The 72,089-nt window shown below is 42.6% G+C and overlaps 2 pseudogenes across 1 annotated transcript; one reads left to right on the forward strand and one right to left on the reverse strand.

The window, feature by feature from the left end:
- The first annotated feature begins 5,983 nt into the window (after positions 1 to 5,983).
- Positions 5,984 to 6,571, forward strand: LOC143535243 (putative mitochondrial protein AtMg01010 pseudogene; annotated as a pseudogene).
- Positions 6,572 to 10,576: 4,005 nt separating this feature from the next.
- LOC143535244 (receptor protein kinase CLAVATA1 pseudogene) lies at positions 10,577 to 12,458 on the reverse strand (annotated as a pseudogene). The gene is made up of 2 exons (XR_013135678.1): positions 11,234 to 12,458; positions 10,577 to 11,153 (listed from the first exon to the last, which is right to left on the reverse strand). The product of XR_013135678.1 is annotated as a receptor protein kinase CLAVATA1 pseudogene (transcript).
- Between the last annotated feature and the right edge of the window lie 59,631 nt (positions 12,459 to 72,089).

A 72,089-nucleotide genomic window follows, 5' to 3' on the forward strand; every position in this document is an offset into this window, starting at 1 on the left:
AAGCGTGCTAATCCCTATGTTGTGCGGAGCTGAGCATCTTATATTCGCTGGAATAAAGCTTTTCATCTGCACGGGCCTTGTGCAGTAAACCCCCACGGGCGGTCGTCCGTCGTCGTAAAGTAGTCCCCGCGAAGCTTTCGGGAAGAGGGGTAGTCTTGTGTGTAAGCATAGCATTTCTGGTCGAACCCGCCCAACCCAACTAAGAAGAACCGAACCTGACAAACACATCTTTTTCCTTTGGGGAGGGTACTCTGAGTAGTGGGTACCTCGTAGGACCTCGACCCGCCTACTCGGGTCTTGTATGGATATGCAGGAAGGGGTGCTCCTAGGTGTGTGTAGGGGTTGTGTTTGTTCGCGAGAATGGATTCCTCGTCAAGTCAGTTTGGGGGGTGTGGACACACTTGCGCGAATTCGGGTAACGGCTACAAGGGAGAAAGAAAATGGAAACTGTACCCGACCAGGGATGGACATAAAGCTATTACTTTCACTCCTCTCTCTCTTTTTAGATATCCATAGATAAATAGAGAGATCCGCTGCGTGAGCAACCCGACTGTACGTTACATGTGCTCTACAGGCTGCACTCCATCTTTCTTCCCCCTTTTTCTTTTTATTTGGAAGACGGGCGTTGCGTTTGGTTCGAAAGGCAAGGTTTTCAGTATGTCTCCAGAAAGGCCCCCACTAGTCCGGCTAGCTAGTGAGTGGTTCTTTCGGGCGGGAAGCAGGCCGGGCCCTACGGGCGGGCATCCCCCGCAACGCAAGCAGCATTGTTCGCCACCCCCCGAGAAGCAAAAGATTCTAGAGTCCAGGATGAAAATACATGCATAGATAGTGGTCTAATGACAAGGCCGACGACGGAAGCTCGGGACGGAGCCGTATGATGCGGAAGTCTCACGTACGGTTCCCTGAGAAGGGAGTGGCTACCTACTGGAGCTTCGACCAATCACCACCGGTCATTTCCGCTTTGGGGCCACCCCTTACTCTACCATTATTATAGGGGTATGGGGTTCGAGACAAAGAAAGATCAAGGCAGCATATCAGCTTTTCCTTTATACTTTACTTGGATATGTTCTGGACGTAAATAAATTTCCTTCGTCACTAGTAGGGGACGAGAAAGAGTTAGCAAAAGCACTTTTCATCTTCGTCACTTCGGGATGGGGGGGGGTGCAAAACTATCTCTCGAGTAGTAAGAGTATGTGAAGCCTCTTACTACTAAAAAAAATAAGTATACTACTTCGTAAGGTGCCAGCCAGTTAGTTATACCCTTACAACAAAAAAGTTCAGTAAGTCAGTTTTATCTTTCGCTTTCAATAAAGAAGTAAGAAAGTTCGACCTTTGTCGGCTAGCTAGGAAGGCTAAAAGCTAAAAGCAAAGTCCCCGTAACTGCCTGCGAATGAAGAGCGTTCCGTTTCACTCGGGCAACTCCAAGAGAGGCCGATGAAAGAGCCCACCTCGGATACGGAAGGAAGGTATGGAGATGGCGCTGCTAGAACCAAGGTGCGTAGCCCCAAACCAAAAGCCTTATTCTTCAACAGGAGCTGGTCTAGTACTTCGGGGCAGTAACTCAAAGTGGTACCGGGTCAGTCCCTAACTATCTGCTTCCACTAAATACGCGGTAACGCTCACTCATGTGCTGAACACAGGGTCAGTCACGGACCTCTTAGGTTTGTTTTTTCAGAAAGAACCTAAAAATGATCGTGAAGGTCCCATAGATCGAACCTGATACGAAGTACTGAACATAAGACCTATGCAAGGGAGTCAGTCCTACTCATAAAGGTGAAGGACCAAGCACTAGATCGTTGAAAACAAAAAGAAAGACTGACTTTTAGATAACTTAACTTATTTAGGAAGGAGCCATCGTAACTGCTCGCCATCGGAATAGGCTTTCAAGGCAGCTACCAAGTCAGCCAGTAAGTAAGCAGGTAATAGTCAGCCAGCCAGCTGGGCCGTTCTTGCCAGTTCGAGTACGAGACTTCGGTGTAGTAGTACTATAACGGTTTTGACACATACTAAGGACTCCTTTTGTAAAGCAACTTATTGTGCTTTTATTCCAGCCAACGAAGTCCTTTGCTGGGGGCAGAGTGCGTCCATTCTTTTTTAGTCGAGTCAGGAGATCCGCTGCTCAGTCGTACAGCTTCCGTCAAATCGTGAGTTCGGACTTTAGCCCTTGATTCGGACTAGCAATTAGGAGATCGTCCTCGGACAAAGAGCTCAAAGCCTTAGATTTCATGCCGACTTTGGATCAAACCGCTTTCTTTGGCAGAGCACTAAAATTAGTAGAGACACAGGGAATATGGCAGCTAAAAAGATCTATTTTTGTGTGAAACATACTTGTCTGATCCATTTGAGGAAGACTTCTCTTCTTCCGCTGTGAACAAATCCCCGGCATCATGATCCGCTGCTCAGATGCATCTATAATAACGAACAGCGCTTCCGCAAGCCATTGGGGGAAATCCCAGAACTTCCATTTTCTTTCTTCTACACTAGGAACATAGCCGCGGTTGTCGCTTCGCTTCCTTTGCCACCGGCCATCGAGATCAAATCAGAGCTCAAACCTAGATTGCGTGAGATCTTTAAACGAGGAAATTCAATGATAGAGCAAGCACGAGCCGAAGAGAAAAAGAGCTCTTCCAAATCGAATAAAGAAGGGGTCCGGAGGTCTGACCAGACTACGGCTACGGCTCCGAGTGAGGAGGGGGCTATCTAGCTTCAATCGAGATCACATTTCACTAGGCAATCCAGTTGCCACTTCACTAGCAGCCGCGAAGGGCGAAGGAAAGTCAGTGATAAGAAAGAAGAGAAGAGAAAGAATAAAAGGTAAGTCCCGAGAAGTACTTCACTTAGCCTTTCTCTAGTAGTGAGGAAGTGAGTTGGAAGTCCTTATTGTTAAGCGTGTAAGGCAGGAATTTATAGTTATTATCCCCTTTGAAAGCAATGCAGGATAAAGCTAGGAATTAGGTCAAAAGGAGAATTGAAAGGAGGGTCTTCCTATTCCCGCTTATGACGGCATATGCCTTATATATGGCCATCACTTATATTTATCGGGTGGGTGGGCGGAGGTATCTTCTCTCTTCTTTCAAGGGGTCTCCTATATAAATCTAGCCCTAAACAGGCTAGGTTATTTCATAACCGCAACTTTTCCTCCCTGACTTTACTGTATTGACTCCCGAACTTTTTCTTTTCAAGCTTGGCTCGCTTACTTGCCCGAGTGAGTGGGCTTCCTGTACTGCTTAGTTGAGACTCACCTTGTCACTGACTGTGTTCGCTTAACCTCAGAAATAGCCGACTACTTACTTCAATTGCTCCCTGCTCAAGGGCTTGGGTCAGAAGTGTATTGCTACCATCCGGCCTCGAGACTGAACTAAGGCAATCCCTTCTTTGCTTAGGGGTTCGGGTTCAGTTTTTTGCTTCGCTTCAGCCGTTTAAAGCTTCCTACAACTGGTCTTTCTGGCTTACTTGGTTGACTTCAAAACTTCAACAAGGCTTTCTTTTTCCTGACCGCTACGCGTCTGGCTTTAGTTAGTCCAACCATCTTCATATCGAGGGGTAGACAATAACTGGATATATGAGATAAAAGAAAGAAGTGTTATGTGAAAGAAAGAGCAAGTACTAACAAATGATACGCATACACAAGGGAGACACCTTTCACTATACCTGAGCGGAAGAGCTCTTAAGTTTCGTTTTGCACCGACGACTGGAAAACTCATTCTAACAGTAATGATTTAGCATCCTTTGGCCCCTTTCACCTTCTTTGCTCAGGGAAAGCCTCTTAGTCCTCCCATAGAAGAGTAGGCAAGAATGGCACTTGTGCCCAGAAGTCATTCAAACTAAAACACCGTTCGCCAACTATCTACTATTGATCACTCGTGAACCAAAAAATGTAAACATTCAGGAAAAGCCGATTGGCGGCATCAGCCTCTTCAGCGACAGCTTATGATGAAGCGAAACGAAAAAAGCGATTTTTCTTGTTATTGAGAGGAGATGAAATGGCTCGAGCTAAAGTGAGAGGTTATTATATACACTCGACTGAAAGGAGAGGGGTGAAGTGACAATGAGGTACGCTGGTTGGCTAGTGTTATGAAATAGAGAAGTAGAGCAAGTCCCACCTACCAGGTTAGCGGAGAGTGATTCACCTACCAGGTTACCTGTCCTTATGAAGGAAGGTGCGCATGAAAGTCTTTACGGAAGACCATCAAATTACTGATTAGGAAGCCATCTATTCTGCTAATACCGGTCCTATCCTTTCCTTTCTTTGATTCCCAGTGAGGGGTATAAGTAGTCTAAACGCGCTTTCCAGCCTTTGGTTTGGCTAGGTACTACTAACTATCAGAAAGTTCGAAAAGAGGCATTCTTTTAAGAAAGAGATCCGAAATATTCATAGGTCATATCAAAGATTTTCTTGCAGCGAGTGATTCTCCTAAGAGAAGGAGGACTTACCTTACATGAGTAGAGGAAAGTACGATGCTAGGCGTGGAAGAGCTTTTTGTATGCCTTCAGAGAGAAAAGCCTTCACAGCAGAGGAGAAAGCAAGATAGAAAGCTTCATCTGAAGCTTTCTATCTGAGAAGTCACTACGGCCTACCTTATCGCTGAGTCTTTGGAAGCGGTTTCACTCCTTTATAGGTCGGAACTCTGGAACCTAAAGACTTTCTCAATCAGACAGGATAGATGGATTGAGCGCGCGTTGCCTTGATTTGAGGTGAACTCCTTTTCCTCTTCTTCCGGACCGGACCCTTCCATGCGAGAAGCTGGAAGTTGAGTTTTTGATGAATGAGAATCTAATGTCTTATTAAATAGGAGCGATCTTTTCATCCAACTAGAAATATCGAGAAATATCGTAAGAGAATAAAGCAACTTCACCGAAAGGGCAGGTCTTTCTTTTTATTACTGATCTTATCAAGTAGTGCTTCGATAAGCCACCGCCCAATAGAGCTTAGCTATGCGTAGATCGAAATGGTCTCGCGAAGCCGGTCACCGGTAGGTCTAAGAACGGATTTCTTGATAAGCTGCAAACAATCCATTCCTTCAGTAGGGGGATACTTGTTCACATGCTTAACAAATCATGTAGAATCTTCGAACTTAGAAAAATGGGACTGTCATCCATCTAAGGAGAAAACGGAGGCGCCTAGATATTCTATGACCTTTGGTCTTGTTGCGAGCTGGAGTCGAACCAGCACCTCTGGGAGCAAAATACAGGCCCAGCGAACTACCTTTCACTGAATGAAGACCGAGGAAAGAACTTCAAATTTATTTATCGTATATAAAGAAAGCTTGCTTTTTGGAGTGATCCTTCCCTCTAATCATAAGAAAAGAAAGGTTTTGCTTCGTTTTTGCTTGAGTAAAGAAAGCTTTCTACGGAGCCGGATAAAACAGTCAAATGAGAAAGCTTTAGTTCACGTCAGGCAATGGTTTGGTTTTGTTGATCTAATGGATGTCGAGAAAGGGTTAGTGTTCCGTGTGTGTAATAGTTGGATCTAGTGAGCGTACTGTCTGACCTAGTCCACTCAAGGCAAGCAAATTTTTTTGAAAAGCGCTAGAAATCGTGGTCCACAATACTACAAATCTGTTCTACACTAGATAGATTGCTCTGATTTTTTTTTTACAATTCTCTTTTTTAAAGCAGATAGTTCACAGTGCTCATTCTATCGATACTGGGAAAAATCATAAATAAAATAAAAAATCATAAAGCAAAAAAAATGTTTACTATGGGAAATCTCTTGCATAAGGTTGAATCTAAGGTGAGAATGACTTGCTTTCCCGCATTCTTTCCGGTTCTTTTATTCGTCGCTCTGATGATGCTGTTCTCTCTTCTCTGTCATGTACTAAGGGGAATCTCCTTTTTAATTTCTATTATGTCAAAAGTGGCAGACTTCATAGCGGCGAAGGGCCTATCTAGCTGTTTGAAAATAGGGGGGTGCTCCTCGGCTCTGGCCTCAGTGACAGGCTGTGCTTTTCGAGCGCTCGTCACTGCGGGGGTCGGAGCCAATATGATGAATCCGTCGGGTGGGGAAATAATCCCTTTCAATTCAAGTTCCGGGGGACCATCACACTCGAACTCCTGGACGGAAGATTCGTTCTCGATAGGAGTGTTGATGGAGCCATTTCCCGAAACATCAACGGAGGGCGCCTCAACCGCTTCTGCTGATGCAGGGCCCGTCCACAATACCGTGTCGAATTCGACGGAGGGGCCAGCTAGCCCCGGTCGCTTTCCATACGAGCCAGATGAGCTGATCGTGGGCGACTCCGTCTCATCCATCCAAAGGCGGCTTTTGTCGTCTAACCCCCGTCCGAGTGCCGAAGAAATCGACTTCGCCCGTATGCAAGCGGAAGACCTCTTCGAGGTCAAGGTTCAGATCATTCGGAAAATGGAGGGTCTTGATCCGACCGGGGATTGGATGCGGCAGGGGGCTCGTGCTCTCGACTCCCCCAATAGCACTACAGGGGAGTCGTCCTTGACAAGGCTCTATGGCTTGTTAGAGGATCTCGAGCGGGGCGGGAGGGCCTCTAAAGCTTTTTTCTCGTTGAGCGAAAAAGTAGCTCTGAGAAGAGATGATGATGCGGGGTCTTCCGTATAGCTATAAACACTTGTCCCTGTTAACTAACGAAAGAAAAATGGAACCAGATACATTCTTAAAGAAATGCGCTTTGCCTTACACAATATAAAAAAGAAAAAGAGAAGAAAAATAGAAAGATGAAGGAACAAAGTTGACACAATCCCTTTCTTTCCGTTGGTCAACAACCAACCATATACACCGCCAAAGAAGTCTGGCGTAAAACAAGAATTCTCAAGTCCTGCTTATTATTACTAAAAATAAAGTAGTAAGTAAAAGAAGTCAACAACTGAAGTCCTTATGAACCCACCGAATCCAAATATCATTTTTGAGGGGCAACCAACCCCTAGTGAAAAATTGTTTATGATCTCCTGAAGCACCGATCTGAACGTAGGGGTCTCCCTAAATTCGGGAACAGCTATTGAAAGTACAGAATATGATGCCCAAAGCGCTCCACCTTTTGATGAAATCTTGGAAAGCATCACAAATATTTCACTTACTAGAATCCAAAGAAAGGCAATTACCTACCGAATGGTCCATGCCGGACCTTGTTCGGGCAGTAAATGGATAATATTTCAGTACCCTAGTCAGGTTTATGACTTACAAGGCAAAGGAACTCTTAGTTAGTTATGGGAGGAGATTGTAAATATCCTCGATTTAATCAACTATGTTTTCTAATGTAGGTTCTGGAGTTCTATCATTTGAATTTCTCTTACATTCTACGTTCCCGAAACGGATCCTGTCAAATATTTCACATTTGCTATGATCATCTCTATTTCAGGTATTCGGGGAATCCTCCTTAATAGACGAAATATTCCTATTATGTCAATGCCAATTGAATCAATGTTATTAGCTGTGAATTCGAACTTTTTGGTATTTTCCGTTTCTTCGGATGATATGATGGGTCAATCATTTGCTTCATTGGTTCCAACGGTGGCAGCTGCGGAATCTGCTATTGGGTTAGCCATTTTCATTATTACTTTCCGAGTTCGAGGGACTATTGCTGTAGAATCTATTAATAGCATTCAATGTTAAACATGACTCCTAGAGAGTTACCAAAATACGAAGTTCTCTTTTCGTTCTCTTCTTTCTTTTTTCTTTTTACTTGGTTGGCAGGGTCAGGGCCTTTCTCGCTGGGCGAGCGCATCCGATTCTAAAGTCCTTTCCTAAACCACTTCCCGTTCAGTTGCTGAAAGATAGAGAATGCTTTCTAAATGAGATTGAGTTCCAAGAATATGTAGGCTAGAAAGATGCTATTTGCTGCTATTATATCTATTTGTGCATCAAGTTCGAAGAAGATCTCAATCTATAATGAAGAAATGATAGTAGCTCGTTGTTTTATAGGCTTTATCATATTCAGTCGGAAGAGTTTAGGTAAGACTTTCAAAGTTACTCTCGACGGGAGAATCCAGGCTATTCAGGAAGAATCACAGCAATTCCTCAATTCTAACGAAGTAGTTCCTCCGGAATCCAATGAACAACAACGATTACTTAGGATCAGCTTGCGAATTTGTGGCACCGTAGTAGAATCATTACCAATGGCACGCAGTGCGCCTAAGTGCGAAAAGACAGTGCAAGCTTTGTTATGCCGAAACCTAAATGTTAAGTCAGCAACACTTCCAAATGCCACTTCTTCCCGTCGCATCCGTCTTCAGGACGATCTAGTCACAGGTTTTCACTTCTCAGTGAGTGAAAGATTTGTCCCCGGGACTCCGTTGAAAGCTTCTATAGTAGAACTCATTCGGGAGGGCTTGGTGGTCTTAAGAAGGGTTCGGGTGGGGGCTGAATAAAGAAGACGAATAGAATAGAATTCATGTTCATGCTAAGAGAAGAGCGGATCCAATACCAAGACGATTTCTTCGTTATTTCGGGCCGTCAGATTTTTTAATGTAAAAAGGCTATTCAATCCAAACTTTCTAAATGAGATTGCAAAGTCTTCTTAAGGTTAAATAAGGCTTCTGCCTCGGTAAGAAGATATTCCGATAGATGGAAGACTAGCCAACCAATAAAGCCGATACCGAGGATTTTTGAGTCTTCTATTCTAGTCTAGCCGAGTCTTTTCGCTTGGAACGGAGGGCAGTGGCCAGCGAACCTTTGCTCCGCCAGAAAGAAAGAATCTTATGGGAGGGGCGGATAGATTGGATCTGCTTACCATCGGGTAGAGATAGACTAAAAAACTAGATTGGACAAAGCAGCTGCCCTGTCACTGGATAGATAAAAAGCATAGGATCAAAGCCTTGTTCTTCTTCCAAAGAAGGTTCTACTTTTTTAGAGGAAAACAGCACATTATGGTCATGACCAGCTAAAGATCACCGCCATCTCATGAATTGGGTATTACCGGCCGATGGCGAATAAGTCCTCACAACAAAGGTTAGGTGCTTGAGATCAGAACTGGTTACAGCAGCGCTCTTGCCGCGAGACTCTTTCGCATAGAATGAATTCAGTAAGGAAAAGTGGAGCCCCCATGGTCAATTGAGAAGACTTCTATAAGAATTAAGGAATATTTAGCTCCAAAGGGTAGTCTTCCTTACGCGCGAGCTATCCCTAACCAAAAAGGGAGAGCTTATAACTTTCTTACGATCCTATCTCAACTTTACCTTACCCCCTCCCACCTTCCCCTTTCGCTTCGTATACTCCACTTCTTCTTAGTTAAGTATAGAACGCTACCGGCCCTGCCATCTTGCTTTACAGACCGACCGCTGGAACTTTTTTTCTTATGTTATATTGCCGGGTCGGCTACCGCATCTCTCTTCGTCAGCTCTTTGATCGGACCTAGGTAATAGTATCCCGATCAAAGAGCTGACGAAGGGGATGAGCGGAACAGGGAGTCTACTGGACGTAAATAAATTCCTTCCGGGTGCTAGCCAGTTAGTTATATGGTAGAGAACAGATCCAAGTAAAGTATAAACAATGGCTATATCAAGAGTTATAAGCAGACATATATGTTACTTTAATAAGAGTTATAAGCATACATGGACTAAAGATTTTGATTTTTGATAAACAATGTATACCAACCAATACAATCACAAATGTAATGTACAAGAAAAGTTTTACTTATTTGTAACATATTTGTGTAATCTTATTTATGTAATTTCTATAATTTTTATATAAATTAGTATTAACAATAAATGATGATTTTGTTGACTGTAATTCACTTTATAGTTAAAGTTTAAATTTTTCATCAATTACCCGTGTAATACACGGGCCTCAAACTAGTTGTTCATAAAAGATGCGGAGGAGAATTCAATATCCTCCAAAATTGATGTGCAATGATACGAGACCCACCAGGAGGCTGGAGCTTGAAAGTAACAAGCGATACACATGAAACTATATGGTAAAATTGTATATGATGAATATTATGTCAAATTTAATCGGTCGGGTGATGTTGATGAGGAAGATCCACCAACTTATGAACATGGATGCACAATACATTTCGAATGTTACATAGAAATGTTAAAAAGAAAATGAACATGCGGTGAAGAATGGTCAATCAATGTCTCTACCATTAAAGATGCTCAAAATGATATACACACTAAAATGCTTGAATAGTTGACAATGAAACTTTCCTAAAATGCTTTGAAATAGTGAGTTGACACTATTATCATAACATATTATATACCTAGACACAATACATCAATAAGAATTCATTCCAAGACTATGATTGTGACAATCAAGATGCTCCACTAAACTTTGAAACAATTTTAGTGAAGCATCCATATTGATATTCTGATTGATATTGGACGTCATGTGTGTACAAGTAACAAGAACATGTATATTATATCTAAATAATTTTGCTTTATCTTTCACTACACAAGAAATGAGCATCTTTAGCATATTTCTCTTTTAAAATGCTTAAAGCTTTAACTATCTACTTTATAGAATCTTTAAATCAAATGATTTTTAGATTTTATCTTTACACAATACTTTCATTTAAGAAGATAAAGATGAAACGTTTTGCTTTAACGAGTCTATGTTAAGTTCGCCGTGTCTGGTAGGAGCTTCTATACACGACTTATGTAACGCTAATGTTCGATTAGAAAGCCTTGTAAAAAATAATCAAAATAAAAACTGAACAAAGAAATTTGTCAAAATAATGGATCTACAAACAACCAACATTCATGATAATATTTCACCACAAATAGAACTTCCAAACAAAGTTATGTGTATTGTTGACAGTTGACCTCACTAAGTGTCAAACTTATTCAAATTTATCCAAGCATCAACAAACAAATATATTTTTTTTAAGGATTGAGTAGACATGGCTGCGATTTTATCTGAGACTGGGGTGGATTAGTTAACATGTGAACGAATTCCCTCATCGTCGGCCGAGCAGAGCTCTCATCCTCCACACAAAGCATCGCGATTTTAAACAGGTTTATTGCACTTGTCAACGTGTACCCTTTGAGCCTCGAATCCAACACCGCCAGCACTGCCACCGCATCAGACGGCTCAGAAAGCTCAGATACAGTCTCCCGGACCCACCTCACTATATCCACCCCATCACCAAACTCCCCAACCGGCTTCTTACCAGCTATCAGCTCAAGTAGCACAACTCCAAAACTATACACGTCACTCTTTTCATCCACCTTCAACGTGTAAGCATATTCTATTGTACATTATAACAACAATATATTAATACATTATATAAGTTACTAATGTGCATCAAAAAACATTAAGAACTTGAACCTGGTGCAATGTAGCCATAAGATCCTGCAATGGAAGACATGCTTTCGGAAGCACCGGAGTCGATTAAGAACTTAGCCAGTCCAAAATCCGCAACGTGGGCTTCATAATCCGAATCAAGCAATATGTTATTCGACTTCACATCTCGGTGTAAGATCATCGGCGAGCAATCATGGTGAAGATAACACAACCCTTTCGCAGCTTTCACCTCAATCTTATACCTAGTCTCCCACTGCAAATATGCGCCTTTCGATCCATGCAAAATCTCACCTAAACTCCCATGAGACATGTACTCGTAAATCAACAGCTTGTTGTCGCAATTCGACACGTATCCAAGCAATCTAACAATATTCCGGTGGCGAATCTTGCCTAAAGTCTGAATCTCAGCATCAAACCCATGGTTTCTCCCAACTAACCGTTTAATCGCCACGTCAACACCGTTAGCCATTGATCCACGGTACACGATACCCGCACCGCCTTTACCGATTACATTTTCGTCTTTCAAGCATTCCAACACGTCCTCAACTTTCAAATCCAAGCGTTGGAAGGTAGTCAGCTTCCATACCTTTGATTTCTCTACGCGCTTGTTTTTTATTTTTATAAACGTAACAACCAGTAACGCTAAACTTGTGACTATCACAATGATCATAATTGTAACTCGCGATGCCGTGATCGTACGGTTATCGTTTCGCGATCTGGAGATTATTGGACAATGCGCAATTTGAGGTAAACATAAGTTAGGGTTTCCGGCGTATATCGTCTTGCTGAAATCCTTTAACATGCCGTCAATCGGCACTTTACCGGAGAATTGATTATACGAGAGATCCAAAACCGTTAACCCGTTCATATGACCTAATTTACTCGGTATCTCACCGTCGAATTGATTCCGAGATAAATTCAAAATATTCAAATCGAAAAGCTTCAAAATACCTCTCGGAAACTCACCGGAAAACATATTCCGGCTGAAATCAATCGACGTAAGCTGAACACATTCACTAACATCAACAAAAATCAGCCTCCCACTGCTACCAAGATTCACCGGGAGTTTATGCGTAAAATTATTCTTCCAAATAAGCAACGCCTCAAGATTAGGCAAATCTCCAATAAACGGTGGCAAAGGCCCAGCAAGCCGGTTATGAAACAAACTAAGCAGCGTCAAATTCCTCAACGCAGAAAAACTTTCCGGTATTCCACCAGTCAAATTATTATAAGACAAATCAAGTGACATTAAAGAAACACTAATTGACCCCGGGCAGATTACGGATAATCTGGGGGTTAAATAGATGTTTCCCACGAGGGGTTAGGTCCGGCAAAGATGGTTCTTCTGATGACCTGCAAAACAGACACCGTGAGCTTGGTAGCAGACTAGATTGCTCTTGAATATAAGTGTATATTAAGAGAATCAGACTAGATTGCAAAACAGACACCGTGAGCTTGGCAAAGATGGTCCTTGTGACCACCCTCCGACATGAGAATCAGACTAGATTGCTCTTGAATATAAGTGTATATTAAGAGATTGCTAGAAAGGATAAGATATGATAAGGTAATGTAATGTAATGTGTCCATACCATTCCATGGTGTTGGAGTATTTATAGCCGAAGGTAGGTTTCCAAGCAGGTACAGCCGGCTGAATAGTATTCCTGTCCTGCCAACTGTGGGCTACGCACGTGCCATGCTGGTGGTTGGTGGGTAGGCAGCGGCTGATAGTGACCAGGCCGGCTGTGTACTATTCCTGTTCCACCAACTGCAGGCTATGCACGTCCTCCGACAGGTTGGTGAGTAGGCAGCGGCTGATAGTGACATACAGTACAAGAGCGTGCTGCTCGTCATACTGTTGTCAGTGAGCTGTCGTATCTTTGGTCAGATCTTTTGTCCATACCTCGTCAGGTACAGTACAAAAGATCCTCCAGTATCGTACGGACTGGCTCATTTGTGCGGGAGTGTTCCCGGCTTGCTCACTCCTTCTTCAGGTGACATTACTGAATTATTTAAGAGTTAAGTGCCTTGTGCGTGTAGCCTTGCTGCGCGGGTAGCCTTCCCTGATGGCTAGTATCCGTTGCTGCGGGAACAGGCGGAGTACGTCGACCATTGGGAGGCTTTTCCTGCGGGAACAGCTTGCGTACTGCGCGTAAGGACGTCACGTCTCTGAGCATGGTGAGTCCTGCGGATCCAGTTGGTTTCTGCGCAGACGTCTCTTCAAGGTGAGTCTTGCGAGTTTAGCCTTTGCGCAGACGTCCCTGTTGAAGGTGAGTCTTGCGGGTTCAACTGCGCAGACGTCCCTCTTTGAGGTGAGTCTTGCGGGTCCAACTGGGCTCTGCTGGGACCTACCTCTTCAAGTCCCCTCAGTCCAATGTTCTTCTCATGAATTGTTAATAAGTGAGGTGAACTTTTGGACTTTTGCAAAGGGTTTTGAAAAGGGTTTAGTTTTAAGGTTTTCCATGGGGATTCTTCCCGCGGAAGTCCTAATGTCACTTGCAGAAATTCCCGACTTTTCTGCTTGATCTTTGGGTATGATGCGGGTAGGTCTGTAACCTCCTCGCAAGTCAGGAGCGTTGAGTTCCACTTGTGTAGAGTCTCCATGAGGTTTTGGTAGTTTTGAACATAGTGATCAATTATGTTAAAACAACCAATCCCATCTTGGAGCTTCAAACAATCTAGTTCTCGACGTTTCCGCTATGCGGGGATGTTATTCCCGTTTCTGCAAGCATGGCCCAGAAGATCCTTCTTGGTTTCAATTCCCTGCGGAGTGCTAGGTATGTGAAGGGTTTCGCCTTGACACTGTCCCCGCACTCGTCTTATAGTTACTTTACTTCCAAGGCATTCCTGGCTTCAATTCCCTGCGGGTGCTAAGTATGTGAAGGGTTTTGCCTTGACACTGTACCCGCACCCGTCTTATAGTTACTTGGTTGCCGAGGTATTCTTGGCTTCAATTCCCTGCAGGTGCTAAGTATGTGAAGGGTTTTGCATTAACACTGTACTCGCACCTGTCTTATAGTTACTTGGTTGCCAAGGTAAGGGGTATAGTCCCGCTTACTTTTGAATCTTTTTTAATCTTTTTGAAATTCGAAGAGTTGATGAAAGGATAAGAACAGTCCAAACTGTTGAAACGTCGTCCGACGGTATCTTCTGGCAGTGTCAGGACGTGCAGGAAGTTATGGCGACGTGACAGTATATGGTCATTCCAGACGCTTTTTCAGGTGCGTGGGCGCGAGTTTTCGGGCGCGTGGCCGCGAAGTTTACGGCACGCGTCCTGTCAACAGCTGTTGCCAGCTTGCTTTTTCCACGTGTCATAGTTTCATTGCACCAGTGTTTTCCTCTCTCTTCCGCATTAAATTCATCGCATTCATTGCGATGAGTATATAAAGGGAGGAGAGGTTGCATCTCAACTCACAGTTTCACCTCTCTTCTTCTTCTAAACGATTTCCGGCGAACACTCTAACTTTTCTGTCGAGCATTCTCCTGAAATTGTTCTTCTTTACATCCAAAACATGTCTTCTGTTCATGATCTTGAGGCTACCGCCGAGGAGTCTGACGTGTATGCCGAGAATCTGTCGTCCACGTCGGACAAGGATGACAAGAGTACTGCTGGCGAGTGCCAGTGTGCTCTTCCGGTCGACCTCTATCAACACGTCGTCAGGAAGTTCATGCTCGAGCCTTTCGAGCCTGAGTTTCATGCACCTCATCAGACGGTGTACGATGCCCCCAAGGGCAAGATAGGGGTGTACGCTGCATTCCTCGTCTATGGGAATCTCAGGTTCCCATTGACGAAGTTTGTATACCGTGTTCTGGAGAGACACGGTGTGCATCTGACTGAGGTACACCCAATAGCGATCGCCAAGATCCGCCATTTCGAGTGGGTGTGTCTCATTCTGGGCGTGGAGCCCCATGTCGACCGCCTGATGACCTTCTATTCCTGGAGGTGCATCCAGGGGTGGTATACCTTGGTCACCCGGATCAAGGGTTTGAAGATTTGTGCTACCGAGCGCAGTCTTCGGTCTTGGAAGCGGGAATTCTTTTACATCTCTGCCCGTGTCGTCCCTATTGCGATGACATTCAAGAACGGGAGAGCACTCCCCAGACTTCACGCCTCCAACTACCAAGAGGCGGAATGGTTTGCCAAGATTTCCCAGATCCAATCTCCGGTTTACCGCTTTGCGGAGTCCGGGATGGTGATGCTTGGGATGAGCCGGGTGTGGAAGGAGGCATCACAGATTCCCATCGTCCTCGAATACGGTTTGAACTCTGTCCCTTACGGTATGCTTCATATTATCCGTTAATTTAGGGTTTTTGTTCTAACCGTTTTTTCTTTTTGTTTTCAGAGGGAAACGACTTGCAGTCTCTCATGCAGCCGCGGGAGAGTGATGGTCCCGCTCGGATGGGTACTCGTGCTCTAGATGAGAACGAGTTGCCTATCCTTGAGCAAACGGCGGATCGGTTCGTGGAGGTCTACCCGCCAGGCCACGAGATCCTGAGCGCCAGGCGGCCAGGTAAAGAACTTTTTGACCCTCGCCCTCTCAATGCTCAAACCTCTGCGGGAATTCCTCTAATTTTGTCATCTTCTGATGAGGAATCCGCAAATGGTCCTTTCTTGGCGAGGAAGAAGAAGGCTGCCGGCGGGAAGGGGAAGGCGAAGGTTGCCTCCACTGCCGATCTGGTGAATCGGTCTGACTCAGAGACCGAAAGCGAGGAGGTGGCGGGGAACCCTGGTGGTGTTGAGATCACTGCTCCGGAGGTTGAGACGGCTGTCACCTCCGGGCAGCCCAGTACAGCGACGGTGACCGGCGTAAAGAGGCCGGTTCCATCGGGTTCGTCCCCGCCTGTTCGTACCTTCAAGCTCAAGAGGACTCGTAAGTATAAACTTCCTTTACTTTTAACTTCATATCTTTCCGCCATTATACTTATATATCTTGTCTTCGTGTAGGCGTGGATGCTACCGCATTCCAGGGTGGAGCGGGGAGGAGCACCTCCGGACCCATGATGGTAGGTTTGGTCAACCTACCTGAGGCGATGACCCAGGCGGCTGCGCCTGCTTCAGTTGTTCAGTTGCTCACTCGGTTGAGGCAACTGCTCCAACTGTGACAACGTCTCCGCCGGTTGTCAGTGCCATATTCACTGATTCTTTCACTGACCCCGCGGTGAGTTTTTCTGTGGTCTCTTTCGCAGCAACGACCGCGGTTGTGAGTTCACCTCCGGTGAGTTCACCTCCGTTGGTCTCTACCACGGCGGCCTCCGCCATGCCTCCTCCGGCGCCGGTGACTACGGCCGGTCCTTCAGGTATGTCCGGGGTTGCGGCGTCTAGCCAATCTCTGCCTCCTTCCCATCTGCCTGACCTCTTGGATGGATATCCGTTAGGTTCGGGTGATGGGTTTGGCGGCTACAGGCCTGTCGTCGACCCTACAGGTGCGTAGGGTTATTTTGGCCTGTTATGTTTTTTTTTTATCATCTTTTCCTAACTGCTTTTTGTTTTTGCAGTGTCGGATTCGAATGAGGTGTTTGTTCCGCGGTGGAACATCCGCCGGGGAACCACCCTTCGGACGGCTGTGGACTGCGTCGAGTGGCCGCGCCACGCCGCCCCCAGTGGTGCACTGGGAGAAGCTATGTCAAGCTACCAGGAGGGTAGGCTGACAAACGAGCTTCGAATTCTCCTTGCCCGGATGCAGCCGCGCGTCGAGCTGCTTTGTCGTGAAAACGACAAGTTAAAAGCAGCTCGTATCCAAGAAGTAGCTCAAGAGCGGGCTGTCCGGGAGGAGAACAGGAGGCTCTCCGCCGTTGCTGCGGAGAAGGAGAAGGCCTTCAAGGCCCTTGAGGTTGAAGTTCAGGCCCGTCTCGAGGCCCGTTCCAAGGCTGCCCAAGCTGTTAACGAACAGCTGCGGTTAGCTAAGGAAACCGCTCGGAAAGCAACTGAGAGGGCCACCAGGGCTGAAGCTGTTGCTGAGCCTCTACGCACCGAGAATGAGGAGCTTAAAGCCAAACTAGAGAGGCTCCAGCAGGCTCATGACGCCTTGGCCATGGAAGACGCCAAGAAGCTTCAAGAAATCTTGGACCAGAGGGGTATGCTTGACCATACTGAGCGTAAGCTAAAGGGCGTTGAAGAGGCTGCTGCTAAGGAAGTGTTGCTTGCCAACCTTAATAAAAGTGAAGCCGAACGCACCCGTAACCAAGCTCAAGCTGCCCTCCGGGAGGCTCTGGTTACCAAGGAATGGCTTCTACGAGAAGCGTTGTCGCAGGTAAGCTTAGCTTCATAATGTCTTCACGCTTTTCTTTATACTTAGAAAAGGTTTTGATACTTGTATTTTTGTTTTGTAGGTTGTGCATCGGGTCTTCACGGACACATCATATGACGATGCCATGAGCACAGCCCTCAACGCTTCTCATGAGGATGGGGAAAAGGCTGGCTTCCTGCTTGGTCTAGGGTTCGTTGAGAAGGGCATCTCTCCTTCCAACTTCCCTTTATATGATGTGGATACTGAAGCTGCTTATGACCAAGCAGTGAACCAGTATGCTGCCTTCCCGCATCCAGTGGTGGAGAAGGTGAACGAAGTTGCTGCTGCTGATGATGGGTTAACCATTCTCAAGACCTTCCTTGAACCGCCACAGCCAACTGATGGTGCGGGTACAAGTGGGTTTGGAGGGAGTGGTCCTGAAGCTTGAACCTTTAGATCCCTTCCCACTGTTAGGATAGGTTTATGTTTTTGTATAGATTTACACTCTTGTAGGCGGGTAGATACCTGGCCATTCTTGTAATACTTGAATTTTTATGGAATGTAAATCTTTTGTGCGGGTAGGACCGTCACTCTTGCTTTATAAACGTTATACGACTTGCTCATGCATATTATAGTTTAATTTGGCACTTGTTTTGCCGCATAAACAATATATGATTCGCTTGTGCGTACTTTAGTTTAACTTAGCAATTTCTCAAGTACTTTGGATAAGTTAACCTTTCAACGTGGCAGATAATAGGTTAAAGTTTTGCTTCCTCTTTCGTGATTGTGCGGGTAAGACCGTCACTTTCACTTAGTAGGATGGCGAAACTTTACCTATATCTGACCTGCGTAGAGGTTTTCCTCATTTTTTCCTTAAGAGATTTTCTAAGTGTTCTGAATAAGTTAACCTTTCGATGCGCGGTTGTCAATAGGTTAATGTTCAGTTTCCTCTATCATGATTGTGCGGGTAAGACCGTCACTTGCATTTAGTAGGATGACCAAACTTTACCTATGACTAACCTGCGTGAAGGTTTTCCTCATATTTTCCTTAGAAACTCTTGCCGTTTTTTGTGTTTATGCGGGTTTTGCCGCCTTCCACACGCAACGACTTCTTTTCACACTTATTTATGCGGTGAATACCGGCATATCAGTGTTTTGGATAAATTAACCGTTCAACGCGCGGTTGTCAATAGGTTAGTTCGGTTTCCTCTATCATGATTTGTGCGGGTAGGACCGGCACTTTCATTTAGTGGGATGACCCAACTTTACCTATAACTGACATGCGTGAAGGTTGGCCGTTTTTTGTGTTTATGCGGGTTTTGCTGCCTTCCACACGCAACGACTTACTTCCCCACTTATGTATGCGGTGAAGACCGGCATATCAGTGTGGAAAGTTCATAAGTATAAATGTAAGATTATCAGCGTCAATGTGATAAGGAGAATCATTTCCATTAGAAGTGGCTCTGGGCCTTTTCTTTTACAAGTTTGGAATTGATCTACATGCACTGTGTAATTCAGCTCCCTTCCATGTTGTTTGGATGGGAGTGCCACCGAGCCGATATGCACTTGGTTCGGAATCTCGTTGTTTACGCAGTATGTAGTCTCCAACATTGTAGCTGTAGTTTCATGTTTTTCCCAACTGGGGTTCTACACACGTTGGCCTGCTCAGCATCCTTTACGCCACGAGGTGTGCGAGTTCTCCATCTCTGACGAATGTCTCGATGATGTCTTTCAAGTCTATGCATTCGTCGGTGTTGTGGCCTTTTTTCCTGTGGAAGTCACAGAATTTGCTCTGATCAGCGTTGTGACGCTCTCGGATTATTGGAGCCTTTGGCCATGGGAGCCTCTCGGTGTCGAAAATCTCGGTGACGCTTTTGGTGAGCGGCGTCCACCGGGGGTTCCGGTTCGACGACTGCCTGTTGTTCTTTCCGCCTAACCGAGGGTGCGAGCCGGATGAGGTGTCGAAGTTTACCCTTGACTGCCAAATACCTAGCTTCCTCTTTTTGTTTAGTCGGGCGGTAAGGACGTTATTTTCTCTTGTTTTCTGGGTGTAGAGGTTTGTGCTTTGGGGAAGATCTCTACCCAATTGCTTTTCCGTTTCCGCGAAGCGTTTAGCTGCTGTCATGATGGCATCCCATGTGGATGGCATGCCATCTTTACCCGTTAAGGTGCGGATGAGCTCTGGGTCTTTCGCGCCCTGGATGAAAGCAGCGCGAACAAGATCCTTGCTAATACTACCCAGACTTAGCTTCTTTGAGTTGAAGCGAGTGATGAAGTCTAGCAAAGATTCATCTTCCTCTCGAATGCAATTGAGGATTGTCCATTGCTCTTCGGTATACTTTCTTTGTTGGCTGAAGTGTTGGCTAAACTTCTGTTGGAAGTCTGCCAAATCGTAGATGTGGTGGACCGGTAGACGGTCGAACCACGCTCTGGCTGCTCCAACCAGCGTCATCTGGAACATATAACACCACGTGGGTTCCGTCCAGTTGCTAACGGTTGCCCCCGCTATGAATCTGTTCAAATGATCGTCTGGGTCAGATATACCATCATAAGTGCCGATGTTGGACATCTGTTTGGCACTTCTTGGGGCGATTGCTTCCGCAATGTCCCTTGCAAACTTGGAGGTTCCCGCATTTGCAGCGGTTGGTCTGAAGGTTTTAGAGAAGTCACGTGGCTTTCACCCGCGTTTTTTGGTTTGAAGGTTTCTCCAAAATTCCTTCTCGGTTGGAAGTCCGTTTCCTTACGCTTCCCTTTCGCCATATGGCGAGGGTTTGCGTCGGTGTCGGATTCCTCCGAATCATCGTCCAAGTACTCGCATTCATTGCTCATGTTGAGCTGTTGTCGAGTGCTTTCGAATTCGTCAGCCTGTTGGAGTGAACGTAAGCGTTCATCCAACTCAGCTTGGAATTCCCTTTGACGTTTTTCCGCCCACGCTTTAACTTGTTCAAGTGTTTGGCGGGGGGGCCTCGTCTGTTGTCTTTCCACCTGGGTATCAATGAATCCCAGGGGAGGATTGTTTACTGCACTTGCCCCGGCTCGGGTAACCGGGGTAGTGTTCGTAAAATTTACTGCACTTGCCCCGGCTTGAGTAACCGGGGTAGTGTTCGTAAAATTTGTGTGCTCGCCGGTGTTCCTCCCAGTAGCTGGGGTTGTGGTTACCGGGGTTTCTTGGTTACTCCCTGGCCTGGGAACCTAAGTAACGTTAACCATCTTTTCGGAGGTTTTGAAAAAACTGAGAGAATTAGTTCTAGCTTTTATGCACGGATGGCGCCAATGAAGAAACACTAATTGACCCCGGGCAGATTACGGATAATCTGGGGGTTAAATAGATTTTTCCCACGAGGGGTTAGGTCCGGCAAAGATGGTTCTTCTGATGACCTGCAAAACAGACACCGTGAGCTCGTCACTGAGAAGAGGGGGTACCTCCTTGTGACCACCCTCCGGCGTGAGAATCAGACTAGATTGCTCTTGAATATAAGTGTATATTAAGAGATTGCTAGAAAGGATAAGATATGATAAGGTAATGTAATGTAATGTAATGTGTTCATACCATTCCAAGGTGTTGGAGTATTTATAGCCGAATGTAGGTTTCCAAGCAGGTACAGCCGGCTGAATAGTATTCCTGTTCTGCCAACTGTGGGCTACGCACGTGCCATGCTGGTGGTTGGTGGGTAGGCAGCGGCTGATAGTGACCAGGCCGGCTGTGTACTATTCCTGTTCCACCAACTGCAGGCTATGCACGTCCTCCGACAGGTTGGTGAGTAGGCAGCGGCTGATAGTGACATACAGTACAAGAGCGTGCTGCTCGTCAAACTGTTGTCAGTGAGCTGTCGTATCTTTGGTCAGATCTTTTGTCCATACCTCGTCAGGTACAGTACAAAAGATCCTCCAGTATCGTACGGACTGGCTCATTTGTGCGGGAGTGTTCCCGGCTTGCTCACTCCTTCTTCAGGTGACATTACTGAATTATTTAAGAGTTAAGTGCCTTGTACGTGTAGCCTTGCTGCACGGGTAGCCTTCCCTGATGGCTAGTATCCGTTGCTGCGGGAACAGGCGGAGTACGTCGACCATTGGGAGGCTTTTCCTGCGGGAACAGCTTGCGTACTGCGCGTAAGGACGTCACGTCTCTGAGCATGGTGAGTCCTGCGGATCCAGTTGGTTTCTGCGCAGACGTCTCTTCAAGGTGAGTCTTGCGAGTTTAGCCTTTGCGCAGACGTCCCTGTTGAAAGTGAGTCTTGCGGGTTCAACTGCGCAGACGTCCCTCTTTGAGGTGAGTCTTGGGGGTCCAACTGGGCTCTGCTGGGACCTACCTCTTCAGACATCAAGCTAACCAAACCCGAAAACTCATCAGGTATCTCACCGGTTAAATGATTCAATTGTAGAAACAACGAGTCTAACTGTTTTAAATTAGCTAAACTCGCCGGAATCGTTCCGGTGAGGTTACAGCTTGCGACATCTAGAAGCTTCAATGATTTCAATTCGCCGAATTCCGGCGGGATTCCGCCGGAATACGCGTTGTAGTACCCTAACATAAGCTTTTGAAGCGTAGTAACACGTGATAAACTCGCCGGAATTGTACCGGAAAGCGAGTTTGCTTGTAAACCTAATATTTGTAACGTTTTAAACTCGGAGTAGCTTTCCGGTATCTCACCAGTGAAGAAGTTGCCTGCCAGTGACAATACTTTAAGCTTTTGTAGCTTCACAAACTCCACCGGTAACTTACCGGAGAAGTTATTATTATAAACGTCAAAAGCTTCCAACTCCGTCATCGCCGTTACGATCTCTCCAGGAAACTCACCGTAAAACGAATTAGACGAGATGTTAACGAATCTAACGGACGTTAAATTCTCCAGCTGGACAGGAAGCTTACCGGTGAGATTATTACCTACTATCGTGAGATTCACGAGCTTGTTCAGTGTACCAATTTCCGGCGGGATAACGCGGTACATAGGGACGTTAGAAACGGTTAACGCCGTTACGCGGTTGTTAACGTCACATGAGACTCCAGTGAACGAGCAATGTGAAGCTCCGGGTTTCCAGTCGGATAACCCGGAGCCGTTTGATGTTATCATTGAAGCTTTGAGCTTCATTAAGGCGTCATAGTCTGAGTTTGCATTTGAGAGGTTGAAATTAAAATAAATGATAAAGAATATGTTGAGGGAAATAATAAGGTTCATGATGTTTGGTTTGAAGAATGCAGAGAAGATATGATGGGTGGTGTACGGTTATATAGGCTATGAGATGAATATAATACAGGTGTTATTATTATGAGTTTATATGGGGCGGTGAAGGAGTTGTATGTTGTGCATGGATGACTTGTACATTGGTTGGGTTTGGAAAGGTGGGTCAAAATGGAAGCATCTCTCTAGAGGAATCAATTCGTCAAATATTGAGAGAATAAATAGTAGATCTTTGAAAGTAACAAATCTTATTTGGCTCTATATTTTATGAAAATATATTTTTGTTGTTTTAGCCCTCGTAGAGTTATATTACAAGTCTTCAAAAGTCTTCAATTTAGATGTTTAAACTCTGGTAATTAGAGATGCAATGGACATGAAGAAACAAAGAAGATCGAACGTGATATTTGGCTGATACTTAAACTTTATTGATCTACAGTCTTTTAGTTTAAAAGCTTAATACAAATTGTCCAATACCCTAAACAAGGTATTTATAGCTAACCAAACACGTTATATTATAACTAGGTATCTAATTAATCAATTCCATAATAACCATTTTCCTAACATGTATCAAATAGGAAACTAGATAATCATCCATAAATTAATTAATATTATTTAATCATTAACTTGCACGCCAAGTTATATTCTAGCCGTCTCCACGAACCAAGCCACAGGTTGACTCGAGAATTCCCAACATAAACTATAGTAAAATGAATTCTGGAATGGAATAATTTAGATTCTTACTTGTAAAATTTCACAAATGAAGTATGATAATTATAGGTGAAAAAACTAGTTCATGTACCTAAGAATAAAGGTTATACCTCATTGCCGTTATTTGTAATGTCTGTATTAACTCAGTGTTAACTCAACTTTTCATCCATTATTCAATTGACCCTTAACCTCTGTTATGATTCATTTCATTCATTCTTTACAATTCCATTTTAATTAATATTAAAAAACAAAAAGAAAATAATAAGAATGGTTGGTGGGGCAACCACCCTTCAAATGACGGCAATATCCACTCTCACCTTGGTAATTGGGTCGGTCATCCATGAAGGGAAGAAGGGAAAAGCGGTGTTCAAATGACATCATCGAAGAATATTCATGTTACATAGGACCAGTGAGTGACCCAAACACATTCACGCCCTTTAGCCTAAGTAGTAAGAGCATCCATAACGCTCCTAATGTGGCAGTGTTTAATTTCCGAACTTCACCAATTCCAAGTCCCCTCATTGTGCCTCATGCCCGTGCCATTGGTTCGGAAATCAAGACCCGCTACAAACGAGAATGGTGCGCTCTAGACACGCACACGTACACGTACACAAACAGTTTTTCAAACAATATTTTAGTATATTTTAATGGGGTTTCGGAATTTTATATTGTTTCAAGTCTTACACCCCCTTAACCAACTGAGCTACAAGACGGGGACAAAATTAGGCCTGTAAACGAACCGAACGTTCTCGGAATTTTATAGTGTTATGAAGAAATGGATGTTTTTGAAAGATATTAGAAATCTGGAATGACGAGGATGTGACAGTTTATCGTGGTTTGAAAATTGAAATGGCATGATGCTTTGGATGCTTGAAGCGGAGTGCCTGAACATCTTATCTAGAATGAGAAACAACAATGCTAGTTCTATCACGATGGTTTTGCCTCATGGCTCAAGATCAATGTGAGAGTTGGCAGGATAAGCCTTTGAAAAACAGACATGCTAAGAGAACAATTCGGTAATCAATGATTAAGAGTGAAATATTCATCCTCCACATCCAAGTTGCTACGTTTCAATAGTTATAGATATATAAAATAATACGATTCTTGAATGTTAAGTGTCAAACACGATGCACATAATCATCCAACCGAAAAACATATGGAGGGACATACATTCGTAAAACGTTAAGTGACAAAGAAGCATGCATTGTGGCACCACGACATGTTATAGATATTACGAAGGAGCAAAATGTAAAATATTCCAATGCCGGTTTTTATGTCACTTTTACACGATTATTGTTTTATTTTCATGCTTCAACTTTTTCAAATGAGTTAGAAACCTTATTCATCGTTCAGTCAAAATCATTAGATTTATTGTGTGCATTTCCACATATGCTGATTATGGGGATCATGCACAATACAAACAAGTATAATAATTGTTGGCGTATAACTTCTACCAACAAGACAACATTAGATGAGTGCATGCAACCACATGCTATAGCTATAGACAAAGAGTTGTTAATCAAATATCCAAGCATTATTATTATTATGATTTTTATTGTTATATGGTTTCATGTGTTTCAAATTACTTGAATCAAGCTTGGTAAAACATTGTCTTGTGACACGGAGCTCCGGTTCTAGTGGAATAGGTTGGTACCTCAAAAAGTTGTGTTTGTGGCATGGTCTGCAATACCCAATCGATTACCAACCTTCGATGCATTAACAAAAAAAGGAATATTCCAATGATCTCGAGATCATGTCCGATTTATGGGGAGCAGTGGCGAAGCTTGGACTAAGACACCGGGGGGGGGGACTCAAAATGTATGCAAAATTTCACAAACCAAGGAGGTCGGGCTCAAATTTTCGGCCAAAAAGGGCTAACTTTACACTACGTATAAAAAATTTTGGCAAAAAACGGCTAAATTTACACTACGTATAAAATTTTTTTGGCCGAAAACGGCTAAATTTTAAACTACATGTAAAAATTGCAATCGAAAACGGCTAAATTTTACACTATGTATAAAAAAATTCGGCCGAAAACGGCTAAATTTACATTACGTATAAAAATTTCGGACGAAAACGGATAATTTTACACTAATGCGTAAAAAAAACAGGGGGGGCGGTGCCACCCCGGGCCCTAAGCAACCTTCGCCCTTGGTGGGGAGACGGATGAGTCTGTGAAACAAGTTTTTGTCTCGTGTGGAGTCACTCAAACTATGTGGAGTGTTATTGCACAATGGTGTAAGCTACAACAATTTTTATGTTTTATCTTCCATGATGTGTTGGACTTGTATTAGTACTCTTTGTTCTCAAGGGTGATAGGAAAAGTGTTGCATGCAATTTGCTTGATCAGTTGATGGCATCTTGGTGCTTGTGGAAAAAGAGAAACGCGCTTGGTCATTCTGGGACCCCGATTCGTATCTCAAGTTTGGTGGAGGAAATAAAGGTGTTGGGGTAACTTTGGGTTAAAAATAAGGGTAGAAAAACTAGTCTTTCTGAGGAAAATTGGTGTACGTTTAGATTGTAGTATGTGGTGTTTTGGTGTTTTGCGTTTTTTCGTTGTTTTGGTGAAACTCGGTGCTTCTTGGTTGTATTGTTTGGTGGTCTCGTGGCTCGCTAATTGGTACATATTTATATTTTTGTTAAGAAAAACATTGTGTATCATCAAATACTAACAAAAAGAGAAAAATGAAAAATGTAATGATAGTACTTTTGGATGGATACTTTCGATTTCGTTCACTCAATGATTGTGAAGAAGAGGATAAAAACGAGTCAAAGGGGGCCCAACTACAAGTCACGTGGTGTCCTTTTCAAACGTAAGATATAATCTGACTACATTTCAAAAGTCAACTCTTCTGTCTATGCTTGTACAATAATATGATAATTTGGTAATAAAACAATATAAATCAATAATAATACAACAAAAATAATAATTACAATAAAAACAACAAACAATGTATTAAAGAGTATAACAACAATAATATTAATAATTTTAGTAATGATATTCAACACACAATTGAAATACTTATGGCTAGAAATCTCTTGTTCACAAAAACTTCTAACCAAAAGTTCTTGAAACTAAATTCAATATTCAAAACAAAATCCTCCAACCCTTTCCATACATTCTTTTGGGGGCAATTGAGGTGGTACGGTGTTGGCAATGGCGAAGCTTGGACGAATATACACATTAAAAAAAAACCGTAAACAGAGGGGTGATCGGGATAAAATTTTCGGTTGAAAACGTGTAAATTTACACTACGTATAAAAAATGTTGGACGAAACCCGTTAATTGTACACTACTGCGCGAAAAAACGGAGGGGGTCGGGGCCACCCCTAGACCCAACTATCCTTCGTCACTGGGTGTCGGTAGTGACAAACTATGTGCCATGGAAGAGAGGTTAACGAGAGGTGTGCTTTTGTTTAATTTGTATCACTACTAGAATAGAGACATCAACGACATAATGATGTTAAAACATTCCATCGGTGATATCCGTGCATGGGCGTGAATTGTAGACAAAACTTGAAGGATGTTTTTTGTTCATCAATAAATATGTGTGTCCGTAAAAGTTCACCAATCATTGTGCATGTTTATTTGTTGCATGTATGTGTTTTTATTTTTTAATTTGGTGGACGTGCTTAGGGATTTAAGGGTGTGTGCTTGTGTTTATTAGTAAGCGTCATCGTCACTTGTGAAATACAAATGTTGGTATTTTAATTATTTTAATAATAATGAAGTGGAACTCGTTACCCTAACCGAGTAAGTAAGCTAAGTATATTAAATCAGATATAATTACAACATGTTACTGAAATAAATAAAAAATAAGCCATTCCAAGTTAGCCAATTTAAAAACATGTGACTTGTGTGCTTGTCTTCTATTTCAATGTAAACAATACTCTTTATTGAATAAAATTTTTAACTAAAAGAAAAAGAATAGTAATACATTATTTGTATATAGGCTAGATAAAAAGTCGAGTTTAGCTAGATCAGCTTAGCGCGACTCAAATTCTGTGGGATTCCTGAGTTCTCATAAGTCATAACTAAAATTGATTTTATATTTAAGATACATCTTTCGGAAACAAATGTGTTTTTATTTGTATGAGTTAGCCTACATGGAATCATATATGTTTGCATTTCATACAAGCAAACGGTTTTTTTTTCCAAAGACATGTTATTATTTCTTTCAATAATACATTTTTGAGGAAAAAGCCAAAAAGGCCATCTCTTTGACTTTAATTGGTATATGTACGAGCCTTTTACCTTTTTTTTATTCTTCCTTTTTTGGTATTATTATTATTATTATTATTATTATTATTATTATTATTATGTCATAATCAATTACGAATTTAGTACATCAATATTTTGTTAAATTTTAAGTTATTTCATTCACATGAGGGGCACGCTCAATACCAAAATAAGTTTAATAGCATACTATGAAGCTCAGATAAACACATGTATAGTTGTATGTATTGCATAAAAGAAAATCATAATTTGTATATGGTTTTATTAGTTTTCTAAATGAACAGCCCTCCTCTCAAATGACTTGCTAATCGTCACACTGTGATATCAATTGCTCGATCCTAAAACATATCACACGAACACTTGAATGTATTGAATAAAAGAAATCATAATTTGTAATTTTGTATACGATTTTCACTGTTTTCTAAATAAATAACCCTCCTCGAATAGTAGTGTTAATCTGATACACAATATGTGACCAACTTACATTAACATAATATAAAGGGTTAATTGACGACTAAGATGATCAATCTTTTATCAAGCCAGTATATTGTAATAAATTAAGCGTATTTATTCTACTTTTTTTGTTTTTTCAGTAGTGTGCAAATAATGAATACATTTAACTTTTGTAATTTAAAAAATAAAGTATAAATGTTGACATTCTTAAGAAATTAAAAAAAAATAAAATGAAACTGTTGAATAAAGTGTCTTTCTTTTTTGCCAATGGCTAGTGGAGGCATTTTTGATTCTTAAGGGTATCTATTCGAGTCATTTGTATAAGCCACAACCGTAGTGGGAAACAGACATGATGTTCAAAGTGCTCGTATTATACGGATGATGGTTGTAGGTTCCTTGATCGGATCTAACAACACAACTATTACTAGTTATCTTGGATAAACATCTACACTAGTTAGCAAAAATAACTAGTTAGGATCGAGATCTCGAATCTTGTTTGTGTTTGTTTATTGCCGAGAGAAAGAGAAAAGAGAGAGAGTTTTAGAGTTTGAAGATAAGGTTTTCAAAAAGGTGTGTGCATGAGATACACACACTGTATATAGTGTGCGTGCTCATGCACGTCTGTTTCATTACATGCGGCCCAATGGACTTCATTACATAAGGCATTGGACCCAAACATACATAAACAAAGAGTTTAACACAAAATAAACAAAATACACATTACAAATACGAAAGACTAAATTAGAAATGAGCCTTACAATGGTGCATGAAATAATATATATAGCATTTAGGTAACGTTATTAATTATTTTGATTTTTATATGTATTGATGAATGAAAACGTTATATGTAAAATCATTTGTAATTATAGTGTCTAACAGTAAAAACACACACATATATATATATATTCATAAATATCTAGTGGCTCTCACAGCTAAATATGCAACACTATACACACATAACATAAACTAGCTAGCTGCGTTCATTAGGAAACAAATAAGTTAATCCTATTAACTAAGAAAATTTTATTAGATCAACAATTAGCCATATTGACAGGTACACCATTTTTCCATCATTTGGCATATATCTCATTGTAGGAACAAACCATTTAAGAAAAGTTCGTGTTCATGTTTCAACCAGACACATAAACATGGCTCAAGGAGTAGTTGCTAAATATAGGCACCACCAAGAAACATTATTTTGTTTTTCATAATACCAACGTCGTACACAATGATCAATTCATTATGTTCTATACACGAGTAGTTAAAAGTTGGCTTTGTGTCCATTTTTGGACATTCGATAGACATGTTGGGGGTGCTAGATAGAGGTGTAAACGAGCTAGCTAAAAACTGAATCAAGTAAAGCGTAAATGAGTTTGAGAGAAAAAAATAAGCTCATTCAATAAACGAGCTAGCCTAAGCCCAAGTTCATATGTCAAGCTCGGTTGGGATTTAAGACATAAGCAAACCCGTTAGTTGTTTAAATATAATATTTATATTTTATATTAAAATTATGTATTACATAATAAAAAGTAATTACATATATAACTATTACAAAATTAACTAAATAATAGGTTTATTTCTACACACGCCTTCCCTTCAACAATCTCCCTTCCATTGTTTAAACATTATATCCATGTAGTGATGAACATACACACACATACGTGTAGCCAGCCATATAGTCATCATAAAACTTATGAAAGTAATGAGGTTTTCATATTGAAATGCATTTAAATACCCGTGTTTAATACATGTTAAGTTAAACTAAACTTGAGTTAGTTTATGTGTTAGAAATAATTTTTCAAAATTGTTTAGTCATTAAAAAGCGGACGGCGACACTTTGATTTTGATGTATAGGTTAGGTTTGAAATCTAACTGAATTTTCTTGCTTGAATTAAGTTGAGTTACAGAATTAGTTTGGTTTTGGATTTGAAATTAGTTTAGGGTTTTTCTTTCAACCTGTTTTCGATTATAGTGCCACATCATCACCCATCACATCACGTTTCACCTCCACCTCATTTCCCATTTTCACCAATTTCCATTTCGTGTAATATATGAAGAATGATCTTGATCACCGTACCGACTGAAAAAGTTGCCTAAGGTAACAAAAAGAACAACTTCTAGGGTCCATTGTTAAAAATGATATGTATTATTAAAAAAGATATGAGACCTTTCCGTGTGGGAGAATGTTAATATGCTAATATTTTTTCAAAGTGATAAATAGAGGTGTGATATCCAACTTGGAATTGGTAGAATATTTGTAAGTGATGAGGGAACATAATAAAGATAAGTATCAAGAACAATTTAGGCAATGAAAGCTTTTAATAAACTAATGTTTACTTTATAAATTACTAAGAACTATTGGAACGAATGCGAATGGGTATGATTTGACATTTTATGGTGGCTCGTGTGCTATGTTTTTGTTGGACCAAAACAGAATCCATAAATAGTTCATTTTTCCACTAAAAAGGGTTATGTGAAGTCTTGTTCATGTGTTAGGACATGTACCAAACTTATGGTCCCTATAGTTTTAATCAACAAATGTGAAATGGGCATATATCAATTAAAAATTCTTTTTCTGAACCTCTGAAAGATATATAAATAAAATTTCTAATGTCTCTACTTATTAGTTACGTTAAAAACACAAATAGTTTTCTTCTTTTACATTTTCTCACATCATACTGCTTCCAATTGACGATGATTTAGGTTTGCCTTTTATTCGGGTTTTTTTTTATGATTTTGGGTGTTGTAAAATTCATTTCTTGTTTAGCGTGACACTTTTTATGAGTGAATTTGGTTTTCGTTGATGTAAATCTGGACGAATATCTTTGCATTTGCACACCAGGTATTTGCAAATGAGTATTTGTGTTTTCGCGTTTTAGGAAACTAGGATGAATTGCTATATGTTGTTTGAAAGCATGGTTGTAATATGTTTAGTCGCACTATTGATGGTGTTAGATGGATTGTTACATATGTTTACATCAAAACAAATTACATCATTGCAATACATTTTGTCGTTTTAGACGCATTGTTGCAATGGGTTTGGATGCACCTTTTACAAATTCACGCGTGAACACTAATTACATTATTGGAATAGTTTTATTATTGACGCACCAGATTCCTTCCTAAGGTATTTTTAATGAAATAGTCTTCTACGAATTGATCCATAGTGTATAATATTTAATGTTGGTGTAAATAAAAAGGTACTTTTAACAAAAGTATGTTAATGTATTAAATACACAAACACATTCCTTCTACTCATAAAGTAAAGAGGAAAAGAAAAGCTAGAATATCATAAAGACAATTGAAACAAACACATGTTCAATCAATTAGAACAAAAATATGTACCGATTCTACTAGGTTTTGAAACCAACCAATCAAAGAGATATTGAACCTTTTATTAAGATGTTGTCACATCCTAAGTATACTTGAAGTGAGTGGCGAATTCTGTTAAATTTCTGTAAAAATAGTGGCTAAAGTTATAAACATAATATACATACACTTTACAAAACAAACACAACATTGTAGATAACTATTAAGGACATAAACCATCATGGTATTATATTTATTAGTCTTATCATGTGATCATTAGAACTAAGTTATGATGGTTGGTTTTCTCATTTAGCTATTCGTAATATCTCTATAAACAGGTGTAAAGGGTAAACCGGTGCAAAAAACTTCCAAATTTTCGAATCCAGGGGCTTCGGGCCACTTGGGCTTGATGTACGCATCCATGCCTTAATTCTGCAAGACATAATTTCTACAAGTCGAACCTGTGACTATCAAGTCACATGACAGCAGCCTTACTGTTGCTCTAATATGAAAGAAAAAAATTATATATACTCTACTCTTATGATTAGTAAGGTTTAAGGTAGCGTTTGGTATGCATTAATGGGCGACGGAATGAAATGAAACATTATGAGAGAATGAAAAAAAAATGTGTTTGTTAGTCAATTGAATTGAATCACTCATTACAATGTCCATTTCATTCTTTCTAAAATACCTTAAATTCATTCTATCTATCACCCTTGGTTTTTTTATTTTTCATTTCATCCATCTTATACACTATCACCTCCAACACCCTCCCACCACCACCCATTTCACTCTCACCACCACCCGCCACCCGTCGTTGCCACCCACCACCACCGCAACCGCCACCCATCGACGCCACCACCACCTACCCGCGCCACCCACCACCAGCCATCACCACCACTGCTTCAAGCCCATCACCGCCGCCACCACCCGCCACCACCGCTTGTCACTACCACCTATCCACCCATCGCCACCAACCATCACTCCCGGCTCATGGCCACTGCCGCCACCCACCCACCAACACCATTACTGCTCACAACCCCCCCCCCCCCCCCCGGGCCGCCACTCACCACCATTTTTATATTATTCCGGCTTTTCTAGCCTACCAAACAACACAAAGTAATAATTTATTTAATTCCCACATGGTAACCAAACATTTCAATGGAATGGTAATGATCTATTCCATTATCCGTCCATTACATCGCCCATTTCATTCTATCACTCATCCTATTACCCCACTCCAAATAGACATCCTCCACTTTGCCCGTCCGGTTAGCAACAGCCCACAGTAACCCAAATTTAGCCCAACAGTCAAGTGGTATTATAGGCCCAACAATAGTAACCTAAGCCGAAAGAAACAAAGACATTTAATTAGAATTTTAGAATAATAAAATCCACATAGATTTGTAAAATAGAATTTATATATTTGAACAAATTAAAAAATCTTCATAAGAAAAAATAAATCATATACGTATCCTTAATAATATCTAGTAATTTGTGAAGAATATACAGTATCAAGAATTTTCTAAGTTAGACCTCATCAGTGACGGATCCAGAAAATTTTGCCGGTGGGTGCAAAAAACGGTCAACATAGAACGGGTCATGTAAATCTAAAACGGGTCAAACCAAAATGGGTAAGGTCAAATGAAATTGCATTAAATAAACCACGTATAGAAATGTAGGCAATAAAGTTTCCCCAAAATACAATAACAAAATACATATCACAGTTGATAAAAACCTTTGCATAATTGTTACAACACAAAACACTCTTATGTACAAATAAAAAAAATTAAAGTTAAATAGTGTAGAATTATAAAAAAGAAATGAAACTCTAAATAATATCATATTTTGGTCTAATTGTTATAATGGTCCGATTAAACTAATAAAATATATCAATATATTAATAATTAATTGATAAAGTGGTTAGACCATACAACAATCTAAACTTAATTGTTATTTTGTTAAAGAAAAACTACACTTGCGTTTGAAAAGTTGGCTCAGAAAGTTGGGTTTGGGGCACAAAAGAAAACCCGGATTGGCTTATTGGGTCTTTTAACCTAATATAGTAGAAGAAAATACAAATTTGAGGGGGTGTATACGCTCCCCCTGACTCAATACTGAATCCACCCCTGGACCTCATAAATTTGTTGACGATCATATAAATAGATTTAATGGGTCAACCTGTAAATACCCATTAAGCCCATCTAAACATGACTCGTTTAATGTGTTAGGGAGTTTGAAGCAGATATGTTTAGAATAAATCCAACCCACAAATTTCATATTAAATATGTGTCTACTTGTGAAGTTCGCATCCCTAGTCCCCACATTTCAACTGCAAATATATATAAAATTAAACGGACATCTAGTAAGAAGCTAGAGCAACAAAATGAATAAGATATATGTTGAATGAGTAACAAGATGAGATCGCTAAACGTAAAAAGCACACCATGAAGACCAATATATTGTATGGACTTTCGTCCTATTTTTAACCCACTCAAATAAATTTGTCTTAATATCCTCTATTCTGTGTGATAATAGCATGTTATTGAACACCTTGTCATTTTGGGCCTAAAAGAACCAACACGCAGTTGCAAAAATCGTCTTATTATGGCCCACAAAAAACAAAGTTGTCTTAGTACACCAACTACCAACTTTAGAGTGGATTCCAACTTCCCAGTAGGCCCACTGGAAGACCATGATTTACTTGTAGAGTTGTAGGTAGGGGGTGCGTGTGGTGTGGTTCGGTGCGGTTTTTGGCTAAAACCAAACCGGAAATCAAAACTTTGGTTTATGGAGTTTTGAAACCGTTCGGTTTTGGTTTTTTCGGTTTCGGGTTTTCGGATTTTGTTTTGGTTTCGATTCAGTTTCGGTTTTTTCGGTTTTTGCTATTTGAGCTAGAAAATTTTAGGCCGAAAAAAGTTTGACAAAAAATAATGAATTTAGGTATAAATAATTTTGTTAATTGTAAAGTAATAGACGATTATACATTTAATAAAAAAATGTTGGACTTACATATTTATTAAATTCTTATAAATTACTTAATATAATATAAAAAAACAAAAATTTAGGAATTCTGTTCGGTTCGTTTTTTTCGGTTTTTTTACATGCAAAATCAAAAACGAACCGTTAGTACGGTTTTTACAACATAAAATTAAACCGTTGGTTTTTTGTTTCGATTTGATTTTTTTGGTTTGGATTCTTCGATTTTTTGCACGCCACTTTTAGGTAATGGGAATAGGTTTATAACAAACGGGCCTTAAAGCCCACCCCAAAAAAGTTAAAATTTCAAAAATAAAAGAATAACAATATAAAAGTATATAACCTTTTAAGTAAATCACACTTGATCGTATGGATTTTAAAATCAAATGGTTGGTGTCAAATGCAAGTTTGTCTGCTACTACGTTCTTTTTTCTATTATTATTTTATGTCAATTAATTTATTTATATCATCACACCTTTTAAACTAGGGGTGAGCAGAAAACCGAAAATACCGAACCAAAACCGAATTAACTGAAAAAACCGAATCGAAGCATTAATCGACGGTTTTTTTTGTTTTTTTTGGAAAACCGAAATTTCGGTTTCGGTTCGGTTACCCATTTCAAAAATACCGAAAAACCGAACCGAACCGATTAACTTGGTATGTTAAAATAATTAATTTAAATGATTGTTAAACATATTTATACTAAGCCATATGCGACAACAACCGAAATAAATTAGGAGTTTGTTGATTCAATAGATTTGTAAGAGAAATTAGAGTTTGTGAAAAGAATAGTAAATGTTAATATTTATTTTTGTACATAGGAACTAGTTGCATAAAACAATTAATAGAACAAAAAACACAAAACAAGAAAAAATAAAAAAATAAAAACCGAATATAACCGAACCGAAACCGAAAAACCGAAACCGATCGGTTTTTATATAAGAAAAAACCGAAATTTCGGTTTCGGTTTCGGTTTTACCTAAAAACCGAACCGAACCGTGCTCAGCCCTATTTTAAACCCATATATTGCTTAAGGTTCATGTAATTAATTATCGATTGCTTTCATATAAATAAATAAGTATTTCAAATCCAATATAATTTAACATTTTAGAAATCATAATGCTTTAACAAAAAAAACCAAGTAAAACCATTTGCATCATATATTTTTTATGAAACAATTTACATAAATCTCTCTATCTATACACACATATAAACTTAATAGAATATTTATTAACTTATGGTTATAGATATGTTCTATAATATTGTTTTAATTTCCTGAAATAGTTTAAAGTAAAGCTTATGAGATAACTATCATCGTTCCACATCATATAGAAAGAAGGAAAAAATGAATGTGCATCAAATAATATCATTGGATTACTTGCTAAGTCAAAAAAGAGTTGGTATAGTTTGCTCCTAACTTATTTAATATGTTGAAACAGGAAAAGGCAACTCAAGGCCAAGCCTAAACTTTATTTATTAAGAAAAATCTATAAAAAAAAAAAAGCCTCGCAACCTTTCTATCTACGCTCAGTCTTACGAAAAAAATCTTATCAACGTGATTGGACGAGAGCTAATAAACAAAATTACACCTGATATGTGTAAATCACGGTTCTTTAAAAATCAACAAGATGAATGAAGACAAAGACGAAGACGAAACTCTCAAAACAAACTCAAAAACAAATTTGCACTGACCTAAACGAAACATGTAATCTCTAAAGATGTTAATAAAAAAACACACCGCTTAACAATGGAACAGGAATACAGATTGAGACAATAATGAGGTGATCGAATGACTCATTTATCTCGATTAGGGCTTTTCTGATACTACACTTCTTTTGTTATAGCTCGTAAAGCTAAAACAATCGAATTATGCCTCCATGCATGCCATCTTCTCACAATAAACGCACCACTCAATTCTTTCGGGCACAAATTAATCCCTCAACATACAAAACGCATATCCACATACCAAGTTAGACACCAATCACCATATGTTTGCTAATGAACTAATATTTTTAATAACTCTAATTGAGTTTGAAGCCGAATAACTCGAATTAAAACATTTAAGCTAATGCAATTTAGTATAAAGAAGACTTGAAAAACGAATTTGGATCTTTGAAGGTTTTAACCAAATAATTAAAAGGTTGCAATCATAGAATAGACAGCTATTAAAAATATACTGTCTCCTCCAAGAGGAGGATGATCATATCAAAGATATATATAAATAAATAAATAAATAAATAAATAAATAAAAAAGACAAGTTGTATGCTTGATTTATTGGATACAAACTTATCATCATCATTATCGTACTCAGTATATCTCACCAATAGCAAAGCTATAGTAGGGTCTGAGGAGGGTAAGATGTAGACAGCCTTACCTCTACCCCATAAGGATAGAGAGGCTGCTTCCGGTGAGACTCCCGGCTCGATAGTAGTTTTGCATCAAGCCTTGGACATAAGGCACATATCACTCAATCATCGGGACACCGGCTGATCGGTGCATGTACCCTTGATCGGATACAAACTTATGATATAAATAAACTAATAATAAACCGACTAAACTACAAATGATATGGTAGGTACGTTTGCTCACCACAATTTAAGTCGCTTTCTTTTTCTATTTTCCTTTTAAATTTTAAAACGATACATGCATCTCATATATTCTCAAGTTGATAATTGTAAATACTTAACCTACATCACACATAATTTTTTTCTTAAGTCCCAAATATTTTTAAAATGTTGATAATTTTTTTATACATTACTTTTATAAAAGAAAAATTACACCTTAAAATCAAGCATTATACTCTCTTTCATTTGAGCTTCTAGTTATGGCTATACCTTTTATAGTAGATTGTGTAATTAAATTTATAACTTGCGTATTTATTTATATAAGTACGTAATTATGTGTATATGCGTAATTGATCATATGTGTTGTGAGTTTTTACATAAGTTACGTAATTATGTAATTTTGTGTGTAACCATAAATGTGCAAATCAAGTTACGCACATTTACATTGATGTCACTGTGTTTGTTTTAAATGTAATCAGTACGTGGCTTTGCTTTCTTTGTATATATAATATAATAATGTCAAGAAACGTTAAGGGGTAGCGCGGCTTAAAAATTTTGTTCTAAGGTATCCATATTCCATACATAAAAAACAAAAAGAAAAAAAAAACTTTACATTAAAAACGTACTTCATCTAGAAATTAAAAGGTAACACATCGCCAACCCATGCTACACATACCAATTATATAATATCTTAGCCCTACATATACCAATATATCGAATTATTTATGAAAATGTGATCATGTAAGCTTTACCACCATAAAGTTTGAAAATGAAATGCATCACTTTTTAACTTTCTACCTTTATTTAAAAACGATCACATGTAAATAGAGATTGGATATTGTATAATTCCTTCCACGTGAGGAAATGACCACGTGTATGGCTAGGATATCTTCACCAGTTGCTTTCCGACCACCTTAACTTCCGAGGAACGTAAGATATGCATCAACGGCTATAGTTCCACCAACGGCTATGGCTGATCAATGGCCAAAATTTAATTGGCGGCTGCCGACCTATTCTTATTCTTGATCTTAACCGGGATTCCATATGTTTTATTTTGTGACGTCAATGGCCTATGCTACACCATGAAGACTTAACTTACGGTCGATTTTTTAGACTTTTGTTACTATATAGACGACTATTTATATTGCCATATGGCTTAATTTATTCACTTTAAGTTTGGTTAATAACATATAAAATTAAATGTATTTTTAAATGTATTTAGTTGTCTTATTTGGAAATATCTTCCTACTCAATTTTTATATATTATCTAACTACTAGTTTGAGACTCGTGTATTACACGGGTAATTAATGAAAAATTTAAACTTTAATTATGAAGTGAATTACAGTCAACAAAATCACCATTTATTGTTAATACTAATTTATATAAAAATTACAGAAATTACATAAATAAGATTACACAAATATGTTACAAATAAGCAAAACTTTTCTAAGAGACAATATTTGTGATTGTATTGGTTGGTATATATTTGTGTATCAAAAATGAAAATCTTTAGTCCATGTATGTTTGTAACTCTTGTTAAGATAACATATATGTCTGCTTATAACTCTTGATATAGCCATGTATAGTTATATGTGTGACAAATAAGGTTATTCAAGTGCATACCGCGACCCTAGATAAATGATAATATATATCCATGATACTAACAAAAAAAAAATATTCATACACATAAATTGTCATACCTTTTGATCAATTAATATATATGATGTCATTTGAGATCATTCGCTCATGTTTATAAAAAACATGATTATTCCAAAAAAAAAAAAACAGATTACCTGAACTTTGATGATATAATCATCCTTAAAGTCTTTAGAATCTGAAATTGATTGATCATGATAAACTATTTGTTGTTATTAATATACTGCATATGACAAATTATAATTAATTTTATATATTAAAATTAACAATTGTATAATCAAGAAACATACAAAACACAAAATTTAAATATAACAAAATGATTTGTTTCATTTCATATGAGTGAAAAATGACAAATAAATAATAACCTTAAAGTCATGTTCAACTAACAGTAACTTAAAAAAAAATTGTGTATAGCTTTATTATTTTGAATGTAAACTTTAATAGGCACTTTAATTATGTATTACCCAACATGTAACACTAACATAACCTCAAATCGTTGTATTTGTATAAAAATAAAATTACTAAGTTAATATAATATTGAATTGATGTAAATAACTGATGAAAACGATATTTTAGGTTTTCCATATCCTAAATGAAATTTGGAAAGCGAAAACAGTGGAAAGGGATTGAAACATATTTTTTGGTTTAAAATTTTGAATGCTTTTAATTAAGTAATTTATCTTATAAGACATATTATATTAAATATATTAGAATGTATAAAAAAAGTATAAATCAAATCATAAAATATATGTTTCTGGAAAATTTTTGTCTGAGTTATGAAAGAAAAATGTTGAAAACTAAATCTTGTTCTTCTTGTTGCCAACCATTTATACTACACAAAAAAAGTTATATAAATAAATGATAGATAGTTCATATAGTAACTCGTTATTCATATGGATTATAATTATAATATTCAACTTTAATGATTTAATGCTAAAGACCAAGATATGTATAATATGTATTCTTCTTGTTTGCAATATGTATATAAAATATTTGGAGAAATTAAGAAAATACACATTTTCTGAAATTCAAATACATATGAGAAAATTTTAAATCTAAATTTGAAACTAATCTTATGTAAAAAAAAGGTATGCACGACTGCTTCAATCCTAGTTTAAAAACAAGTTATAGTTTACTATGATTTTAATTACCTATGATTTTAAAATTTATTTTAATAGATCTGCAACATCAATTTTGATATTTCCTTGTTTTCTTATCTTTTACTATTAATATAAATGAATGAATCGAATATGATTTATATTTAATAAAAATAAACTTAAATTCATATATTGAAATAATTTAAAACATAAGGATCATATGTTGAAATATTAAAAAAAAGATGAAGAGGGCTATGAGAGTGACAAGTGGCAAAAATGGGTAGTTATTTATTAGAATTGAAGAAGCGTGGATCGACTCACTGGTAGACGATCTACTTTCCTCGGGTGTGATTATACTATTTCACCGATGGTTTTCTTGGATCTGGGTTCTTCCACCTACAAAATGAACAGCACCGTTAACTTACCCCTCAGAAAGGGACAGAGGGGTCCTCTTTGGGGTAACCCTCCGGTGTGAGAATAAGTATTTGTGGAGAAGATAATAATATGTCAGAGTAAGGAATTCTGGAGAGTATTGCTTAATAGCTGAATACTCTGTGTGATTGTGTTACTGGATGTAACTGTCTGATTGAATGTAATTGAATATGATTGAATGCGAAATGAATGTATGTTACTGGCTGTAACTGTGAATGATTGTGTGTCTCTCCTTGTGGAGTTGATGCTGTATTTATAGTGCTAGGGTTTCCACTGATTGGGCTCAGCCTTGTTGGCCTCCTCCAATCGCTCTGCGCCACGTGTCCTCTGGGACACCTGGCGCTTTCTCATTGGTTGTAATCACGTGGTAGCACATGTGTCATGCTGAGTTGTCGACCTTTCATTTGGCAGCTGTCAACATCAGCATATTCTTATTCCTTAAAAAGATACCTTCTGGAAGGTTGTCTGACGTGCACAATCAGGGTTGCCCTAATCCTGATTTGGATAAGGATGAGGTTGATTATGTGCATGTGTGATACGCGCCAATCCTGAGGATGCGCGAGGTCTTCTCTTTATTCTCACGCGCAGATGTTTCATGCGCAGATGTGATATGCTCCGCGCGCTGATGCGCCGCGCGCATATGTGACGCCTGGGCATATGATGCCTGAGCATATGTGGTGCCTGGGCATATGATGCCTGAGCATGTGTGGTGCCTGGGCATATGATGCCTGAGCATGTGTGGTATGCGCCATGCGCATAGGTTTTGGCTTAGTGCCTTCATAATGTCTTGATTTCAAGCTTCTTGTCTTTATCTTGTGGGTTGACCCGCCTTGCTCCGTGTTGAGGCGGGTACATACCTCTTCAAGCCCCCCCCAGTCTAATGTGTGTCTTGTCTCGCGCGAGCGAGGTAAGATAGATGTTAGACTCAATAGTTTGCTCTTTTGGTAGGGGTTTTGTCTTTTCTTCTTATTGCTCGTCATTGCGCGAAATTCTATCCTCTTGGGTGCAAAGGAATCGTCCCTGAACGTGGTTGGTTGTTGCTGACGTGGTTCAGTGATGGAGACGTGTCAGGCCTTTCGTGTGCTCGAGGTGCTACAGTTGCCTTTCGTGTCCCATCACATGCTGTCAGGGACACTTGTCGCGCTCGCGTTGGTCCGTTCCTGCGAGTGGTGGCGCGTGAACTCTGGCAGCAGCCGTATAGTACAGTGTCAGGGACACGTGTCGCGCTCGTAGTGGCTTAATCCTGCGAGTGGGGGCGCGTGAAGTCCGTTCAGCACCACAATTTCTCTCTCCTGGGCCTATAAAAGCCAGCCCTTACATTTTTTTATCCTTCATCTTCTTGTTCATTCTTCTGAGCTTTTCTTTCTTTGTCTTCTGATTATCATTGTTCTGCTTCCCAAATATCTGTTGTTCAGAAGCATCGTTTGTTATTTGTCACCGTTGTATGTCTGATAGCTCAGACAACACAATCACCCCCATACATTGCCGTAGAAAATCGTTAGTAATGGCTACATTGAAGAAGACCGGCAAGGGGAAGAAGGCTGCTGAGGGCTCATCGGAGGAGGTAGGGAGGACCAAGGCGGTGAAGAGGTGGAATGAAATCCCCTGCAAATTGAGGCAGGCTGATCTTGACAGCCTTGTCGCCTCTCAGGGTTTTCCCACCCTGTTTGGCTGCATGTTGCCTGTGGCCGGGCAAACGGCGGCGGACCCGCCTACCGGCTATATATCCCTATATAGCCATTTTTTCACCCACTGCAACCTTCGTCTCCCGATGACAAGGTTTGTGGGTGCACTGCTGCAGTTCTATGGGATTCATATATCCCAAGTCCATCCGTTTGGACTTGTGCGCATGACTCACTTTGAGTTCATGTGCAAATCCCAGTGCGAGGAGCCCACCCCTCGGCGCTTTCAGTTTTTTTACAAGCCCAAGATCCAAGACAGTTGGTTCTCTTTTATTCCTCGCAGTCAGAAGGTGAAGTGCTCCACTGTTTCATTTAAGAGCCTTCATGACTGGTCTGAGAGGTTTTTCTACATAAGGGCTGGTGTTATCCCCATCCGTATGACCATGCGCTCGATTTCTTCTGCGCCTGCGGATGTGGGTGTCCTCAAGAACCCAACTGGCGCCTGGGTTAATAAGCTGACCGCTGAACCATCCCCCGCCAAGAACATTTGTGAGGAGGCGCTGGTGGGGGTTGGTATGAGCAAGAAGTGGGCGGACAGCGCGCTTGAGCCCGTTATCCAAGTCGACGGGTCATGTAAGTTTTATCTCATTGCTTTACCTCTGCGCGAATATAATTCTTTTTACTGAACTCATTTGACTTGTTTTGTGCAGTCACCAAGGAGTATATCCATGCTGCCTATGATGAGCACATGGAGGGTGGCTCCGTCGCGCTTGGCGCTGGGGAGGTTGGTTTCCCGGATCGCTTTGATGACATGTTCATCCCTGTTGATCTGGGATTTGTCTTCGACAGCGATGCGCCTGGTAAGCCTTTGTACTTATGCATTTTCCTTCACAATACCAAATTTTGCTAACACTTCTGTTGCATTTATTGTAGATGCGCTGGAGAACTACGAGCTGGAGCTCGCGGAAGAGGAGGAGGAAGAGGAGGCGCCCCAACTAAAGCGTAAAGCTAAGGGGAAAACTGGCGCAGGGGCCAGTAAGAAGCAGAAGAAGGATGATGCCCCTGTTGTTCAGGACCCTCCTACTCAGGCGGGGGGATTTGGGAAAACCCAAGAGTTTACCACCAAGGTTTCCTTGTCTTCCCTGCCTATAAAAGTGGGCAGACCTCCTGTCCACCTGAGGCATGGTGCCGCTACCTCTTCCCTTCGCGTGGCGGAAACGCCCGCGACAGGTAAACTTTGCTTATCCTTTTCTTTTTATGATTCTATGAGCGCGATTCTAATAGAATTAGTAATGAATCTTTGCTCACTCAAATGTTTGTAGAGCCGGCGACAGCGCCACAAGATGCCGAGGCTGCGCCGGAGGTCGTTTCGAAGTCCCCCGTTTTACCCTCAAAGAAGGGTAGAATGGACTTCATGGCGATGTTTGCTGCGCGAACGGAGTTGCGCCAAGGTACGTATTGCGCTCTTATTTTCTGACTCTTTTAGATCAAGTCCTGAACCATTCCTTGTTGTTGATTTTTTCATAGAAGCCGTAGCTGGTGCACAAGCTTCTGGCGGCACTCCTGGCGCCGTTCCCAGCGCCGTTGGCTCTGCTCCTGCTCCTGCAAGCGATGAATCTCCTCTCATCGGCATTACTAAGGAGCAGGAGGCCGTCTTGCGCGCTGACTTGGCGGCGTCGAGACCTCCCTCACCTCCTCCTGCGCACAGCCCTCCCCGCGAGACCGATTTTGATTCTAGGTCGCAGGAGAAGAGGCCTATTTCAGAGGAGGGTGAGGAGTTTGAAGTTGAAGACTCCGCGGGCGCCCGCGCCAGCCCTGCTGCGCCCCGAGGTTTCGCGGCGGAGCCTTCTCGTAGGGCTGGCGATGACTTTTCTGCTTCATCTCCGCAGGTATAGGTTATTTTTTGTTCCGCTGCGCGGACTTCCATCTTAATGTTTTGATGACTTAGATAATTTCTTTGTTTTTGCAGGAAGCCGATCACACTTACCGCCCGAGATGGAATATTACTGAAGATAGCACATTTCAGTCCATGGGGGTGTGTGCGGAATTATGGGCTCATGCTGTGCCTCCATTTGAAAGGAGGTTCCAGGAGGACCGCGCTCGCGACGACCTGCTCAACGATCACATGTTTGCTGGGTCGGCCTTCTTTGCTGCCTCCCAAGAGCTTCGCTCTGATTACGTAAAAGTACGTGATGCTCTTGCGGAAGCTAAGCAAGAGGCTAAGGTGTCTGCTTGGCATCTTTCTGATGCTCGCGAGAGAGCTGAAAAGCTCCAAGCCGAGCTCAATGAGAACAGAGCCAGTGCCAACAGCGCCTTCGTGAAGCGCGGGCATGAGCTTCAGGCGGCGCGGGAGAAGCTGCAGGCGGCGGAGGCGGATGCGGCCAAGTTCGCGCGCAGGGCGCGCGACTTGGAGTTAGAGGCGGAGGCGCGTGACCAAGCTCTTGTCCAGTCTATCACTGAAAAATCATCACTGGAGAGTGAGGTTGCGCGCCTGAAGAGGGAGCTGGCGTCCGCGCAGGCCGATAAAGAAGAAGCCCAGGCGACGGCGGCGTCTAGCCAGGAAGCACTTGATGCTACGCTAGCGGAGAAAGAAGAAATCTTGGCGGCAGCAGCGTCTGACAAAGAGGAGCTAAAAAAGACTATGGAAACTGTTGAGTTATTAAACTCTCAGGTTCCTGCCCTCGAGACGTCTGTTGCTGGCCTCGCGCAGGATCGCCACTGGCTGATCTCACAGGGCATGACTCGTTGCGCTTACGCGATGAAATATTCAAACGAGTTTCAGGCCCTGGTGATGGATTGCAACGCTGCCGCGCGCTTGGTGGGCCGAGCTGAAGGGTTCACGGATGGTTATGAATATGGCATGCTGAAGAAGAACCCATCCGAGTACCCTTATCAGAGCAACGCTGCCTGCGCGGAAATGACCGCGATGGGGGAGAAGTACATGAACACTCCCATTCCCATCCTTGCGCAGGTATTTTAACCATAATGAGATTGCCTTGACTTATTTTCTAAGTCTTTTTTGTACTCATATTTTTGCTTATGATTTGCAGATATCCGCGCTTGCTGACCAGCCCGACCTCGGCGCGCTAAAGAAATTACTTGACGAGTGCGAAGGGGCTGGCGGCGACGATGGCGCGGAGAATGCTGGCGTTGCTAGCGGCTCTGGCGTGGCCAAAGGATCCGCTCCTGACACTGTCATGGTAGAAGACTCCATTCAAGATGAAGAACTTGACTATGGTCAGTTTGGAGATGAAGAGGAGCAGGCTGCGCCAGATGCTGAGGGCGATGATGAGGATGATGAAGAGGCTGATGTCAACGTGGAGACTTGAGAAGCCCTACATGTTTTTTTTTTTTTTTTTTTTTTTTTTTTTTTTTTTTTTTTTTTTTTTTTTTTTTTTTGTAGTTTGTATCTCATCTTGTAAACTTGTAAATTTCAATACTTTGGAATGAAATTTTGTTTTTCCCTTCTTCGCGTCCTGCGCATTCGCATTCATCTCTTTATATCGCATGTTTGCTTGTCGAATATAAGATATGCTTGCACGTTGGAGTAGTTTATTATACTTAACCCTTGCCATATCTTGATTATGTTGACACGTGTCTTGGCGCTTTCATTATTCCTCTTTTGCGCGACGTTATCGCGCGTTTATGGAATTATGAGTTTTTTAGCCTTTACGTGTCAATATGTGTTACTCAGATATCCATTACAGTTTTATGCGCGACCCCAACCTGAGACCTTAACAACTATGTTTTGGCATTTGCTTTGCCTTAGTTGTGTTTAGGTGTTTTATGGTTAGGCTGCGCAGTATGTAGGATGGATGTTGTGAGTGATTTGAGCTAAGGCTCACATTATTGGGCTAAGGCCCTGACGTTTTAGAGTTAAGACTCTTTAACGCGTTTGCGCATGTATGTTTTACTTCGTTTTATTTTGTTTTGATGTCAATACAATGTTATCATATTGCTCAAAATTAATAAAGGGAAGTGTGAAACATGTATGCGAAAGGTAATAGAATTGGGCTAAGGCCCTGACGCTTTGGAGTTAAGACTCCTTAACGCGTTTGAGCCTGAAGCTCGCGCATGTATGTTTTACCTCGTTTTATTTCGTTTTGATGTCAATACAATGTTGTGATATTGCTCAAAACTAATAAAGGGAGGTGTGAAACATGTATGCAAAAGGTAATAGGATCCACATTAATAGAAGATAGCGCGTATCAATATTCATAATGGCTTAAAAAGCCTTGATTACAAACTTGACATTTACATGAAACATTTTCTAAGCTGTGCCGCGTTCCATGCGCGCGGGATCTTCTTTCCATTCAAATCTTTTAAAGCATACGTGCCTTTCCCCAATTCTTCTGAGATTTGATAAGGTCCCTCCCAATTGGGGGACATTTTTCCCGGGGGTATCGCGCGGCTAGCTTCATTGTTTCGAAGAACAAATTCATTTTTCTTGAAGTGGCATTCTTTCACGCGCTGGTTGTAATATTTTTCCAGCCTTTTTCTTATACTTGGCTTCACTGATGATAGCCCCCTCTCTGCGCCCTTCAAGTAAGTTGAGATCCAACCTCCTTTCGCGCTCGTTATCAGTCTTGTTCATCATGAGCACTCTATGGGATGGGCATCCAATTTCTGCTGGAATCATTGCCTCTGTTCCATAGGTTAGGCTGAACGGGGATTCGCCATTGCTGGTTTTGCTTAATGTCCTGTGTGCCCACAGGACATTAGGTAGCTCTTCAACCCACGAATGGGATTCTCCCTCCAACCTTTTCTTCAGCCCATTTAACAAGCTTTGATTCGCGCGCTCCACTTGGCCATTCCCCTGAGGGTGATATACCGAAGTGAAGATTTGGTTGATGCGCAATTCCTTGAGCCAGCTGGATATCTTCTTGTCAGTGAATTGCTTGCCATTATCGCTCACAATTTCCATGGGCAAGCCAAAACGGCATATGATGTGGCTCCAGATAAACTGCTTCATCGCTTCGGCTGTGATTTTTGCTAGTGGCTTGGCTTCAACCCATTTCGTGAAATAGTCTACTGCCACTACCAAAAATTTTACCCGCCCTTGCGCTTGCGGAAGGGGACCCACAATGTCGATTGCCCATTTGTGGAAAGGCCATGCAGAGGTCACTGGAATTAAGTTGTTCTTTGGCCGCATGGTGTTTGGCGCATAGCTCTGACATGCTTTGCATTTTTGGATCTCTTTTAGAGCGTCCAAGTACATGCCAGGCCAATAGTAACCTACGCTCATTGCCTTGGCAACCACCATGCGCGGGCCAGCATGTATTCCACAGATTCCTTCATGTATCTCTCTGATCACATAGCTTGCTTCCTCAGCATCTAGGCATTTCATGAGCGGCCCAAGATAAGAGCGTCGATATAATGTACCGTCAAGCAGTTCGTAATTCTGCGCCTTGTGTCTTATCTTCCTCGCTTGCGCGCGATCATCTGGTACCTTTCCCTCCTTCAAGAATTCCATTATTGGAGTTATCCATGATGAAGGGGTTGTATGTGTTACCAGGACAGACTTCGCTACCACCGACGGGTTGCTCATTACTTCTACCCTGACATCTTTGCCAAAGTGATCAAAAATGGTTGATGCCATCTTACTCAGCGCGTCTGCAGACTTGTTTTCACTGCGCGGAATATGAATGATTCTGAAGCAGTCAAATTGCTCGATGAGCTTTTTCGCCTGCTCTAGATATAGAGGCATGGTGTTCTCCTTGGCATCATAAAGGCCATTGACCTGTGCTGCTACCAAGTATGAATCAACATGGGCCTCTAGCTTTTTAACCCCGAATTTGTGCGCGATGCGCAGGCCAGCCAGCAGGGCTTCATACTCAGCCTCATTGTTGGTGCTTTTGAAGTCCAACCTGATGGCGTAAGTATATTCATGATTCTCTGGATCTACCAGTTTTAGGCCTGCGCCGGACCCTTCGTTGTTTGAAGCTCCGTCAGTGAACAATCTCCAAACATTTTCTTCATCACCGTCTCGCGGAGGGTCCACCTCGCGCTGAGCCTCTTCAATTTTTCCTTCAGGGACCTCGGCAATGAAATCAGCCAAGATTTGTCCCTTTATTGCTGGACGGGGCTTATAGGCGATCGTGTGCTCACCTAATTCCAGCGCCCACTTTGTCAGCCTTCCTGAGAGCGTGTGGCGCCGCAAAACTTGCTGGATGTTGTAACCAGTCAGAACTTCAATGGGATGACCATTGAAATATCTATGAAGCTTGCGCGACGCGTGTGTTAGTGATAAAAATAACTTTTCCATGATGGAGTAGCGCGTCTCAGGATCTGTCAGCACCCGACTCACATAGTATATTGGCGTTTGGATTCCCTTGCGATCCACCAATAATACTACGCCGATGGCGCGCTCTCCTGCTGATAGGTATAATGTCAAAGTTTCACCAGGAAGTGGAGCTGTGAGCGCGGGCAGATTTATCAAACATTCTTTAATCTCACTGAAAGCTTGCTCGGCCTCAGGAGTCCATTTGAACTGACTTTTCTTTAAGCAGTTTCTCAATGTGTTGACAAATGGGGTAGATTTGGTTGCATGGTTCGCTAGGAACCTGTTGATTGAGACCAATCTACCATTCAGCTTCTGTACTTCTTTCATGGTGGATGGCGAGGGCATGTCAAGGATGACCTCCACCTTCTCAGGGTTCACCTTGAAACCATCCTTGGTGACCATTACACCTAGAAATTTTCCCTCTAGTACGCCGAAAGTACATTTGCTCGGATTGAGCTTCATGTTAACTTCCTTTAGGCGCCCAAGGGTTTCTTCGATGTCTTTGAGCATTTGCTTTTCCTCCCTGCTCTTGATCACCAAATCATCCACATAGACTTCTAGGTTTCTTCCGATTTGCTCGCTGAAAACGGCATCCATAAGTCTTTGGTAGGTGGCGCCCGCATTCTTCAAACCAAAGGGCATTTTTGTGTAGCAAAAAACACCCTTGTCGGTTCTGAAGGCGGTCTTATCCTCATCTTGTGGTGCCATTTGAATCTGGTGATAGCCTTTGTAGGCATCCAGGAAATATTTGAGCTTGAATGGCGCCACGGAGTCCACCTTTGCGTCGATGTTTGGGAGGGGGTAACAATCCTTTGGGCACGCTTTGTTGAGGTCCTTGAAGTCAATGCACATCCTCCATGACCCGTTACTTTTCTTTACCATCACAGGATTGGCTACCCATGTCTGGTATCGTATCGGGCGGATGATGTTTGCACGCAGTAGATCCTCAACCTGCTCATTCATGGCCCTCGCCTTTTCATCCCCCATGACTCTCTTCTTCTGCGCAATTGGCTCAACAGACTTGAAGGTGTTGAGAGAATGTTGTGCCAGGTCTCGCGGAACCCCAGTCATATCAGAGTGTTGCCACGCGAAGACCGACATATATGCTGTGAGCAATCTTTTCATTCTCACCCTCGTGTCGTCTGATATCGTTGCGCCAATTGTGATCTTCTGCTCCGGGAATTTTGGGTTGAGAATCCATTCCTCTGGCGCGTTTTCTGCCATTGGAGTTTTCATTCTCCCCTCCCGCGGAGTACTTGTCACTGCGCACAAATGATCCCGGTATACAAAAGTTACACCTGTTGGTGTTGGGAACCCCAACGCGCCGTGCGCTGGCGACGGTATGGCGTTGAATTGGGCAATCGTTCCCCTACCCAAGATCATATTGTGGCAAGAAGTGGTGGGCAAGACCAAGAAGTTAACAACTTCGGCTCGCTTGTGTTTCTCATCCCCTATAGTTAGCTCAAATTGTATTTGACCTAGGGGATGAATGATTTCATTTGAAACACCAGAGATTGGTGCATTCACAATTTCAAGCCTCGCTTGGTCTGCCGGATCCAGTTTTCTGAAACATTGCTCATACATGATGTCTGATTCGCTGCCAGTGTCCACCAGGACCTTTGACACTTCGTAATGAGCAATGTGTTTAGTGATAACAAGAGGACTGCTGATGGAAGGGCCTCCCCTGATTCTTGGGAAGATGACTTGCTGCTCGCGCCAATCTCCTTGTATTTGCGCGCTTCTCTTTCTTGATGTCTGCCCTTGCCTTCCTCCCTCGGCTACACAGATTCTTTTGTACTTTTTGCTGGCTGAGGCTCCTGATTGTTCATCATCTGGTCTTGAGTTTTTTACCAGGTGAGCCAGCTTGCCTGATTTCACATCCTTCTCAATTGCATCCTTCAAGTGGTGGCATGCATCAGTGTTGTGTCCTGTGGATTTGTGAAACTCACAGTACTTGCCACTGTCTGATGGTCCCTTGTAGTGTAGTGGCTTGGGGCTTTTGAATTGGACATTCTCAGTGTTTAACACCTGTGAAGGCGTTTTAGTGAGTGGAGTCCATATTCTTGGCAGAGGTCTGCTAGGATCTCTGCCGCCCTCCCTCTTGTCACCCTCCCCGCGATTACGAACATCTTTTTGGGGCTGGGGTGAGCTTGGTTGCGCCTGCTTTTCTGCGGAAGAAAAACTGGTTGGTTGCAACCTGGACCATACAGAGTTCTGCTTGCCCCTCTTTTCTTTGCTGCGCAGTGACTCAGCTTGATGCGCTCTTTCTCTTGCCCTATCTTGGGCAATTTGTTTTTCATTCCTCGCGAAAACTCGCGATGCTTCCATTAACTTGGCCCACGTGGTGGGCATGCCATCTCTGCTTACGAGAGCTCGGCGGAGTTGATCACTGCGCGCGCCTTGTATAAAGGCCACGCGCAGTAGTTGTTCAGTGATCCCTCCGATTGCCAGAGACTCCTGATTGAAACGAGTGATGTAGTCTTCAATCGTTTCATCATTCCTGCGCACGCAGTGCATGATGTCATCAGGGTCGCGCGTGTGTCTGCGCTGTTGTACGAAGTGGGCTTGGAACTTTTCCAATAGTTCCTCGAACCCATCAATTTGCCCAGTCGGCAAGCTCTCGAACCAGACACGCGCCGCGCCCGTAAGGCAGCGAGCAAACATGTGACACCATGTTGGCATCGTCCAGCTCTCTAGGTTTCCCGTGTTGTAAAAACCTTGCAAGAAATCGTCTGGATCTGTTGTGCCGTCATATTTACCCAAACCACTTGGCATCTTGGTTTTGTGCTGGATGGGAGCCTGCGCGATGCGCGCAGTGAACTTTGAATGCTTTACCAAGATGGCTGGTCTGTACGGTGTGGTTACGTCCACTTGCCCTCTAACTGGTGGGCTGTACGGCATGTGCAGATCCAGATCGGCTCTGGCTCCAGGCGCCATGTTCACAGGCGCGCGGAGCTGTGAGCCTCCTGCATGAGTATCTCGTGTCTTCCTCATGTTGTGCACTTCTTCATCACTGAACTCAGTGTGTGCAGTGTGAACAGAATGTCCTGCTTCCGGCGCGCGCGGCCTTTTTGTTCCATGGACAGTTTGCTTATCAAGCGCTTGCCTTTGTGTTAAGTCGGCTAGCTTTTTCTGTTTGACCATCTCATTATACTTGTCCATTAGACGCCGCTGCTCGTTTATGAGCCATTCTTTAGGGTCGCTTGTTTCATCTTCTGGACCCATTGGTCCTTTCTGTTTCGCGCCGGCAAGATTTTGTAACGTAAGATCGTCTGGAGGAGTTTCAGTCTGGTCATGAGGAGTTGTGATGAAATGACGGTTACTGGTGGCGCGCGTAGAATCACGCGGCGCCCTCAGAAACTGTTGTCCCTCATTAACGTCCTCACGTTCAATATCCTCCAGAACTTGATCAACGTTATGAACGCCAGAAACCATGGTGAAAATTGGTTTTTTTATAGATCTGATGAGATCTTGTTGCCGTTGTAACAGTGGATGGCGCCAATGAAGAAGCGTGGATCGACTCACTGGTAGACGATCTACTTTCCTCGGGTGTGATTATACTATTTCACCGATGGTTTTCTTGGATCTGGGTTCTTCCACCTACAAAATGAACAGCACCGTTAACTTACCCCTCAGAAAGGGACAGAGGGGTCCTCTTTGGGGTAACCCTCCGGTGTGAGAATAAGTATTTGTGGAGAAGATAATAATATGTCAGAGTAAGGAATTCTGGAGAGTATTGCTTAATAGCTGAATACTCTGTGTGATTGTGTTACTGGATGTAACTGTCTGATTGAATGTAATTGAATATGATTGAATGCGAAATGAATGTATGTTACTGGCTGTAACTGTGAATGATTGTGTGTCTCTCCTTGTGGAGTTGATGCTGTATTTATAGTGCTAGGGTTTCCACTGATTGGGCTCAGCCTTGTTGGCCTCCTCCAATCGCTCTGCGCCACGTGTCCTCTGGGACACCTGGCGCTTTCTCATTGGTTGTAATCACGTGGTAGCACATGTGTCATGCTGAGTTGTCGACCTTTCATTTGGCAGCTGTCAACATCAGCATATTCTTATTCCTTAAAAAGATACCTTCTGGAAGGTTGTCTGACGTGCACAATCAGGGTTGCCCTAATCCTGATTTGGATAAGGATGAGGTTGATTATGTGCATGTGTGATATGCGCCAATCCTGAGGATGCGCCAGGTCTTCTCTTTATTCTCACGCGCAGATGTTTCATGCGCAGATGTGATATGCGCCGCGCGCTGATGCGCCGCGCGCATATGTGACGCCTGGGCATATGATGCCTGAGCATATGTGGTGCCTGGGCATATGATGCCTGAGCATGTGTGGTGCCTGGGCATATGATGCCTGAGCATGTGTGGTATGCGCCATGCGCATAGGTTTTGGCTTAGTGCCTTCATAATGTCTTGATTTCAAGCTTCTTGTCTTTATCTTGTTGGTTGACCCGCCTTGCTCCGTGTTGAGGCGGGTACATACCTCTTCAAGAATATATAGATTTAAAATGCGTAAACTTTTTATAAATGTTTTTTTTTTCTCATTTTAAAGTAACATTAAATTTTATTAAACCAAAAGGATGAAAACCTTACTTTTCACATTGTTGATGTTATGATTTTAGTGATTCGAAATAGCAATTTTAGATTCAAGTGATATTTGAAATTGAGATATATGTAGGGCATGTCGTTTTGTTCACGTTTCTAACATCTTTTAGATCATAGACTTATTAATGTAATATAGAGTAATTTGTGGGTTTCTTCCTTCGTGCTTTGTTAAACGTAGCTATCTTATTCTTGTAGTAAAATTTAATATTTTAGTTAGTGATCTTTCATTTTCGTTACAAACTTACAATCACATCTATTAGAGTTATTTTGTTATGTGAAAGGATATGTTTATGACAAACTGAAAATTTTTCTTACTTTTTTCAGACACTCATCACGACTTGACTCAAATTTTCGGGACGAAAATTCTTTAACATGGGAATGATGTGACAATCGTCAATTTCAGGTTAACCCCGTTAACTCAACTCCGTCAATTCAAACTTTAAGATCGTTGAATCTATAACGCACACTTCATTACATTTAAACTAGGGTTTAAATGACGCTTAACACTTACTACATGTGTAGTCTTTCGGGATTTGCACCGAAACGCAAACGAGTTGACGCGAACGATTAATAAATAAACGACAAACGTCAAAACACTAATTATGTGATAATTATGTGTTAGATATATGTGTGTTACTTGATTGTTATGTGGAATGTTAAACAAGAAACAAGAACCAACTAGTTTAGGCTAGAGATGTAACACTTGAAAGATTAGGGACTAGAGTGTAACTTGTATTATTATAAATATAACCTTAACACTAAACCCTAACTTATTATTATTAACCTACAAGACCAATCGGCCTCCCTCCTTGCTCCCTCACGGCTGCCGTCCACAAGAACACACACATACACACATCAAATCAAGTGATTAATCCAAGAACTAGGTGCTAGGAAGGTATACTTGATCATCCCTTACCTCCTTGTTGTTTAATTTTGATGTTTAATGGGTTAAGTATAAACCCTAGGCAGCCGATTGTGTCAATGTATATGGCTAATATGATTGTTGTTATTTGGATAATGAATTGATAACTAGATTGATGTTGTTGCATGATTCATTGTTGTCTTTGATTTGAGTTAAAACACAAACCCTAATCTTGTATGTATGGTGTAATTGAGATGCATGGATAGTAGTATTAGTGTCTAGCATGTTATATGACTTATTTGTGATCCATGGCTAGTGAAATTGTTGAGTTTTGATGTGAACAGAATCTGGACAGAATGTGTGTACGATGTTCAAGTGACTGTAACGAAGTGTAAACGTGAAAATTGGTGGAGATTGTGGGTACTGCAGTAAACGTGAAAATTGGTTGAGTCTAGTTTTCATGAAGTATAAGTTTGAAATTTTTGGACAAGTATAAGTGTACTTTTATGATTTTACAAAAACGTGGTGCAAAGCTGAGCTGCTAGACCTGCTGTTGGGTTATGTTGTAAATGTTATATCTCAGGAACTACGAGACCAATTGGGTTGGTTCCACTTCTGGAAGTTGACTCATTGAGTTAGGAACCAAACCCAAGTGGTCTTGCATTTATTGGATTTTTCGTTTAACGGGAATTGCAAATAACATTTTGTTGCGCATGAATCTGACTGATATGAGTTTGCTGTAATGTTTTGGTCATTATAAGAAAAATATGTGGAATAAAAATAAGATAAAATATGTTCTGGAAACCTAAGATATGTATGCTTCTGTGGTGATTTTTGGTGAATTAATTGAGACGTTATGATCGGTGAACTAGTGCAATCTTTCAAGTAAAAATTCTGTCATAATGAAACTAGCTGCTGAGTTGTGTAAAAATGCATGAAATATGATAGTTTTTATATAATTGTTGTGTTTTGACCAAAATACCCTTGCGGGGAATAGTTGTTAATTGATTTCCATGAATTGACCAAATTGCCCTTATGGGGAATAATGGTTAGTTAATCTTTGTTTGTTGACCAAAATGCCCTTACGGGGATAATTGCTAGTAAAGTATGTTATTAGTACGTGACACGAAAGTAATTGCTCATTCATGTATCGTATCACAATTGTACTTGTTTAAGTCACACACAATTCACAAACGAAACACGAAATCTGTTACGTGCATAGGTATTATGTGCCGAGTCTAGAGACTCGTTAAACGTACCGATACTTAGAAAATCTCTTTGTTATTTAGAACGCTAGAGAGTTTCTACGACGCACATCACTTGGTGATCTAGATCGGGATATTCTTCGCAAACAGTGAGTTTCACTTACCCCGCTCTTTGAACTGTTTTCAAACGTTTTTCACTTGGGGGAGATAACATACTCCGATAAACGTATTTTCTGAGATAAACGCATATTTAAGATTTTGTTATAAATTATATATCACTTGTAAAGGCTAAGCGGCAAACGTAACATTTGAAGTCCCACACATCGGACCGGTTAATATTTGGAATAGCGAGTCACTGTTGAGTAGTACTACTGGGTTTGACAAACCCCACCCGACGCTAAGCTCAACTGGAGGCTGAGTGGGTGTAATTTTGGCTAACACTTACCATGGTCTGGGTTGACCTGGTGACGGGCACTTGATAAACAGTCAGCTTCGGTCGCGAACCACTTAGCGATACTTGTTGTATAGATTAGCTACCTATCGATATATAATTTGACATAACACTATCTGGTAATGCAAAACACTTAAACGCTGTAACGTGGTTACGCACACTGAAACGCCGTAACGTGGTTACGCAACACTTAAACGCCGTAACGTGGTTACGCAACACTTAAACGTCGTAACGTGGTTACGCACACTTAAACGCCGTAACGAGGTTACGCAAAACGCTAAACGATTTATCTTATATAACTTGTGAACTCACCAACCTTGTGTTGACACTTTTAGTATGTTATTCTCAGGTAGCCGAGGCGGGCGCGCGGTTTAGGAGCATGCATTAAACGAAAATACTTATATTCTGCAAACTTAATTTTAACAGTTACATTTGGTTTTAAGTCGTCCTGCGTGACGCAACTTTTGAATTAAGGTTTTACGCTTCCGCACCTATTTACATTTAAACGTTTTTCTTTGGTTTGATTATAACTAATGATTCCGATCCTGCCAGTTCACACCCTCTGACGGTAAAACTCCGTTAGTGGATTTTGAGGGTGTGACAGATTGGTATCAGAGCCATTGGTTATAGCGAACTAGAAGCTGCATGCATACTAGACTATAACCGCGACGACCCATTAGTTATAATGATACACACTGCATAGGTTTGTGTAGTCTTGAAATCTTATTTCTTTACCTCTTTCACTCATACGCGCGCATATACACGGCTTACCTGTAGGAATGACGACGCCACCCTCATCATCATCTGATTCGATGACGCATGCTCACGGGAAGGAACCGCAGTTACCTACTGCCTCGCCACCCCGTGTAGTCCCGGAACTCAAAGCTCCTGCACCGAAGAGGTACCGCCTATCCGGAGGCCTGTATGAAAACGACGTTAGCTGGGATTGGTACCCCAACATGATCAGACGTATGGTCTACCGTGAACAAGCTCCCCCATTGCCTCACCCGAACCACCCTGCTTACCCTAACACTCTACCACCCATAACCGAACCTGTGGAGCGAGTTCTCGCAGCTGTCGTTTCTTGTTTGGAGCGTGATGTGGGTTACATGCGCTACACGAGAGAAAATGTTTCCAGACTGTTTAAAGACGGAACCGAGACTCAGGAGGAGATTGCCCGCATGGCAGCGGCAATGAAAGAAATGCAAGAGACTAGTGAGCAACAAACGAAGGTTATGATGAAGATGCAAGCCGAGATGATAGACTTGCAAGAGCAACTCCAAGAAGCAAGGACCCGAACCGAGATAGCACTCGAGCGTTGCGATGACCTACAAATGCAACTTGCTCAGAACGCAGCAGAACCTGAGGCAGAGCTTGAGGCCGAGCCCGAGGCAGAGCCTGAAGTAGAACCTGAAGAAGATCCCGAAGAGGAGTACTGTCCGAGGGAGGAAATTTCGAAGTTAGAGTCGGAGTTTTGGTCGTTGAAGATGGTGGGTTCGGAGATTGAAGCCTACACTACTCGTTCGCACGAGTTGGCTGTGATGTGTCCGCGGATGGTGGATCCGCCGAGCAAGAGGATAGAGATGTACATTGATGGGTTAGCACCACAGATTCAGGGTATGGTGACGTCTTCCAGACCAGCCACGATCCAGCAAGCGATCCGTTTGGCTCACAAACTGACGGATCAGGCTGTGACCCAGGGTGCGTTACCACCGAGGGGTTCGACTGTTAAAGCCCGTGACAACCCGAGTAATGACCACGTCAGCAACAGTAACAACAACAGCAACCCGAACAGCGGGAAGAGAAAGTTTGACAACACCAGATCTTCATCCTCAAACCTCCCACCGCAACACCACTACCGTAAGCCCGAATTTACTCGGAGTTTCAACACTCAGAATCACAACAACAACAACGGTAGCGGGCAGGTTTCGAGCGGATATGCTGGGAAATATCCAAAGTGCAACAGGTGTAACTTTCATCATGTTGGTCAGTGTGACCGTGTCAACTGTCAAAGATGCGGAAAGATGGGTCACCAAGCGAAGGAATGTAGAGTTGACCTTGCGGCGAAGGGTGCTCCTAAGCCACCGATGACGACTAAGGGATGTTTTGAATGTGGACAGGAAGTTCATTTCCGGAAGGATTGCCCCAAGCTGAAACAGAATGACAATAATGGGGGTAATGGAAGTGGCAGTAATGGTGGAGGAAATGGCAAAGGAAGAGCGTTTGTGATTGGATCGGGTCAAGCCCGCAATGATCCGCATGTGGTGTCTGGTAAGTTCCCTGTAAACGATTGTTTTGCTTCTGTTTTGTTTGACACTGGAGCTGATAGGAGTTTTGTGTCAAAAACTTTTAGCCAACTTTTAGACCTTACTCCAACCCCGTTAGACGCTAAGTTTCCTGTTGAATTAGCTAACGGTAAAACTGTAGTAACAACTCATATACTTGCGGGATGTAAGTTGAAACTGTCAGGTCATGTCTTTGACATCGACCTTATTCCTTTTACGCTTAGTAGTTTCGATGTCGTTGTCGGCATGGACTGGTTATCCGAGAACCGAGCGGAGATTATATGCCATGATAAGATAGTCCATATTACCACCCCTTCCGGCGAGATCATTTCGGTCCGAGGCGAGAGAAGCGGCATGACCACCAGCGTCATTACCCTTTTGAAGGCACAGAAGTATCTACGAAAGGGTCATCCGACAATTTTGGCGCAGATTGTTGAGAAACCCGCGGAGGAGAAACGAATTGAAGACATACCGGTTGTGCGAGACTTTCCGGAAGTTTTCCCGGAGGATTTGCCCGGACTCCCTCCTATTCGTCAAGTCGAATTCCAAATCGAGTTGACACCCGGTGCAGCACCCATAGCACGAGCCCCGTATCGACTCGCACTGGCAGAACTTCAGGAGTTGTCCACTCAGTTGCAAGATTTGTTGGATAAAGGTTTTATCCGACCTAGCTCATCGCCATGGGGAGCCCCTGTCTTGTTTGTCCGAAAGAAAGACGGGACTTTCCGAATGTGCATCGACTACCGGGAGTTGAACAAGGTGACGGTCAAGAACCGTTATCCTTTACCTCGAATTGATGATTTGTTTGACCAGCTTCAGGGATCGAGTTACTACTCGAAGATCGATCTACGATCCGGTTACCACCAGCTGAGAGTGCGCGAAGAAGATATTTCAAAGACGGCTTTCAGAACATGGTATGGTCACTACGAGTTTTCGGTTATGCCTTTTGGCCTAACCAACGCGCCAGCTGTATTTATGGATCTCATGAATCGAGTATGCAAGGCGTACCTCGACAAGTTTGTGATTGTTTTCATTGATGATATTCTCTTCTACTCCAAGAACGAGACTGACCACGAAGAGCACTTAAAGATAATTCTGGAACTACTGAAGAAGGAACAACTGTATGCTAAACTCTCGAAATGTGAATTTTGGCTTCGCGAGGTTCACTTTTTAGGACATGTGATCAACGAGAATGGTATCCATGTCGATCCCGGTAAGGTAGAGGCCATCAAAAACTGGGAAGCACCTAAGACTCCGACTGAGGTGCGACAATTCCTAGGACTGGCTGGCTACTACCGGCGTTTCATCGAGGGATTTTCAAAGATTGCTCAACCCCTCACCGCTTTGACTCACAAGGGCACTAAGTACAACTGGGGTGACGCGCAAGAATCCGCTTTTCAACTGTTGAAAACCAAGCTTTGTAGCGCCCCTATTTTAGCCCTCCCCGAGGGAACGGAAAATTTTGAGGTACACTGTGACGCATCTATACAAGGTCTCGGTTGTGTGCTGATGCAACTCGAGAAGGTTATAGCCTACGCCTCTAGACAACTACGGGTTCACGAGAAGAACTACACGACCCATGATTTGGAACTCGGAGCTGTGGTGTTTGCTCTTAAGATATGGAGGCATTACTTGTACGGCACCAAGTTTACCATTTACACCGACCACAAGAGTCTCCAACATATCTACGATCAGAAGGAGCTGAACATGCGACAGCGTCGTTGGGTCGAGCTGCTTAAAGATTATGATTGTGCCATCAAGTACCACCCTGGCAAGGCCAATGTGGTGGCTGACGCCCTCAGCAGAAAAGAAACAGATAAACCCAGACGGGTGAGAGCATTGCAACTCACGATTCATGCCAGCTTACCCGATCAGATTCGCGATGCGCAACTGGAAGCTTTGAAAGGTGATAATTTTCCATCGGAACTCATGCGGGGCATGAGCAAGCAACTTGAAACCAAATCGGACGGGGTCCGATATTTTGAGAACCGGATTTGGGTTCCACGATACGGAGAGTTGAGAACTCTAGTGATGGACGAAGCTCACAAGTCCCGATATTCTATCCACCCTGGCTCAGATAAAATGTATCATGATTTAAAGGCACTTTACTGGTGGCCGAACATGAAAGCCGACATTGCCACCTACGTGAGCAAATGTTTGACTTGTGCCAGAGTCAAGATAGAATACCAGAAACCATCTGGTCTACTGCAACAACCGGAACTCCCAATGTGGAAATGGGAACACATCTCAATGGATTTTATTACGGGTTTGCCTAAGACGCCGACGGGATGCGATACCATCTGGGTGATCGTTGACCGGTTGACTAAATCGGCACACTTCCTAGCGATTAAAGAAACAGACAAAATGGAAAGACTGACTCGAGTATACATGAAAGAAGTGGTGTCTAGACACGGAGTGCCTGTCTCGATCATTTCCGATCGAGATTCTCGTTTCACCTCGCACTTTTGGAAGTCGCTGCAAAGCGCACTGGGCACCCGTCTCGATATGAGTACAGCATACCATCCTCAGACGGATGGGCAAAGTGAACGGACTATTCAGACCCTGGAGGATATGTTGCGTGCATGCGTCTTAGATTTCGGAAAAAGTTGGGAACCCCACTTACCCTTGGTAGAGTTTTCGTATAATAACAGCTACCACGCAAGTATTAAGGCAGCGCCGTTTGAAGCGCTGTACGGACGGAAGTGCCGATCACCACTCTGCTGGGCAGAGGTGGGTGATAGCCAAATCACTGGTCCGGAACTGGTACTCGAAACCTCGGAAAAGATTGTTCAAATCCGAAATCGCATGGCAGCAGCACGAGATCGCCAAAAGAGTTACGCCGACAAGCGCCGAAAACCTCTCGAATTTCAAGTGAACGATCGGGTGTTACTCAAAGTCTCACCTTGGAAAGGTGTGGTTCGCTTTGGGAAGCGAAACAAACTCAACCCACGGTATGTTGGTCCGTACCGGATAACTGAGCGCATTGGTCCGGTGACGTACCGACTGGACCTACCAACAGAACTCAGTGGCGTACACGATGTATTCCACGTATCAAATTTGAAGAAATGCCTATCTGATGAAACCCAAGTAGTCCCTTTGGAGGAACTACAAGTTGATGAACAGTTACGGTTCATTGAGGAACCAGTCGAGGTTTTGGATTGGGAAACCAAAACGCTCAAACACAGCAAAATTCCAATCGTTAAGGTTCGTTGGAACTCGAGACGTGGACCGGAGTTCACATGGGAACGCGAGGATCACATGATGAAAAAGTATCCTCACCTTTTTGAAGGGCTAACCAAACACCGAAAACCGCGAAACCCGGCAAACCGTCAAACATCACCGGAGGTATGAATTAAATTTCGGGACGAAATTTCTTTCTACTAGGGGATGATATGACAAACTGAAAATTTTTCTTACTTTTTTCAGACACTCATCACGACTTGACTCAAATTTTCGGGACGAAAATTCTTTAACATGGGAATGATGTGACAATCGTCAATTTCAGGTTAACCCCGTTAACTCAACTCCGTCAATTCAAACTTTAAGATCGTTGAATCTATAACGCACACTTCATTACATTTAAACTATGGTTTAAATGACGCTTAACACTTACTACATGTGTAGTCTTTCGGGATTTGCACCGAAACGCAAACGAGTTGACGCGAACGATTGATAAATAAACGACAAACGTCAAAACACTAATTATGTGATAATTATGTGTTAGATATATGTGTGTTACTTGATTGTTATGTGGAATGTTAAACAAGAAACAAGAACCAACTAGTTTAGGCTAGAGATGTAACACTTGAAAGATTAGGGACTAGAGTGTAACTTGTATTATTATAAATATAACCTTAACACTAAACCCTAACTTATTATTATTAACCTACAAGACCGATCGGCCTCCCTCCTTGCTCCCTCACGGCTGCCGTCCACAAGAACACACACATACACACATCAAATCAAGTGATTAATCCAAGAACTAGGTGCTAGGAAGGTATACTTAATCATCCCTTACCTCCTTTTTGTTTAATTTTGATGTTTAATGGGTTAAGTATAAACCCTAGGCAGCCGATTGTGTCAATGTATATGGCTAATATGATTGTTGTTATTTGGATAATGAATTGATAACTAGATTGATGTTGTTGCATGATTCATTGTTGTCTTTGATTTGAGTTAAAACACAAACCCTAATCTTGTATGTATGGTGTAATTGAGATGCATGGATAGTAGTATTAGTGTCTAGCATGTTATATGACTTATTTGTGATCCATGGCTAGTGAAATTGTTGAGTTTTGATGTGAACAGAATCTGGACAGAATGTGTGTACGATGTTCAAGTGACTGTAACGAAGTGTAAACGTGAAAATTGGTGGAGATTGTGGGTACTGCAGTAAACGTGAAAATTGGTTGAGTCTAGTTTTCATGAAGTATAAGTTTGAAATTTTTGGACAAGTATAAGTGTACTTTTATGATTTTACAAAAACGTGGTGCAAAGCTGAGCTGCTAGACCTGCTGTTAGGTTATGTTGTAAATGTTATATCTCAGGAACTACGAGACCAATTGGGTTGGTTCCACTTCTGGAAGTTGACTCATTGAGTTAGGAACCAAACCCAAGTGGTCTTGCATTTATTGGATTTTTCGTTTAACGGGAATTGCAAATAACATTTTGTTGCGCATGAATCTGACTGATATGAGTTTGCTGTAATGTTTTGGTCATTATAAGAAAAATATGTGGAATAAAAATAAGATAAAATATGTTCTGGAAACCTAAGATATGTATGCTTCTGTGGTGATTTTTGGTGAATTAATTGAGACGTTATGATCGGTGAACTAGTGCAATCTTTCAAGTAAAAATTATGTCATAATGAAACTAGCTGCTGAGTTGTGTAAAAATGCATGAAATATGATAGTTTTTATATAATTGTTGTGTTTTGACCAAAATACCCTTGCGGAGAATAGTTGTTAATTGATTTCCATGAATTGACCAAATTGCCCTTATGGGGAATAATGGTTAGTTAATCTTTGTTTGTTGACCAAAATGCCCTTACGGGGATAATTGCTAGTAAAGTATGTTATTAGTACGTGATATGAAAGTAATTGCTCACTCATGTATCGTATCACAATTGTACTTGTTTAAGTCACACACAATTCACAAACGAAACACGAAATCTGTTACGTGCATAGGTATTATGTGCCGAGTCTAGAGACTCGTTAAACGTACCGATACTTAGAAAATCTCTTTGTTATTTAGAACGCTAGAGAGTTTCTACGACGCACATCACTTGGTGATCTAGATCGGGATATTCTTCGCAAACAGTGAGTTTCACTTACCCCGCTCTTTGAACTGTTTTCAAACGTTTTTCACTTGGGGGAGATAACATACTCCGATAAACGTATTTTCTGAGATAAACGCATATTTAAGATTTTGTTATAAATTATATATCACTTGTAAAGGCTAAGCGGCAAACGTAACATTTGAAGTCCCACACATCGGACCGGTTAATATTTGGAATAGCGAGTCACTGTTGAGTAGTACTACTGGGTTTGACAAACCCCACCCGACGCTAAGCTCAACTGGAGGTTGAGTGGGTGTAATTTTGGCTAACACTTACCATGGTCTGGGTTGACCTGGTGACGGGCACTTGATAAACAGTCAGCTTCGGTCGCGAACCACTTAGCGATACTTGTTGTATAGATTAGCTACCTATCGATATATAATTTAACATAACACTATCTGGTAATGCAAAACACTTAAACGCCGTAACGTGGTTACGCACACTGAAACGCCGTAACGTGGTTACGCAACACTTAAACGCCGTAACGTGGTTACGCAACACTTAAACGTCGTAACGTGGTTACGCACACTTAAACGCCGTAACGAGGTTACGCAAAACGCTAAACGATTTATCTTATATAACTTGTGAACTCACCAACCTTGTGTTGACACTTTTAGTATGTTATTCTCAGGTAGCCGAGGCGGGCGCGCGGTTTAGGAGCATGCATTAAACGAAAATACTTATATTCTGCAAACTTAATTTTAACAGTTACATTTGGTTTTAAGTCGTCCTGCGTGACGTAACTTTTGAATTAAGGTTTTACGCTTCCGCACATTTACATTTAAACGTTTTTCTTTGGTTTGATTATAACTAATGATTCCGATCCTGCCAGTTCACACCCTCTGACGGTAAAACTCCGTTAGTGGATTTTGAGGGTGTGACAATGTTGGTACTTTTACATTAGGTAATGAAGAAACACTAAGTGACCCCGGGCAGATTACGGACTATCTGGGGGTTAAATAGATGTTTCCCACGAGGATGAGGTCCAGCAAAGAAAGTTGTTCTTCATGTGACCTGCAAAACAGACACCGTAAGCTCGTCACTGAGAAGGGGGGGTTCCTCCTTGTGACCACCCTCCGGCGTGAGAATCAGACTAGATTGCTCTGAATATAAGTGTATATTAAGAGATTGCTAGAGAAGATAAGATAATGAGATAGCAGATGATGTCCTTACCATTCCAAGGTGTTGGAGTATTTATAGCCGAAGGTAGGTTTCCAAGAAGGTACGGCCGGCTGAATAGTATCCCTGTCCTACCAACAGTGGGCTACGCACAAGCCATGCTGGTTGGTGGATAGGCTGCGGCCGATAGTGACAAGGCCGGCTGTATACTGTTCCTTTACTGCCGGCTATGCACTGTTCCACCAACTGTAGGCTACGCACGTCCTACAGTGAGGGTTGGTGAGTAGGCAGCGGCTAATAGTGACAAACAGTACTAGAGGGTGCTCCTCCTCGTACTGTTGTCGGTGAGCTGTCACCCTGTGATTGGTTCATGGGCTGTTTTGGTCAGATCGTCTATTCTGCCCATACCTTGGCAGGTATAGTACAAAAGATCTTCCAGAAGCATACGGACTGGCTCATTTGGGCGGGAGTATTCCCGCCTTGCTCATTCCTTCAGGTGACATTACTGAAGTATCGAGTTAGTGCCTTGTGCGTGTAACCTTGCTATCAGTGCGGGTAGCCTTCCCTGATGGCTTGTATCCGCAGCTGCGGGAACAAGCAGGGTACTTCACCATTGGGAGGCTTTCCCTGCGGGAACAGCTGGCGTACTGCGCGTAAGGTCTTCTCTGAGCATGGTGGGTCCTGCGGAAGCAGTTGGTCCTTGCGCAGACGTCCCTCTTCAAGGTGAGTCTTGCGGCTCCAACTGGGCTCTGCTGGGACCTACCTCTTCAAGTCCCCCCAGTCCAATGTTCTTCTCATGAATTATTAATAAGTGAGGTGAACTTTTGGACTTTAGCAAGGGGTTTTGAAAAGAGTTTTTAGTTTTAAGGTTTTCCGTGGGGATTCTTCCCGCGGTTTTCCTAATGTCACGCAGAAATTCCCGACTTTTCTGCTTGATCTTTGGGTATGAAGCGGGTAGGTCTGTAACCTCCTCGCAAGTCAGGAGCGTTGAGTCCCACTTGTGTGGATTCTCCATGAGGTTTTGGTAGTTTTGAACATAGTGATCAATTATGTTAAAACCACCAATTCCATCTTGGAGTTTCAAACAATATAGTTCTCGACGTTCCCGCTATGCGGGGATGTTATTCCCGTTTCCGCAAGCATGGCCCAGAAGATCCTTCTTGGTTTGAATTCCCTGCGGAGCGCTAAGTATGTGAAGTGTTTTGCCTTGACACTGTACCCGCACTCGTCTTACGGTTACTTTACTTCCAAGGTATTCCTGGCGTCAATTCCCTGCGGGTGCTAAGTATGTGAAGGGTTTTGCCTTAACACTGTACTCGCACCTGTCTTATAGTTACTTGGTTGCCAAGGTAAGGGGTATTTTCCCGCTTACTTTTGAATCTTTTTGAAATTTTGAAATTCGAAGAGTTGGTGAAAGGATAAGAACAGTCCAAACTGTTGAAACGTCGTCCGACGGTTTCTTCTGACAGTGTCAGGACGTGCAGGAAGTTATGGCGACGTGACAGTATATGGTCATTCCAGGCGCTTTTTCAGGCGCGTGGGCGCGAATTTTCGGGCGCGTGGCCGCAAAATTAATGGCACGCGTCCTTTCAACAGTTGTTGCCAGCTTGCTCATTGCCACGTGTCATAGTTTCATTGCACCTGCGATTTCTCTCTCTTCCGCATTAAATTCATCGCATTAATTGCGATGAGTATATAAAGGGGGAGAGGGTCCTTTGCAATCCACACTTTCACTTCTCTTCATCTTCTAAACGATTTCCGGCGAATACTCACTATTCCGTCGAGCATTCTTCTGAAATCGTTTTTCTGTACATCCAAACATGTCTTCTTTTGCCGAGGAGTCTGACGTGTTCGTCGAGAATCCTTCGTCCACTTCTGATAAGGACGATAAGAGTACAGCTGGCGAGTGCCAGTGTGCTCTTCCGGCTGACCTGTATCGGTACGTCGTCCGGAAGTTCATGCTTGGGTCGTTCGAGCCTGAGTTTCCGGAGCCACACCAAACGGTGTACGATGCCCCCCAGGGCAAGATAGGGGTGTACGCTGCATTCTTCGTTTATGGGAATCTCAGGTTCCCATTGACGAAGTTTGTATACCGTGTCTTGGAGAGGCACGGCGTGCATCTGACGGAGGTACACCCGATGGCGATCGCCAAGATCCGCCACTTTGAGTGGGTGTGCCTCATTTTGGGCGTGGAGCCCCATGCTGACCGGTTGATGACCTTCTATTCTTGGAGGTGCATCCAGGGGTGGTACACCTTGGTCAATCGGATCAAGGGGTTGAAGATCTGCGCTACCGAGCGCAGTCTTCGGTCGTGGAAGCGTGAGTTTTTTTATATCTCTGCTCGCGTCATCCCCCTTGCGATGACCTTTAAGAATGGGAGAGCACTCCCCGCCCTTCACGCCCTCAACTACCAGGAGGCGGAGTGGTTCGCCAAGATCTCCCGGGTCCAGACTCCGGTATACCGCTTTGCGGAGTCTGGGATGGTGATGCTTGGGATGATCCGGGTGTGGAAGGAGGCGTCACAGGTTCCCATCGTCCTCGAATACGGTTTGAACTCTTTCCCTTACGGTATGCTCTGTCTTCTTTGTTTATATAGGTTTGTCTTCTAACTGTTTTTCTTTTGTTTCAGAGGGGAACGACTTGCAGTCGCTCCTGCATCCGCGGGAGGCTGATAGTCCCGCTCGGATGGGTACTCGTGCTCTAGATGAGAACGAGTTGCCCATCCTTGAACAGACGGCGGATCGGTTCGTGGAGGTCTACCCGCCAGGCCACGAGGTCCTGAGCGCCAGGCGGCCAGGTAAGGAGTTATTCAACCCTCGACCCCTCAATGCTGAAACCTCTGCTGGAATTCCTCTAATCTTGTGTTCTGATGAGGAATCCGCAGATGGTCCTCCGTTGGTGCGGAAGAAGAAGGCTGCCGGCGGGAAGGGGAAGGCGAAGGTTGCCTTCACTGCCGATCCAGTGCCTCGGTCTGATTCAGAGACCGAGAGCGAGGAGGTGGCGGGGAACCCTGGTGGTGATAAGACCACTGCTCCGGAGGCTGAGACGACCGTCGCCTCCGAGCAGCCCAGGACAACGACGGTGAGTGGCGTGAAGAGGCCGGCTCCATCGGGTTCGTCCCCGCCTGTTCGCACTTTTAGGCTCAAGAAAACCCGTAAGTACAAACTTTACTTTTTAACTTCATATCTTTCCGCCATTATACTTATATATTCTTTGTGCAGGCGTGGATGCTACCGCATTCCAGGGTGGAGCGGGGAGGAGCACCTCCGGACCCATGACAGTAGGTTTGGTCAACCTACCTGAGGCGATGACCCAGGCGGCTGCGCCTGCTTCAGTTGGTTCAGTTGCTCACCCAGGTGAGCCAATTGTTCCAACTGCGATGACATCTCCGCCGGCTGTCAGTGCCATAGTTACCGAATCTATTACTGAGCCGGCGGTGACTATTCCTGCGGGTACTTCCGCAGCGGCGACCACGGTTGTGAGTTCATCTCCGGTGAGTTCACCTCCGTTGGTTTCTACCGCGGCGGCCTCCATGCCTCCTCCGACGTCGGCAGCTACGGCCGATCCTTCAGGTATGCTTGGGGCTTCTCGCCAACCTCTGCCTCCTTCCCATCTGCCTGACCTCTTGGATGGATTTCCCTTGGGTTCAGGTGATGGGTTTGGCGGCTATCGGCCTGTTGTCGACCCTACAGGTGCGTAGGGTTCTTTTGGCATCTTTTTTTTTTTATATCATCTTTTCCTAACTACTTTTTGTTTTTTGCAGTGTCGGATTCCAATGAAGTGTATGTTCCACGATGGAACATCCGCCGAGGAACAACCCTTCGCACGCCTGTGGAGTGCGTGGAGTGGGCTCGTCACGCAGCTCCCAGTGGTGCGTTGGGGGAAGCCATGGCTAGCTACCAGGAGAGTAGGCTAACCAATGAGCTTCGGGTTCTCCTGGCCCGGATGCAGCCGCGCGTCGAGCTGCTTTGTCGTGAAAACGACAAGTTAAAAGCAGCTCGTATCCAAGAAGTAGCTCAGGCGCGGGCTGTCCGGGAGGAGAATAGGAGGCTCTCCGCCGTTGCTGCGGAGAAGGAGAAGGCCTTCAAGGCCCTTGAAATTGAAGTTCAGGCCCGTCTCGAGGCCCGTTCCAAGGCTGCCCAAGCTGTTAACGAACAGCTTCGGCTGGCTAAGGAAACTGCTTGGAACGCAACTGAAAGGGCCACCAAGGCTGAAGCTGTTGCTGAGCCTCTACGCCTCGAGAATGAGGAACTTAAAGCCAAACTAGAGGCGCTCCAACAGGCTCATGATGCCTTGGCGATGGAAGACGCCAAGAAGCTCCAAGAGATCTTGGACCAGAGGGGGGTGCTTGACCACACTGAGCGGAAGCTAAAGGGCGTTGAAGAGGCTGCGGCTAAAAAAGTGTTGCTTGCCAACCTCAACAAAAGTGAAGCCGAACGCGCCCGTAACCAAGCTCAAGCTGCCCTCCAGGAAGCTCTGGTTACCAAGGAATGGCTTCTTCGAGAAACGTTGTCTCAGGTATGCGTAATTTTATATCTTTACACTTTTTTTTGCACATAGAAAAGGTTTTGACACTTGTATTTTTTCTTGAAGGTTGTGCATCGAGTCTTCACGGACACATCATACGACGATGCCATGAGCGCAGCCCTCAACGCTTCTCATGAGGATGGGGAAAAGGCCGGCTTCCTGCTTGGTCTAGGGTTCGTTGAGAAAGGCATCCCGCCTTCCAACTTCCCTTTGTATGATGTGGATACTGAAGCTGTTTATGACCAAGCAGTGAACCAGTATGCCGCCTTCCCGCATCCGGTGGTGGAGAAGGTGAACGAAGTTGCTGCTGCTGATGATGGCTAGCTATCCTTAAAGCTTTCCTAGAACCGCCACGCTCTACTGATGGTGCGGGTCCAAGTGGAAGTGGTCCTGAAGCTTGATCCTGAAGATCCCTTTCCACCATTAGAGTAGATTTTTATTTTTGTATAGCTTCTTTTGTATGCGGGTATGCACCCAGCAATCTTTGTAATATTTGAATTTTGATGGAATAAAGATTATGTGCTAATTCCTTGCCTTGTTTATTTTACGCATGTTTTGATTTAACTTGGCAATTTCTTTAGTACTTAGATAAGTTAACTTTTTAACGTGGCAGATTATAAGTTTATGCTTCCTCTTTCATGATTGTGAGGGTATGACCGTCACTTACACTTAGGATGGCTTAACTTTACTTATATCTGACCTGCGTGGAAGTTTTCCTCATCTTTTCCTTTGAAATTTTCTAAGTGTTTAGAATAAGTTAACCTTTGAACGTGGTAGATAATAGGTTGAAGTTTTGCTTCCTCATTCGTGATTGTGCGGGTAAGACCGTCACTTGCACTTAGTAGGATGGCTAAACTTCAACCTATGCACGTAATCTGCCCGGGGTCACTTAGTGTTTCTTCATTGGCGCCATCCTCATTCTTCTGTTAGAAATTTTCTAAGCATTTTGAATAAGTTAACCGTTCGACGCGCGGTTGTCAATAGGTTAGTTCAGTTTCCTCTATCATGATTTGTGCGGTTAGGACCGGCACTTTCATTTAGTGGGATGACCAAAGTTTACCTATGACTGACCTGCGTGAAGGTTTTCCTTTTCTTTTGAAATTTTTACCGTTTTGTGTTTATGCGGGTTTTGCCGCCTTCCACACGTAACGACTTACTTCTTCCCATATTTATGCGGTGAATACCGGCACATCAGTGTGGGAAGTTCATAAGTATAAAGGTAAGGCTATCAACACATTGTGAAAGGAGAATCATTTCCATTAGAAGTGGCTCTAGGCCTTTTCTTTACAAGTTTGGAATTGATCTACATATAACATTTGCGTAATTGAGCTCCATTCCATGTTCTTGGGATGGGAGTGCCATCGAGCCTTTCGAGCCGGTATGCGCCCTTTCCCAGAACTTCTTTGATAATGTATGGCCCTTCCCAGACCGGGGCCAGTTTTCCTGGGCGTTGTTGGTTCGAAGCCTCGTTGTTACGCAGTATGTAGTCTCCTACATTGAAGTTGCAGAGTTTTACCCGCGTGTTGTAGTACTTTTGCATTTGTCGCTTGTAGTTCTCTTCACGCACTGCGGCTAAGTCTTTGCGTTCCTCGGTTAGCATAAGGTCTAACCGTCTTTCCGCATCATTGTCTTCTGGCTGAATCAAGACCCTTGGTGAGGGTAAACCAATTTCGACCGGGACCATGGCTTCAGTGCCATAAGTGAGACTGAACGGGGTTTCTCCCGTACTGGCCTTTTTCAGCGTTCTGTTTGCCCAAAGGACGTGCGGAAGCTCGTCCACCCAGCCGGATCTGTGTTCCAAGAGTCTTTTCTTTATGCCTTCGACGATGCTCTTATTTGCTCTTTCTACCTCACCATTACCCTGCGGGTGCGCCACTGAGGTAAAAGTGTGGGTGATTTGAAGTTCTTCTAGCCACTTTTGTAGCTTCTTGTCAGCAAAGTTGGTGCCGTTATCGCTCACCAAATTCTGTGGAAGTCCAAAACGACAAATAATAAACTCCCAAATAAATTTTTTGATATGTTTCGCGGTTGTTTGGGCTAAGGGTTTTGCTTCTATCCACTTGGTGAAGTAGTCGATGGCTACCACTAGGAACTGAACATTTCCTGCTGCTGTAGGAAATGGGCCTGTCACATCGATGGCACACTTCTGAAATGGCCATGAAGAGGTGACTGGAACAAGTTCATTCTTCGGGCGATGCGTGTTGGGTGCGTAGAGCTGACAAGACCTGCACTTTCTGATGTATGCCAGCGCATCCATATGCATCCCCGGCCAAAAGTATCCCGCGTTGTTTAGCTTAGCTACAACAGCGCGTGGACCTGCGTGTACTCCACAGATGCCTTCGTGTACTTCCCTTAGGAGGTAGCCAGCATCTTGGTTGTCCACACATCTTAAGAGTGGGCCAAGAAAGTTACGTCTGTAAAGGATGTCATCGATGAGTTGATAATTCAGTGCTTTACAGCGTAGTTTTCTTGCCTGTGTTTTTTACTCTGGTAGTGTACCTGCCGCAAGGTAATTTATTATTGGTGTCATCCACGTTTCTGTGCCGGTTTTGATGACACAAATTTCCTTGTGCGGGACTGAAGAAACACTAAGTGACCCCGGGCAGATTACGGACAATCTGGGGGTTAAATAGATGTTTCTCACGAGGATGAGGTCCAGCAAAGAAAGTTGTTCTTCAGGTGACCTGCAAAACAGACACCGTAAGCTCGTCACTGAGAAGGGGGGGTTCCTCCTTGTGACCACCCTCCGGCGTGAGAATCAGACTAGATTGCTCTGAATATAAGTGTATATTAAGAGATTGCTAGAGAAGATAAGATAATGAGATAGCAGATGATGTCCTTACCATTCCAAGGTGTTGGAGTATTTATAGCCGAAGGTAGGTTTCCAAGAAGGTACGGCCGGCTGAATAGTATCCCTGTTCTACCAACAGTGGGCTACGCACAAGCCATGCTGGTTGGTGGATAGGCTGCGGCCGATAGTGACAAGGCCGGCTGTATACTGTTCCTTTACTGCCGGCTATGCACTGTTCCACCAACTGTAGGCTACGCACGTCCCACAGTGAGGGTTGGTGAGTAGGCAGCGGCTAATAGTGACAAACAGTACTAGAGGGTGCTCCTCCTCGTACTGTTGTCGGTGAGCTGTCACCCTGTGATTGGTTCATGGGCTGTTTTGGTCAGATCGTCTATTCTGCCCATACCTTGGCAGGTATAGTACAAAAGATCTTCCAGAAGCATACGGACTGACTCATTTGGGCGGGAGTATTCCCGCCTTGCTCATTCCTTCAGGTGACATTACTGAAGTATCGAGTTAGTGCCTTGTGCGTGTAGCCTTGCTATCAGTGCGGGTAGCCTTCCCTGATGGCTTGTATCCGCAGCTGCGGGAACAAGCAGGGTACTTCACCATTGGGAGGCTTTCCTTGCGGGAACAGCTGGCGTACTGCGCGTAAGGTCTTCTCTGAGCATGGTGGGTCCTGCGGAAGCAGTTGGTCCTTGCGCAGACGTCCCTCTTCAAGGTGAGTCTTGCGGGTCCAACTGGGCTCTGCTGAGACCTACCTATTCAGGTAAGTATATTTGTCATCTCACCTTAATGTCTTGCTCTTTGATTAAAACTCATATGAATGGACTCATAATGAAATCCGCATGTTCATGCATCCTTTCCCCCTCAGTTAGCTTTTTCTCATGTTTATATTTGCCACCAGCAAGCGGTGTTGAGTTGCTAGCTACTGTCTCCCC

This window comes from Bidens hawaiensis, unplaced genomic scaffold (genome assembly GCF_021521415.1).
Source record: "Bidens hawaiensis isolate Kalapana, Puna unplaced genomic scaffold, B.hawaiensis_p1.1 tig00010461_1, whole genome shotgun sequence".
NCBI lineage: Eukaryota > Viridiplantae > Streptophyta > Magnoliopsida > Asterales > Asteraceae > Bidens > Bidens hawaiensis.